Raw genomic sequence first — 72,089 nt, 5'->3', positions numbered from 1 at the left:
TAACTCGCACTCTATGTTTTCGAGGACCATAGATTTCAAGAACCAACCTATCTATCAATCTGCGCCAGACGCGACCACCATTTTTACAAACGTAAGGAAAATCACGTACTTCCAAAATCAGGAATAACATGCGCTCACATGCCCTTGCATATCAGGTTCCAAGGTTTCTTAAAACATACAGTCATCTTCATAACCTCATTCCATATGGTATCTCGCTAAACAAATAAAAGATAATATTCAGAAAAATCTTTTTGATGCTAGCCATAAAGGACTAGAAGAGAAATGTTTTCTTTTATTGCTTTTAGCAGTGCTTCGTGCTATTGCGGTGTTTATTTTTACACGTTTTGATTTTTTTGATTTTGTTGTTCAAGCACTCCTAAATGCAATCTTCGGTAAGTTACGTTTAAAAATTATTAATTACAGTTACAGTTACTTTCAGAAAAAAGTAGCAAAGTAACCGTTACAGTTACCGCAACAAAAGAGTAACTCGGTACAGTTATAGTTACTTTTAGAAAGTAACGACGTTACTCTTCAGCTACTTTTTTATAACAAAAAAGTTAGTAAAAAAAAAAAAGCAGAACCCCCCCCCTACCAAGTTTTATTGCATAACATTAAACGAGAGGGGAGGCTATGCCCCTCTTCCCCCTCCGTACCCTCCCCTGCTCCTCTCCTGTTCCCCTCCCATTTAGCCAAAAGGTTTCGCTAAATCTAAATTTAACAAATATTCCCCCGCTAAATTGACGTGGGACGTCACATGTGACGTCACACGTCAATTTTTCGTGACGCGTGACATGAAAATTTACGTGTGCCTTCATTATGAGAACGTCCCGCTAGACTTAGCGGAAAACTACCCCGCTAAATTTAGCGAATAATTTCCCCGCTAAATTAGACGAGACAATTTCACCCTCGTGAAGCCGCACGCGACGTCGCACGCGGCGTCACACGTGACACCACGTGCGACTTCACATGTCAATTTTGCGTGTGACGTCACGTGTTATGTCATGTGACACGTGACGTTAAGTTTTGCGTGTGACGTCACGTGACGTCAAGTGTGACGCCATTATGGGAAACGTCCCACTAAATTGAGCGCAACATTTCCCACCAAATTTAGCGAAAAATTTTCCTGGCAAGTTTAACGCGAACATTTTACACTCGTGACGTCACGCATGACGCCACGTGTGACGTCACGCGCTGCATTATGCATTATGCCGTGCGTTGCATTACGGGAAGCATACGATAATCCAACGCTCGGTTACGCCGACGTAGATGCCGCTCAACCCGGGAACGGGCGCCTAAGAGCTGCGCTTTCAAACGGCAACTCACTTTTCATTATTTCGCTACATTGCGATTCAATATGATCAGTCGTACTCAGTATAGGCGTTCCTTCGCAGCTTCACGTTCTGAGTGTTTCACAATCGCTGGATTTGAAATTTTCTGTCGCCGATTCGGGCTGCCCAAGATCGACGCAGCCCCGCACCTAAATTGACTAAGCTTTGAGAACGAGCCGTGCTCCGGGAATGCCTGGAGTTTTCGCGATTTCGGTCACAGCACTGATTGGCCGCCACGAGGAGCCCAAATATTCGAGGGCAGATTACCTGTTACAAAACGCAATCTCATTTGTAATGCAAGGCGCATTCAACTGTAATGAAATCCGCGCCGTTCGAGACTCACCAGACTAGGATCAAGGCAGCGTATAGCACCTTTTCCTCAGGTGTTTGTTCTCTCGCGATCCCCTTAATCTTATCCACTTATACAAATTCCAACTCCATATTATTTCATGGCCCCTTTTAACGGAGTGCCGAGGTCCGAGTTCTTGCATTCTTGCACTTTCAGGGCTGCCTGACTGGCTCAGTTGAATCGAAGTCTTGACTGCGGTCGAGCTCAGAGTGAACCGAGTATGCCCCTCTTTCAGTGCAGATATCACGCGAATGCCACCAACCGTCACTCACGGTGGGCGGCATTCGATGTAATTAATGGACTGCCTTTGTGTTTGACTGTGCGGGGGGTTAGCGCACACCAGCTAGGAGCGCGTGGAGCGAAAGCTCGCGCTGCAAAATCTAGATCTTGGGCTCAATCCCCATCCTGCCCGTTTCGATCTGAATCAGCATCGTAACGGAATCACCCGGTCGGGTATCACTACTGCGAGGTGCACGTTAGAGACCGTAGGCTAGCAGTTGTATTGCACCGGGTATTTTTCTCATCTACAGCTGGGAGACTCGTCGCCCGTTGAGGGAGACCAAGTTCAAGGCTGTATTAACATACACAGAACCCAATCGTTTTGTGTGTCTTTTTACATTTTTCTTACATCGGATATATTTTTTTCTTTTTTCTTAAACGCGGCTTCTTGTAACTTATAAAACAAATTTCAGAAACGTGTGTTGTGCACTCATCCACAACTTTTAATTCGAAAGCATTATTGTTCATTGGAGCAAGTCGACGTCATCAGTTTGAAGCGCGCCAAACGACACCTTAAATACTTTCTCCAGGGGAATCCAGCTCCCAGATATGAAACTACGCGAAAAGACAGGACAACTGCACCTAGTTTAGCCCGACACCAAAGGAGCGGAGGAAGGCTGATGGGTTTCGGCCACACATGTACAAATTACTCAAAAAAGGTAGTTAAGTTAAGTTACTGAGTATCGACGCCAAAAGTAATTGGAGTAGAGTAGAAATTATCCATTTGTAATAGTAATTGAGTAAACTACTAACTACTGTAAAAAGTAGCGAGTTCCTTTGAAGTTACTTTCAAAGTTACTTTTTTATATTTTTGTGGTAGCAAAATGAACAGCAGTTTTGATCAATGAAAAACCCTGCGATCCAAAAATAAATGCAGTCTATTTATGCCTTGCGTTTTCGCCAAAATAGTTTATTTGCTCGCAGAAGCAATTGACTTTCAAAGTTCTTCATAGGAGAGTTTTCCCCTTTTCCTTCTAAAGACGTCCCCAGCCAAGCTAAATAGACGTTCCACCGACGGGCTGGATGGAACGGCAGCGTTGAATTTGAGAAACAGGCTGTCCAGGGACGTGTAAGCGAGTGTCGGCATCTTAGGTGTCCATGACGAAACATGTGACGTTTGCCTCGGGTAGAGGGTCTTTTATAACAAACTTTCCTCCTTTTTTCTTCTTTCTTCGTCAAGTTGAGATTGTTATGACTGGACCCTCTTTATTCCGACGTCGTTCTGGGAGTACGCTGAGCGAGTGCACCAGACCGTCAAGGGTTCAAATCTCGCGCCACGACGATGAGATCATCCGGACGACTGGGCGTCCCGTTGTAGTGCTAGTGCTACGCTTCTAAAAAAATTTTTTTTTCTTTTAATAAAAGGTGAACCGAAGTATACTTTGCCGCTGACGCCGGGTCCAACAAAAGGATCTCCCAAAGGTAACTCGCAATCCTCGCCGGCGACTTCAATATTCTGACGCGTCATGCGCCTGACAGGCCTGACAAGTAAATCGTTTTTAACAAAAAGGTCTCCCAGGCATGGATGGTCGGAAGGACGCGAAGGATTACGTGAACAAGTATCGTCGCTCGTATACAGTTGCAGCTGCAAGCGGGAACGTGCTCCCATAAACGGGTTATCCGTGCCAGGGTTTGTGCGCGGGGGAGTCCGGCTTTGCAAAGGCGTATGCGCTGACGACAAGGCGACAACGGCGACAATGGGAACAGGTGCCCAGCTGCGAGGTCATTCCATGGGTGCCTCTGGTGGAACCTACCGCTTGAGTCATGCAGAACTCACTAAAGACAGACAACACGAAAACAACAACTCTCGGAGTGTCCCCGTCTTTCACTGTTGCAGCTGGAAACGCGGCGCCTGCGTGCATTACCGGATTAGGCCAATACCCGACCAAGGCTTGTTAAGCATCTCTTCCTGCGTTCGTGCGTGCCGGTGTTATATTTTGGCTGCTCGTCGCCACATTGGCCCAAGGACGCCTTCCCGAACAAGGGGGTCCCTTGTTCTGGAATGCACTTTATCTGGCGGCGTCTTATTTATTTCTGCGCTCAAACTTTCGTGATGGGAAAAATTAGCACCAGATAATTTCGAAAGTAGTTAGTAATTTGAGTAGAAGTTACCTGAAAAAGTATTTTAATTAAACTACTAATTACCCAAATCAAGTTGTAATTGAAAGTTACCAAGTTACTCGAAAAAGTAGTTAAACTACAGTAGTTTGAATAGAGTAGTTTAACTACGTCCAAGTATGGTTTCGGCTTCGGTCCCATTGGCTGGCGCCAGACTTGGACGTAGTTCAACTACTCTACTCAAACTACTGTAGTTTAACTACTTTTCCGAGTAACTTGGTAACTTTCAATTACAACTTTATTTGGGTAATTAGTAGTTTAATTTAATTACGTTTTTCAGGTAACTTTTACTCAAATTACTAACTACTTTCGAAATCTAGTGCTAATTTTGCTTATCACGAAAGTTTCAGCGCAGAAATAAATAAGACGCCGGCAGATCAAGTGGCATTCTCGAAAAAGGGGCCCCCTCACATTCCGTTCCCACGCACTTATACTCGGCAGCCGTAGAAACTGCATCAGGGGCGTCCTTGGGCCAAGTTGGCGACAAACAGCCAGAACATAACACCGCCGCGCACGAACGCAGGAGGAGATGCTTAACAAGCCTTGGTCGGGTATTGACCTAATTCGGTAATGCACGCAGGCGCCGCGCCTCCAGGTGCAACCGTGAAAGGCGGAGACACTCCAAGGGTTGTTGTTTTCATGTTGTCTGCCTTTAGTGAGCTCTGCCTCAAGCGACCTGATTGTTCCACGGGAAGCTCTACCGGAATGACCTCGTAGCTGGGCGCCTGTTCCCATTGTCGCCTCGTCGTCAGCGCATAGCCTTTGCAAAGCCGGACTACCCCGCGCACAAACCCAGGCGCGGATAATCCGCTTCCAGCTGCAATTGTACGAGCGACGATACTTGTTCACGTAACCTGTCTCGTCCTTCTGACCTTCCACGCCACGTAGACATCCTGTTTGTTGAAAACGATTTGCTTGTCAGGCGTGTCAGGCGCCGGCGAGGATTGCGAGTCACCCTTGGGAGATCCTCTTGTTGGACCAGGCGTCAGGGGCGAATTATACTTCGTTTCATCTTCCATTAAGCCAAAATATTTTTTTTTCTTTTCAGTAGCGTATCACCAGCACTGCAACGCAGTCTTGTACACGTTACTAAAAAAAAGTAATCGATTACAATTACTATTACTCTTGGCTAAAAAGTATTCGATTAGATTACTTGATTACTCGACGGCAAAAGTAATTGGACATTACTTAAAGAAGTAATCGTTACTTTTCCGATTACTTTATTGTGTGAAGACACATCTTTAGCGCTCATTACAATGAACTACTTCCAACCTATATTTCACATTTGCACAAGTATTGAAGAAGAAAAACTGGCTCCCTCTTCGTGGTCGTTGCACCTTCACAATGCGGACACAAGCATAGAATTCGTTTGAAGACGTTTAATGATTTGGGCGTTCGCCAGTGTGTGTGTGTGGCCGGGGGGGGGGGGGGGGGGGGGAAGCGGAGGGGGTTCTAGAAGTTGTTAAGCTTGAGCAAGTGTTGTCGCTCAAAGTTTGCGTCGCTCATTTTATTATTCACATGTGGATGAGCTCGCATTTTATACAAAAGAACAGCAGCTCCAGGATTTGAAACGGATCATTTGTAGTATCCATTAGCGGCAGAGATCGCCCCGACCACTTCTCAACTCGAAACATTGCTTGTCACAAAGCCCACGTAGGGGAAATGGGGAAATATTTCAACTGCCTTTGTTATATTTTGCATCCGCTTTAGGCATTCTTCGGTTCTGGTGGGTGCCTTCATGTCTAGAGTGCCTTCATCATGAAGGCACTCTAGGTTCTGGTTCGCCTACGGGCTGCGAGTAGGTACCCTAAGCAGGATTTTTTTTTATTTTTTTTTATTTCTATGTGTGTGTGCGTGAGGGGGCTAGTTTGAACCAAGGACTGACAAAGCTACATTCTGCTTCCTCAAACTTCGCCCTGAATGGCCTTTGTCACGCACTGTGACTTCCCTGGGCTTCCCACTCCCAGTCCCAGCTCGAAAAAAAAAAAAAAATAAATAAGCGGACATTCCACAGAAACTGTACATAGAAAGATATACCTCGTTTCCTACAGCTCTGCAAAAATCTTTTTTTCCGTTCGAAAAAAAAAAAGCGTATTTTATTTTGGTCATTTCATAAAAAAAAGGCGTGCGACCGAAGGGGGGGGGGGGGGGGTGTCCCGTGGACAAATTGTAACGGTTACAAGTAATTTTATTACTTTAAAAAGTAATCAGATTACTCTTCTGATTACTGCTTAATAAAAGTAATCAACTGATTACAAAATTACTCCAAAAAGTAATCGATTACAAGTAATTTGATTACTTGTAATGCGTACGGTACAAGTCTGCAGTGTGCAACGTGACGCTCAGTCGTCCGGATGATCTCATCGTCGTGGCTGAGACTTGAACCCTTGACTGTCAGTGTCCGGTGCACTCGCTCAGCGTACTCTCAGAACGTCGCGAGAATAAAGAGGGGCCAGTCATAACAATCTCAACTTGTCGAAGAAAAAAGAAAAAAAGAGGAGAGTTTGTTATAAACGACCGTCTACCCGAAGCAAGCCACACATGTTTCGTCATGAACACCTTAGATGCTGACCCTCGCTAAACCGACCCTGCACGGACTGTTTCTGAAAATCAACGCTGCCGTTCCATCCAGCGCGTTGGTGGAACGTCCTTTTAGCTTGGCTTGGGACATCTTTAGGAGGAAAAGGGGAAACCTCTGCTATCAAGAACTTTGAGACTCTTGATTTTTGACAAGAACCAACACGGATTTCGTAGAAACGTTTCCACAACGACTCAGCTAATATCTGTAGTCCACGATTTTGCAGCCGCGATGGACAATCGTTACCAAATCGACGTAATTTTTTTAGATCTATCTAAGGCGTTCGATCGCTTGCCTCACAATCTGCTCAGTGATAGATTGAAAGAGGCAGGACTTCCTAATAGGCTCGTTCGTTGGATACAGGCCTATCTACAAAACCGCTCTCAATTCGTTGAACGTGATGGCTCTAAATCTGATAATCTACAGGTCTTGTGTGGTGTACCACAGGGCTCCGTGCTCGCACCGTTACTTTTTTTTATTTATATTAACACCATTTCCAAAAATATTGATGAATGTGTTAGTGTAAAATTGTTCGCGGATGACTGCGTAATGTATAGCCTTGTCAAAAGTTCTTCCTGTCAGACTACATTGAATGAAAACCTTTGTAAACTTGCGGACTGGTGCGACCTCCAGAAAATGAAAATTAACTTCTCTAAAACCGTCTCAATGACACTGACTACAAAAAAAAAAAAATCCTTTTTCTTACATTTACCATATTGGCAACCAGTGCATACAAGAAGTTTCCTCTGTAAAATACTTAGGTCTAACTACTAGAAACAACCTAAAATGGTACCAGCACATCAACAACATATGAGCCAAAGCGTTCAGAAAGCTATGCTTTCTTCGAAGAAAACTCAAAGGGTGTCACTCGGCTGTGAAACTTGTAGCTTATCGTTCTCTGGTTCGCCAAGTTCTAGAGTACGCCTCTATTGTATGGGACCCGTATTTTGTGAAAGACATTGCGGAGGTGGAGCGGATACAACGTCTTGCTGCAAGATTCATCCTATCTGACTACCGCACTTCATCATCAGTAACTAACTTGTTGAAGCAGCTTGACCTCGAACCGCTCCACCTTCGCCGACAAATCTCTAGGCTGAAGTTTCTTTACTTACTTTATAACAATTCATCTGGTCTATCAAGTGACACTTATCTTCGCCCTGTGCCACAATGGTCAGCTCGACTAAATCATTCCAAAGTCATATGCCCATACTATGTCAGAACTAACCTTTTTCAGAAGTCATTTTTCCCTAACACAATTGAACAATGGAACTGTTTGCCGTCATTGCTTGTGGAATGTACTGATGTGAACCAATTCGAAAATTTATTAACTAAACTCCTTTTGTAACCCTCAACTGCTTGGGCAGCGCCGCTGCCTGCAGTATATGTAAATAAATAAAGAAAGAAAGAAAAATTGCTTCTGCGAGCGAATAAACTATTTTGGTGAACACTCAAGCCACAAAATGACTGCATTTATTTAAGGCTCGCAGGGTTTTTCACGGACCAAACTGCTGTTCATTTTGCTACCACAAAAATATAAAAAAGTAACTTCAAAAGTAACTTCAAAGTAACTTGTTACTTTTTACAGTAGTTTGTAGTTTACTCGATTACTATTACAAATGCGTAATTTCTACTCTACTCCAATTACTTTTGGCGTCGATACTCAGTAACTTAACTTAATTACCTTTTTTGAGTAATTTGTACACGTCTGGCTGGCGCGCGTCGACGAGGCTCCCATTGGCCACTGCGCGTCATTTTCAACGACCCCCACCCCATGGCGCTGCTACTCCGAAAGGTAGCGGCTTTACACTAAGGTCAGCGCGCATGCTCGACCGTCGACGCAAGTGCGAAGAAGACGACAGAAGCTAGCGGAAGAGCGGCGTGCATGCTTTCGCACTCACAACTCATAAGAAGTGCTTTGGTGCGCCTCGAGCCTTTTTTTGGGCATCGACCAGTTGCGGATGTCCAAAGAGAACTGAACAACAAACTTTGCAATCTTCGCCCGATCGTAGATGACAGTCATAAAATTTCAATGAGCAGTAATTCAACATGCGTACGCGTATAGTCATTCTTCCATCGATGTGGTTTCTTTGCACTGAATTCCGTAAGCCACATTCTAAAATTATCAATTTGTGACTTTTCTTTTACGAAAGATCGTAGTGTTCCGGAGGACTGTCATCGCCTCGGTATCGTAGAACGTGAATAATTAAATTAGCCTGTTCATATTTGCCTTAGAACATTTTATTCCACGGAATGTTTCAGAACGTTTCTCATGCAAATGAAGCGAGAGCGTGTATTGCACAATCAATAGAGTGAATAGATGTGTTTATTTACTCGTTCATTAGGTTAGCAACGAGTAACCCAAAGCTGTCCGTTTTCGATTACGCACGGCTTAATCAGAAGCGAGCATTTCTTTTGAGAAGCAGTCTAAACACGAAAGCTGTCGCTCAGGGTGCGCATCGACTGCAGCATTAAATACGTATACGCCTTTGCAAACACTGTGTCGAGTGACTGGAGCTTGACGTACGTATACACGCGGAAGGTACATGCGAAGATAAGTTCATCAACCACCTCATTTTTCTGGCTTGCCCAAATTAGGCACATGGCGCCCCCAAGAATTTTCTGTTGTTTATGCCTACTCTTCTCCGCATTATGCCTGCTCATCTGCACAGCTTGCATGATGTTCAAAATTAAGTTCAATATAAACTTTACGTGATGCGAAACTACGGGCTGTCGGATACAGCTCTGTCATAACATGAGTACTTGCGTAGGAACATGGGGCGTCCTCCAAAGTAAGGAACTTATTACAAGGGCTAAACTCTGTTGTCATCTCAAAGTAAGAGGGGGTGTAACAAACAGGACTACCCATGCCAAAGGACAGAACAGGCAGAAACATTCTTGAAAAGCCACAAGCAAAATTAGTGCGAGCCCAATGGCTGCGTTTAGAGTCGGTGCTATGTGGCATAATTCCAGCTACACTATTTTTGAAGTGTGCTAACGTGTACTTACGATAGAACATTTGCTGCGTAACATGCATGCTTGGATTGTGGAAGAACGCTGAACCTACAGAAAAGGGTGAGGACAGAAAGGAGAAAAGACATCCGATCGCTGGACTACCAACTATTTATTAACCATCCGCTTCTTCTTCTACTGGTGTTGTGCCTGTCCTTTTCACGTCTTCCTCTTTTCTTTTTCTTCTTTCTCGATCTTCCTGTACCCTCACGGGCATTTGCGTCTCGCAGGAACTTCTTTACACTTTCCTCTAGGGCAATAGAGGGTGAACTGACGCAGTTGTCTACTTTTTCTTCTATGGCGAAGGCCTCAAGTATTTCTCGGGCGAACCTGTCTTTGTGGTGAGCTAGGATTCTTACCGTTTCGAGCTTGGCCTCGCACATGCATGCTCTACAAAAGTTAATCTAGCCCAGCCTAACTAATACAGGCAGCTGTAGTACCAAACACAAGACAGAATACCTTCCATGCGACAAAGGAGTCGTATACAACATACCACTATCGTGTGGACGTGGCTACGTTGGACAAACGGGACTTTGTATAAATGACCGAGTACGAGAACATGCAGCTAATTTAAGAAACCTGACTGCACCTGGACACTTAGCAGCTCATTGTAGAGCATGCATGTGCGAGGCCAAGCTCGAAATGGTAAGCATCCTAGCTCACCACAAGGACCGGTTCGCCCGAGAAATACTTGAGGCCTTAGCCTTAGAAGAAAAAGAAGACAACTGCGTCAGGTCATCCTCTATTACCCTACAGGAAAGTGAACAGAAGTTCCTGCGAGACGCAAATGGCCGTGAAGGTACAGGAAGATCAAGAAAGAAGAAACAGAAGACGTGATAAGGAGAGCTACAACACCAGTAGAAGAAGAAGCGGAGGGTTAAAAAATAGTTGGTAGTCCAGCGATCGGATGTCTTTTCTCCTTTCTCTCCTCACCCTTTTCTGTAAGTTCAGCTGGTTTCCACGATCCAAGTATGTACAACTAACTAGCTCAGCTCCTTCTCATTGAAAGTAACGTGCCTATGGACGCCAAATAACCACGCAGTCAAAAGTATATTGATTTTACAAAAGTGGCTTAATGGCGATCGTGACTTCAGCCACTGAACGCTTACAGTGTCTCTTATATAAGCTAGACTAACCGTGTCCGTTTTTTTCCACGAGATATCCAGTTCTGATGCTTCACTTCACAACATACAGAAACAACTAAAAAAATCGCCAAGCGGCCTTTTTTCGTTTTTATAGTGTGCAGTAGATACATTATTATTAAAGATATATCATACATAGGGTGTCAAAAGTCACCAGGCTCAATCTAAAATAGACCGCAAAAATCGACGCCTCCATGTAGCAATTTCAACTTTTTTTCAAATATGTATTTGACAGGTTTTTTTTTTTTTCTTGTAAAATTAATAAGCGCAGCTCCCCTTCAGTAAAACATATATGGGGCCTAAAAATTCTCAAGGGTGAACAACGGACGGCAAATCAGACGACCAAGTCAAGTAGAGGCAATGTTACTAAAACACTCAGTTGGGAAACTGCCATTGAAACTGCTCTGAAAGAGTGTCCCCGAACTGTTCTGGAGCACCGTGCTAATGGCGAACACAAAGCCGCCATTTCTCCCGCAACGGCCACTCCAGGAACTGCACGTGACGTCTATTTCGGCTTTAATCGGCCATTTTGGCGCCGAAACAAATACAGCGGAAGAGGTTACAGGGGTGCTAGCCCCGTCTCCCCAGCGGACGCGCCGCGTCTTACAACCGTAGTTAAAATGCACCTAGGTCGGGACGCGCTACCTGAAAGCACCGCTGAGGCATGGTTGTATAAAAACATTATTAATTGTGCCGCAAACCTTGCAAACTAAAGATTTTAAAAATATCACGCTCTCATCATTTTGTACTAAACTCCAATATATTTTATACAGAAAGAGTCTTTTCCGTTTGTTTTTACGGAAAAACAGTCTTTGTAAAAGCTCAAGGTGACCAGAGTACAGACAAATGATAAAGAGTGGCGCTGTTGTAGTATTTAGCTCGGTTTCGGTGGACGCTAGCGGCCCAAGATTCGACGGCGAGTTTCTCAACTGAGTGTTTTAGTAACGTTGAGTAGAGGGGTATGTTTGCGCGCCTACTGATAGATGTCGTCGGGAGCAGCATCCGAAGGTGTAGCCGACAAGCAAAAACCGAAAGCAGACGTCACGCTGATGAAATCCTTTGGCAGCTAAAAAGCCGCTCTTATGATAGCGCGGTTTTTGTTTTTTTTTCATTTAATTTTTGCTTTTATTCTTTGCATTTTATTTATTAACCAAAAGTATATTACAAAAATATAGTGTTCATTTTAATAAACCACGGTGGTCGTAAGCAGTCCTGATAAGGAGGTAGCGCAATCTATCAATACGAACGTCAACCCGCCCCGCTACTCTCCTTGGTCGTCTGCGTCGCCACCCGTCGTTGGCCTTGGCAAGTTTCTTCTCCTGATTTTTTTACAGAAAGAGAGCTACGTTTAGCAATTTTACAAGCAAAAACCGACTTGTGAAATACACCTTTGACGAAAAGTTTAGTTTGCTACTTGCAAGCGTCAATTTTTTGCGGTCCATTTTAGATCGCGCATGGCGACTTGGGACACCATATATGTGTATTTTATCAACACGTGGGACATTTGTTTCTGGAAGCGACCACCTTTACTCAAAAGTGTTTCGTTGAGACAGAATACCGAAACTACCCAAACGGCCAAAATCAAAGCAAGCACCGCCAGGCGGCACATAAGCAGCGCGAATGCGGAAGACGCCACGCACGCTTGGCCGTCTGCTTCGGCGGCAGTTTGAGGCTTTGGGGGTTACCGTGAATTACGCGCACAGAAATATTGTGTACCGACTCGGTTGCGTGTCAATGATTAAAAGATAATAACCAATAGTACTCTGCAAGCCCCGAGCTAATCCCGATTGTCGATATCGAACTTTAATTACCCTGCTGTCGGTGCTGTTGGGGCAACATCACGGATCCCCCACCGGAGGGACGGACAACTTCACTACACGAGAGGCTCCTCCGAACACATAGGTGGCCCCGCTGCACGGCAGCCACCCGTACTATTTTCCCCCTCCTTTCCGCTGGCCTCTGCTCAGGGTCGACAGGCATTGTTTAACTATATAGGAGGTGTTGGCTTCACTCCCCTTGCTTCGGGATTCGTTCACACACTTTCCGATTGGGAAATGTACCACTTTCATTGGCTACGGAGCTACCATAAGACATTCATAACTTGCCCCGCCGCGTTCCTTAAGCTGTGACTGTATTTATCTCTTGATTCACACGGTTCACTTAACCATATTTATACGCAATGTTGCTATCAGTGCGCGGTCCTATGGCGCGAGCAAACGCCGCTCGGCAAGAAGTGCAAGTTAACCGACCGACAGCAAAGGAAAAATCTATGTTATTTTGCTATCGTCATTTGCAGGGTACCTCCGGGCACGTATATTCCGTGGTGTCGTTTGCTTCGCGATTATGCAGCATGTTGAGACATGTTAAATTCGGCATGTAGGTATTGAGATATGCCAACCGAATTGGCTGAATAATATACAAGATTGATTTCATTACCATTCAAAATTCTGCCTAATTATTATTGTTCCATTCACTCATCCAGTTTAGTCACGAAATATTATTTTCGGTTCTTTTTAATAATAGTGTATTATTTTCGCTGACAAGCACGTGACTGGTTTGATGATGGACACGGAAAAATTACTTTAACTCGATCCTGCTGACAAGGACAGGGAAGCACAAAATCTGTTGTGAATAAACCTGTGACATGCAATGTTTGTGGGACGTCAGGTGAGGTCATGAGGTTTCGTGATTCTGACGTCACACGACGCCAGGTTTCTGTATGCCGTCGCGGTGTGACAAGACGTAATGGTGACACGTGAGTCACAGCGCACGTGACCTAATGACGTCAGGCGACGTTATCGTGTCATAATGACGTCGTTTGACATGACAATGATGTTATGATAAATTAATGATTAGAGTATATTAAGTCATGACGCCACCTCTACTAAAAAAACATGTACGATTTATAACGTTTCATAGAGGTTTATGCTAGCCACCGCTGTTCCCCGTACAGGTCACCCTTTATACATTATCCGTCATCCGTTACTCGGGTACAGGTCACCGTGTATCCTATACGGGCCGCCAACCCGGGTTAATCTGCCACCAGTAAGGGAATAAAATTGCAGCGGCGAAAAACCAAATATTTAGCTCCTTGTATCCTCGTACTTGCACAGGTGCCTCCATACAGGTGACCAGTGTCGCGTACCGGTGGAGTATAACCACCAACCGGTGGGCTGTACCGGCAAGCCGGTATGTCATAGTGGTATTCCCACATATCATTTCAAAACTTTACCCTCGATTTCCTCTGCGGATATATTGCGTTCAATGTCCATTTGCATGGGCTCTTGAGAATCCTAATATAAATAAGGGATTCAAAACTAGCATACCACCGTGGTACGTAAGGAAGCAGCGATTGTAATTTCCAACAAATCTGAAGATGCCCCGAAAACGACGCAATGTTAGTAATAGTTTCAGTCTTCCAGTGTTTCCGACGTAAACAATAATGATTCCATTTAGACACACCTATACTCGTATTTCGGTTAAGCTTGATACCTCGGGAAGGTCTACGGGGCTGGGATATTTATCATTGAAGTTTGTTCAAGAATCTGGCTGGTGGCTATTTGCCCATTTTGGGCTGTACCATATCCTTGCATGGGACTTCCGAAAATAACCACGTTTGACCCATGTAGGAAAAACGAAAGGTTAATTCAAGGGAGCGGAATGACAAATTATCCCTATCATAGCCTCTGGAAATGGTATATGCAGATGATAATCTTAGAGTTCGTGAATACCTGCACAGAATATATATATTTAAGTACGCTTCCCCAAACCGTGCATGAATACGCAAACCTTTCAGGTTGAACTTGACTACCTGCCCCTCCCTCTTCGTTTCTATCACCATTCCAAAGCTAAGTATTCAGTTAGTAATTGCATTAACGGATTGACCCTTGTTAATATTTGTGTGCTTGTATGTTTTTTTTTATCTTATTTCGCAAATCCGCTGTTATGATGCCTATTTAATTTTCTCCTCCAGGAAATGTTGCTGGGAATCCTCCCGCATCATAGGTTTTCTTTTCCTTTCACTCTACCACGCACGTAGCCAGGGGGGGGGGGGGCGCCCCTTCCCCCGAAATCTCCCATTTTGCTGGGGCCCCTCCCCCCCCCCCCCCCCCATCATGCAGTATTTTGTCATGTTCGTCCCCCCAACACAAAATCCCGGCTACGTGGCTGCTGTGTACTTTGTATTTTGTTCAAATATTCTGTATGGTCTGCTTCCCCTCCCCCCCCTGCAATAACTCCGTAGTAAGTGCAATCTATGTAAACGTATAAATAAATAAATAAATGTTGTGCGTTGCGTGGCATTGATCTGAAGTTTCCTTTATGTTTCTGTCGTCCTCTGGAAAAACCCAACTAGGGTAAATTTACCGTGTCTAACCTGCATCAGCTAGGTTCGACTCCTGCATTTTTAATGACGTTTTCGTTCATTTTTATTTGTCCAGATTTCTTTCTTTTTTTCTCGTGTTTATTTTTTTTTTTTGGGGGGGTGGGGGAGGGGGCAGAGGAGGATTTTCCAGTGACGTGATTTTAGGACGACTTCTGTACGGGTGTCCATTATCGTTTACGACGGAGTTGTTAAACTTTCCAGGGGTTAATGGTTAGTTGAAGACACCAACCTCAGAGGGCGTTTTGTTCAATTAAAGGATGTGTTCGGGACATCCGTGTCCAAGCTTATGCTTAAAATATAAAGTTCGGAGTTGTGGCATTTTGGCTTTTTTGGATAACAGAATATATCTAATTTGGCTAATTTGGGTCTATATATCTGGAAATTTCAAGGATTAGTCTTCGAATACCTGGCAGCCTCGGGAATATCCCATACAAAAATGGTCTATGGTCGTCTATAGAAAAATCTATGGTTAGCTATCACCGCCTATGGTCCTCTATAGTCGGCCATGGGAACCTATAGGACCGGTTATAGCGAACTATAGAATATGCTATGGCACTGAAGCTAAAGACTCGCAACCATAAAGTTTTCTTTAGACTGCTATAGAAAATTGTATTTCTCTGAAGCTTTAGGCCAGAAACCATTCAATGTTCTATAGCCACCTATAGAAAACGGTATGCCTCCGAAGCTATAGACGCTAGACCATTTAGTCGTCTGTAGCCGCCTATAGGCCCCTGTATCACTCCAATGCTATAGACCCGCGACTATTCATTCGTCTGTAGCCGGCTATAGGAGAGTATATGCCTTCAATGCTATAGAGGCACGCCCATTCAGTTGTCTGTAGCCGCCTATAGGCACCTGTATCACTCTAAAGCTATAGATCTGCGACCATTCATTTGTCTGTAGCCAGCTATAGGAGAGTATATGCCTTCAAAGCTATAGACGCACACCCATTCAGTTGTCTGTAGCTGTCTATAGGCACCTGTATCACTCCGAAGCTATAGACCCGCGACTATTCATTCGTCTGTAGCCGGCTATAGGAGAGTATATGCCTTCAATGCTATAGAGGCACGCCCATTCAGTTGTCTGTAGCCGCCTATAGACGCGTGTATCACTCCGAAGCTACAGGTCCGCGACCATTCATTCGTCTGTAGCCGGCTATAGGAGAGTAAATGCCTTCAATGCTATAGACGCACGCCCATTCAGTTGTCTGTAGCTGCCTATAGGCACCTGTATCACTCCGAAGCTATAGATCCGCGACCATTCATTCGTTTGTAGCCGGCTATAGGAGAGTATATGCCCTCAATGCTATAGATGCATGCCCATTCAGTTTTCTGTTGCCGCCTATAGGCACCTGTATCACTCCAAAGCTATAGATCCGTGACCATTCGTTCGTCTGTAGCCGGCTTTAGCAAGTATATGCCCTCAATGCTATAGACACATGCCCATTCAATTGTCTGTAGCCACCTATAGACCACTGCATGACTCCAATGCTATAGATACGTGACCATTCAGTCTGCCTGTAGCCGGCTATAGAAGTTGTCTGTAGCCACCCATCGAAAAGTGTATTACTGCAAAGCTATAGATACACGCACTCGTCTGTCTGTAGCCTGCTATGGGAGAGAGTATGCCTTCATAGCTATAGATGCACGGTCATTTTTCTCATTTAAATTTTGCTGAAAGCTACAAATCACCTATTCAGCTGTCTGTAGTCAACTGCTCCAGGTGCCTATGCATGGCTTGCACGTGACGTCATATCCGTCCTCCTTGCTCGTGACAGAAGCTTGCCGCTAACACAGTGGAAGCAGCACTCGCTCATTTCCGCTCTCGTTTCCCATTTGTAGAATTAGTACAGTAAAGGCTACAATCGAGGTAGCTCAAACCACCAGAAGAGAATGAAATTAGGCCAGTGCAACCTGTCTGAAAACTTTCTGCCACCAAAACCCTCGACCATATAACAAGTTTCCATTAAAAAAACAGCGTCAAACGTTTTCTAAACCGCATACCATTCGAAGCTTCACCTGAATCATTAAACAGGTAGTGCAATGAGTAGGGTCACTTGAAATTCTAGTTTTAGAGCCGTATTTGACTACTATACATTAGAGAAACTGGGAAGGCTTGATAGTGGGATTTTTTATAGATTTTATTAAGAGTAAATTCAACATCAACCCATGTGAGGCAAAGGAAAACAACTTAGCCATCTTTCAACATATGCTAAGACGTTACCAATTTTTTTTATTTCCACGTCAGATGCAATCAGCATCCTTTGATTCTCATTCATTGTTCTTAATGTCCTTCAAGGACCCAATGTTTGTAGCACTAAAACTTCAATATTTTAGGTATACAATATATAAGAAAACAATTCACACAAAAGGAACTCTCAACCAAGAAAAAGTACTCTGCCTGCCAAGATAACAGCCACAATGAAGATATCGAAACAGAGCCCAGGCACTATTGCAAGAATGCAAACTGTAATAACACACTATCTTTCACGTTTCTAAAGCAAACATAAAATTTAATGAAAACAAATATCAGACAACATTAAAATCAAGACGAAATGTAGATAAGAACAAGACTGATGCCCACAGTCAGTCAATGCAAGCTCAAAATCATGAGGATTCTTCATTCCTATAGAGTGCACTCCCCCATATGCTCAGCTTTGATTTAAACTATGTTCTAATAACATCTCTTAAATATATGCTACCTGACCAACATTATGAAAATATGTTATGGATGATGTTAAAACATTAGTAGAACTCATGGTAAGGCTTTATATTGTCCAAATGTAATTGAAGATAAATTTGATATTTAAACGAGCGCAGAAACTGCTCTCGTTCCCAAGTATGCATGAGCACATGTCAATCTAAAACAGCAAAGCAGCTCACAAGCAACAAGGTAAATTCGAGACAAGTGTATACACACTAAAACAGGCACCTACCAACCTGGAACTCTAAAAATTAGGAATCATCTGGAAAAGTCAGGGAATATCAGGGAATAATCAAGGAAATCATCAAAAAGTTGGCTAAATCAGAAGAAATGACCAGTAAAAGTGGCATGTCTGTGCGTAACAACGTTCGACGGTCGCACATCGGCACGGCCATGCTGAATAATGTTGCCCATATGTCATACATCGACCCAGAAACGATCAGAGAATTTTAAATTAGTTATCTGGTAGACACCCTGTAAAACAAGCACAGAATTTCAGAAATTGGTCTAGGCAAGAATAAAATAAAGGTAAAATCTAGATAAGGACAAGTACGGATGTGCGCAGACAGTCAAGGCAAGCAGTTCCATATTTTCCGGTGTATAAGTCGTGGTTCATTTTCCCCGAAATTTTTACCCACCCTTGCCTGTTTCAGTATGGGGGGGAGGGGGTAGTGTGTATGTGTATACAACCTAGAACTTAGTTTGCCTCAACAGGCAACTTGCCTCCCAGCTGTAGATGAGCAATTTAGCCAGTGCAGTATAAATCGCTAGCCTGGGGTCTTCAACCTGCGCCACGCACTAGTGATATGCGACTGCACGCCGGTACGATGCTCATCCATATCAAAACGGGCAGAGGTGGGGATCGAACCCAGGATCCCTAGGTTCTGCAGTGCGAGCTTTCACTCCACGTGCTCCAAGCTTGTTTTAGTATAGGTGAACATTGCACCGGCGTGTGCTCATGTAATCACGTGCAGTGGTCTCAAACTCGTCTTAGGAGCCAGGCCGCATTCACAAAATGTAAATCCACAAGGGCCGGTACGTCAGTGGAGGGGGCATTTAAAATGCCCCCCCATACTTTTCGAGCACAGGGGGCATTTGAAACGATCCCCATACTTTTGAAATGCCCCCCATACTTTTCGAGCACAGGGGGCATTTGAAAGTTTAGTCTGCTACGTCTGGCTTCTGGTTTTGACAAATATGAGGCAATGGGACTTGTGAAGATGCCGTCACCACGTCACCGCTTTTCACAACAATCAAGATCGCTGTAAAAAAGTGCTAAATTCTCTCTTTTTTTTACTTATGCCTGATTGCACGGGTTGCTAGCAAACGCCAGGCGGGCCGAGTGTTTGAGAACCCTGCACTATACTCCAATTCATACTTAAGATGCGAAGCTGTCAAAGCTACTGGCGCGAGCGCGTGGCTTCATCTATGGTTTTGTTTGCGCGAGACCTTGTGTAAATGATCAACGAGATCAAGCCCCGCGCTCACGCCAGTAGCTTTGACAGCGTTTCACGCTAAGTATGAAACAAAGTATAGAGCATGGAGCACAGTCAAGTTACTTTCAAAAGGTAACTTTCTAGTTTCCTTTCAATAAAAGTAATTTTGTTACAGTTATTGCAATGAAAAAGTCAAGCACTGCAGTTACTGTTACTACCAAAAAGTAACGTTACTCTCAAGTTATGTTTACTTAACAAAACATTAAGGATAAAATGAAAAGGTCATTGTTGCCCCCAGTTCTCAATATTTAATACATTAAATGAAAGTACAATACACCGGCTATTTTATGCTTCCCATCCCTTCTCCCTACTTTCTCAGCCTATCATTGATTATTGCACAATCACTTAAGACGAGTACAGCTCGAGTCTAGAAGTTGAAAGTTCAACAGCATTGCACACAAGGTATGAAATGAAGTAGTCAATGTACTCAGTTGTCAATGTTCCTGTTCAGAGGGGAAGCATATAGCTTGCCATCTACAGAAAATGCGACACACTTCTGATTAACAGAGCGCACATCAACAATTCTGTGATCATCCTGTACATCAAGCACATGCGTGTGTGCAAAAGTAGACCCAAAGTTAACCAACCTTGCTTTCACTTTCCGCAGAAGAAAATACACATTCTTTTTGCAGTTACAGCTCAAGGTGCACACACCACACATAACGAGTACGCATTCGATTATGCCGAATGTGGTATCATGAAGATGAACAACAGAATTCATGCGTGTGCTCTTGTTCAAAAGGTGGGCGATGAACTTCGTTCCATCAACTAACACTTTCTTGAATTTCATTACCATGCATGTAGAAATGCCGATGCTCTGGAGAGAGTGAACCTCCATGGGTGTTAGCTTGCGAGACCCAGTCCCAATAGTTATCGCATCAGTGTGTTTCTGCACATTAAAAATTCTCCTGTAACCGCGGGTCAAGCTTTCAAAGTGCTAAGGAACTTTGGTTTGTCAAGAAAACAGTTGCGCGAGTTTGCAAGGGTGGGTAGAAACTGCGAAAGCAGCAACTTTCGGCAGATTTGTTCGGGTACGTGCTGAGTTCCGTGAAAGCTTTTCTTAATGATGCCATTCATATTCTCGAATGGAAAGGCTGAAAATCCCCACAACGGGCCCCACTGCCGCACGCTATCGCACAAGTGTGAAATCAAATGAACGTTAAAGGTCATCTGCGCACACCCGTACAGGTCCTGGTACTCCTTCATGAACACTGCAACGTCAGCTTCGACAGTAGCAAGCATGTCGACTGCCACTACATCGGCTAGGAGCGCATGCAGTATGTTGCTCAGTCTACACCAATTTTTGAAATACTGTGCAGGCAGCACACCACTCAAAACAAATGGCGAGTAATACAGGAGCCACGCTCTCCATTCCGTCGCCTTCCAGAACTTGCGCTGGCACAGAGAGCGTGGCAGGTGTGAAAACTCGTAAGGTGGGGTCATGCTTTTGAGACGAGCGTTAATCAGTTCCCGCTTCCTTCCCAAGTAGAAGCTTTTTCGAGAGTGAACACCTTTGAACCACAGGTTGGTGGTTGTTCTGACCACACCTAGACACACGGCGTGCATGTAGTCGACTACAGTGTTGTTGGTAATGCTAAAAAATAGCATTAGCGACAACACTGTAGGCCCAAGCACGCCATGCGCCATGGTCTTTGCATCTTTTTCAAAGTCTGCATCCGTTCTTTTCTTAACTTTCATCACCTCATAGACGCGAGCGTGGCCTCTTCCCTGCTCCACGACACGGCCTGGGTGCAGGCACCAGGGGCATCCATACTGCCCGTTAAACTGGGTATGATTGTGCAACATGCACCTCGCCACCGTGTCGACAGTCAATGGGCCAGGGAAGACCTTACTTACATGAGTGATTTCACTACTGTCTACCCAACTGAAACCGTTTGTACTCAAATCGTTCATCTCTGCAATGAAAGGTACCAAAAAACACTGCATGTTTGGTTTCCTTGGCCCAAACCACAGACCCGCCAACAGAACATTGTTCATCCTTTCTTTTAAAGGGAGTTCATTTATCATGATCTCCAGAGGCCAGACACTGTACTCGGAAGAGTGGAAAATCGGTACCCCATCAGTATTCCACGTGAGAGTAACGTCATCCGGGCCCAATGGAAGTTGGTTATATGCCGGACTCTGAGTGATGTCTGCAACATCAAACTTTAAGCCAGGCTTTTCAAGCACGTGACTTTTTTTTTGGAGAAGGTTACGAAGCTCGGCTTTCCAGTCCAGGCTTAAAAAGTAGTAGCCTTCACAAAGTAAATCCTTTGCCGAGTGCTTCGCTCCACAAACACAAGAAATCTCACCAGTACCTCCCACACCAATATACGCAAGACATGTGGGGCAATAGAAATGGGTCTCAAGCGGCTGCTCCTGTTTCTTAAAGTACTTCTCGAAAAGGTACTTCGTTGCAGGAAGTTCGGTTCCTTGCGGGAGATGTGCGTGCAGTATGGTCAACAGGCTCTCTGTTGCCTCCTTAGAGTTGTGGTGGCGCAAGATATGAGCCATAAGCAGGAGGAGACTCTCCTCATGAGTCAGCTGGGCGCCGGGAAACAGGGGCTGCACCTATGGGACAAATGCCTCCTACATTAAACAGTGTTCCAAAATCAATCGTTGTACACTATGCAGAAAAAAAATAAAAATTGATTTACAAAATATAAGCTTCTTTGATCACTTGAGGTCGCAGAGCACTCATTCACCTTTAATGTTCCAAAACACTGGTCACCTGTTGCACCTGACCCCTAAAAAATTGAAAAGTAAAACTTGACACCATATATATTTAAGGAATCCTAAATTAAGAAGTCGGCAACTCAATCCGAAGGCAGCTGTAAGTTTTACCCGATTACCAGAATCAGGTAAAACTTCCGGGTTCTGGGAACCCAGAAAAGACAAAACAGCGAAGCCTAATACTGCCGACGGCCCGCTAAAATACAAATTTTGTCCTATTAACTAACCACCCTCAACGGTCTTGCACGCAAGTTGACCGGGACCTCATCCAACTCACCCTGCACGACACTACCCTCCCTCATCGTCTTAGCATCAAAGCACTCGGGTTCCACCTCCTCGAGGATGGCAAAGCCACCTACTGGGTTCACACCTGCCAACATCAGGCCACTCAGCTCACTTAAATTATCAGCGGTAGTACACGCCAACACCAAGGCTTCAAAAGAGCATGACATCTCTTAAGGTCGCAAAGGACAAGCACACAAGGGAGACACAGAGAGGGATCTTTTGTGCTGTTACCATAATATATGAACCGCCAACTCTCAAGCTTCAAACTTAGCAAGCACGACATCCACCGTCTCACTAGGGCTCTTCTCTACTGCCCTCCCAGCTACAACTCAATAGAGCCCTATGCAGTACCGCACACCTAGCTTTTGGAGTACTCAATTACACCCATTTTTAAACTTGACGAAACTAGCCTTCACACCCCCTTCGGTACACGGATCACTGCACCTCTTAACACAAACACCTCCATCTCTTATACCACGGTCAATGTATCCTCCTCAATGACATCACCCACCTATTCCCAATCCCACAGATACCATCCCCGTGGGCCATATTGCCCTGTATTAACATCCCTACGTTAGCCTGCAATGTGCACCCAGTGAACAATACCGGCCATGGGAAAGCACGCCTTTGCACACACCAGTATTGCAACGCTGACCCTGCACAGATCACCAATGTCTATGCTTCCTACCTTAACAAGACACAGGAATGTCATTTCATTAAAGTAATGCAATCACATTTCAACGTCATCTGCAGCGAAACAGGCAGAAAAATGGCCCTATTTTTCCAACGAACTCCTGTGAACTCAACTGCAAACTTGATGAAATGCCAAAACAAAAATAATTTAAATTAAGGATGTCTTCATTTATGATGCCAGTATAATTAAATCTTAGGCATAGGCACTGGATGCCATTCATGTTTGCAGTCATTAGTGTGAAACAACGACTGCTACGTGTTAATCACATGCACGCTGTGTATGCAGTGCAATATACCCAACTGTTTTATTAAGATATAGTTAAACGTGAGCGCGTTGGTTTTGATGACTTGTTACAGAAAGAAAAACACACAAAGGACGGACAAGGACGGACATCTTTCGTCCGTCCTTGTCCGTCCTTTGTGTGTTTTTCTTTCTGTAACAAGTCATGTTTTATTAAGCCGATCATAAAATTTTAACTTGGGAATTTCTTTAATGAACGACAGTAGTGATAAGTGTCCAAGAAGGAATTGGAGTCTAGAATGTTATGCTTAAACTTCATGTCGTATGTTGCAAATTCAGATGAGTGTATGCTTCCGAAATTTAAGCATCATGCTCGAGACTCAATGGTATATTTCTGAATAAGAAACTTAAAAAGCTAACCACGCATAGTGCACGGGGATTCTGTCAGAAACTGATCACAGCAGAGCATTAAGAGCTTGGCATTCCTCAATGCTACTCGGATTCAGTGGAGCCGCTCAGCATGACAACCGGTCAACATTTTTCTTTCCCCTTGACCTCATGGCGACATACTTGAGGATATATATCCGAGCATTCCAACTGGTAAAGAATTAGAATCGTGCAAACACAATGTGCTTATAGTAGAAGTTATTCCTATTATTTACCGGTTTTTGACCCAACCATGCCACACCTAACTATCCATGTCACCAGCCACAAATTGTGAGTTTGACCAGAACGATGGTGGTTGAAGGCTAATACTCTCTCTACAGGACGTAGATACTCTCCCTGAGGACAGGCCAAGGTGACAGTTTTCCTAGGCACAGAAACAGCCTGTGCGTGCTGTGTAATGGAAATCTATCGTTGAAGCCGAGTGAGTGCCTCCTATACCTAAAGTCAGACACTCAATGTAGACCTTCAAACAATTTAAGATGCTAAAATAGACTGAACCCTTGGAGCTTACATGACACTGGTTTGAATAAGCCAAGTTGGCACTAAAATGCACTAAAACCTATGCATTTTGCTCTTCCAAGAACATATATATATGTATATACAGGCGAAATAGTTCTGTTGAATTGACATACATTCGTCGTTACTGTTCAAACTGGCCCATCTGCAAAGCAATCACCGTTTTTCTGTATTTATTTCATGCCTGAAAGGCATTCACCAGTCTACCACTGCCATAAAATGTGCTTCTGTGAACACTAACGTGGAAGAATAAAATGCAGAAAATAATGATGTGAATAAGTTGTGCTGTGGAACGACATTTCACACATGCAGCCAGATTTTGAGTTTCTAAATCTAAACTTAAATAGAAAAAAAAAGAAAAAAAAAAGACCTACCATTGGGTCCTGAGGGGGTGATTCCATGCCTGTTGGGCCTGAAACTAGAGGTTGTGAAGGTTGTCCAGCAGGAGTGTCGTCCTCACAGGTGACAAAGCCAGCTCTCCCTGTGGGGTTTTCAGCGTCTCCCAAGCCTTCACCTTGGTTTTCTGCTGAGCTTGTGGAGGATGACAGCGAAACCTCGTCATTAGTTGATCTGTAAATAGATACAAACGTTCCCACAACCAATGTTAAAACTCTCAGAGGTCTGGTATGTACCCAAAACAAACATGAGCCACAAGCTTCTGTAAAGTATGGTGTCTTATACAGCATGGTAACTTACAAATAACAAAAACAGTTATTTGCACCACTTTTATTTCTCGTCTCTCCTTGCAAAACATCCATGAAGTATCTCAACCGCATACCATTTGGCCATAAGAATGAGTGAAGCAGGACTTACAACAGTGAGTAGCATGCTTTGGGCTTGCCTGGTGTGCATGCATGCAAATCCAGAGGACGCATATGTCAAGAAAACAAACTCGCTTTTGATCCACTCAGACTTATGGTGAGATCAAGCATGCACTTTGTGCACTGGCCTTTAAAAATTTCTGTATCATCAGCTGCTGAGCAAGATAAGAAGTTTGGTATGTTCCTAGCACTCCCTCTTTCTGGGCGTGGGCTAGTATTCCGATATTTCCTAGGTTTTGTTAGGCCATCCGCAGAATCATAGAGAAGAAAACAGAAGTTGGTTTATTGTTGCACCTAGAACTGCCACAATGGCTAGAAAAACTTAGTTCAGAAACTCCCAATTTTGCAGTTTTACTAATTTTCTTGCGTGTGTAAAGATGGACTGCAGTGGAGCAGCGTTGGGGACCGGAATTTAAGGAAGCTCTTTCTCGAGTCTTCTTTTCCAGTCTTTACTTGCTTTCTGTGATGCAGATTCTTCTCTAGCCGGTACATGCACAATGCAACTGAAGGCTTGTGGCAACTGGTGTACAGACAAACTGGGATTTGCAGCACCCACTTTATGAAGAATGGACAGAGCCCCATTGCACCACTCCTCGGCGTACACATTCCCACAATCTTTCCTTCATAAAATTATTGTGGCAATGTGACGACAAGGTACAATTACAAAGATATGAACGGTTAGCTTATCTATGACAATTGGCATGACATTTGTCAGTGAAGTTTTCGAAATTAATATTGAAACCCCCGGAATACGTAAAGCGTGTGTGGTCCGTTTTTTCCGCCTCGAGTTCTATGATGGGATTTTGTCGGCTGGAGTTGGTTAGGGCGGTGCTGAACACTAGAAATAAATATTAAAAAAAATTTCATTGTGTATATATTTATACAGCCTAGAACTTGGTCTGCCTCGACGGGCGACGAGTCTCCCAGCTGTAGAGGAGCAATTTAGTCAGCTCAGTACAACAGCTAGCCTGGGGTCTTTAACGTGCATCACGCATTAGTGATACACGACCGCACGCCGGTACGATGCTCACCCAGATCGAAACGGGCAGGGGTGGGGACTGAGCCCAGGATCCCTGGGTTCTGCAGCGCGAGCTTCCGCTCCACGTGCTCCGAGCTGGTGTGCGCTAGCCCACTCGGCCACCGATCCCCAAATAAATATCAAAGCACCAATGCAGCAGGACAACTGCAGCTTTTATGCACTCCTTTTGTTCGCACCTTGTCATGCTTCTTGTCTTATTACGTGTGGAATGCTTGTAAATTATTTTTTTTATGACTGAGGACATATTGCGGTGATGGTTTTCCTAGGCACAAAAACAGCCTGTGCGTGCTGTGCAATGAAAATCTGCCGTGCACCTCCGTGCTTATAGCCATGCACAATGCCTTTGCAGGTGAGATTCACCACCAGAATAAGACCTGGCTGTGCTTCAAGCTGCCTAGGTAAAACAAAGGGTTATTGTAATGCACAACTTAATAAGACAATTAATGCAAATATGGTACACACAGCTGAAGTCAGAGGTAGTAGCCTGGGTCGTCCACAATAAGCTATGACACATTTCACCACTATCTTGCCACCTCACAGGATGTAGCGGCATAAAACATTTCATCTTACACGAAAAACACATGACGACCTACATAAAGCTGCTCTCCTAACTTTGAAACTTATATTTTGATGTCATCTCTTCTTCCAAAGTCGTAAATGCACGAGGCTGGGCAACTTATGAGAGCTGCTGCTTCCACATGAGAACAACCCATACATTCTTAAATGATCAAGAGCTCTGGTAGCAGAAAAAATAGCGGCGACATAGCAACTACTGGGAGCCCACGTGCAACATGTAATGAAATATACATTAATTACACATTTTCTTAAGTTCCATTCGATACCTGTACCAATATTACCATAATTAAACACTTTCCTCAAGAGACACGAATCCCTCCACGAATCCACCTACGCGAAGGTGGTACCACGCCGTGTCAAAGCTCAAGGTAAAAGCTGCATTTTCGGCACCAGCTGCACCATATGAACACAATTTTTCGGAGCATTGCATGTGAAGGCCTTTCAACGCCCCCAACAAGTGTAAGAATCATGCCCACTTTCTTCGATGCTGTGCAAGAAGTTACAAGATGGAAGAAACATCAAAACACTAGGGTTTTGGGCTCCGGGTTGGGTTGCCGGGCCACTCTGGATCAGAGGTGACGTGCGTGCGCACGGCCTGGCGAGCGAGATTGTTTCCAACCGCCCCGAGGACGCCACTGCGCTTCACCTCGCTAAACCTTGCCAACCGCGACCGCACCTCGAGGCCGAAAGGCTCCGGCGTAGCCAAGGAAGGCATTGAGGTAGGAGCTGCTTGTTCTGTGCTACCATGCGGTGCTCGGATCTCTCGGCATCGTTTGTGCTTGCGCCGAAGCTTATAGGGACTTTTCCAGACGCGCAAGTCGTATTTTGCAAGGCCTGGACGGGGGCCGCCCTCACCGAGCAGCTCGGCTATATTATGCTCCCTTTGTTTGACAATAAAAGCTTGCATTTCTTCTTGGGAGAAAACTGCAGGCGATCAGACGGGACCGCTATCCGCCGTTGCCGACGAGGCTGGCCGCCCCCATGTTCCCAGCTTTTCACTCGCTCCCACAGCGAGCGCCTTCCCATAACCCCTCCTGTTCCAAAATGCGATGCGACCTACATTTACATCGGTTGAATGAATGAGCCTTTGCTGCCTCGATACACCTCTGTCCAGCGACTCGAATGCAATGCGCTTTCCTAGAGCATTATGCCGTTTACGCGACCACATTGAATGCGACAACTGGACTCAATGCGACCAAGTCGCATTCATGTAAACGCGGCTACTGTCTGGTCTCCACAATAAGCCTGCGTCAAATTGCAAACACTTTGCGTTCCATTCGGAACTCAAATCTGCCTAATTGGTACTTGTAGGCCAGCACTGCGGCATGTGGTCACAAATGCAGCTAGCATATTGTAGGGACTAGCCTCTTCTTTAGTGTGATGCCATGCAAGCTACATATCAAAGTGGTCTTAAGGGAAAGGTAAAGGATTCAATTTTGAATACAGAGCAACTTGATGCTAGCCAGAAAGTTCCAGGAAAAGCGGACAAGTGTGGGAGTTTCAAGGTTGGAGTTTCAGACTTCTTCTTTCCCTATGATGGTGACAATCCATCCTTGTATGCATAGAAAATAATTACCTAGCAGAATCGTTCTGTTCAGCATGTTGCTTTTTGTAGCGATATGCAGAACGCCTGGGCATACTAGAGGTGTCGCACCGGAGGTAGCTTTTGTAACCCTCTGCCTGCTCCATCTGAAAAATAAAATGGGTTCATTTACATCTAATGAATGCACATGTCATATAACGTGTTAATAAATAATTGCAAAGGGTTTGTGTCATTTCGACTACACACATTTTGTCGACACACTTTTCATAGACAACTTTTAATACATGCCTTGCACGTGATGTCATATGGCATCGTACCAGCCACCACTGTGGCTGGTACGATATACTTGCACATGTGCCTGTACCTTCTGCAGCATACATTTCGCACAATCCCATTTGTTATTCTCGGCAAGCCTTGTTGAGAAGAACAAATTTGACAGCGCGAAATGTAAGCTGCAGAAGGTACGGGCACAGGAGCATGGTGTGGAGCAATGGCGAGTGATGTGACGTCAGTGCAAGCCATGTGTAGGAAAAAGTTTCATTAACACTGTGATGAACGCATGGTTGGAACACCAGTCCAGCCACCTTGGGCAGGCCTTAGGAGGGTGTCATAGTGGGATTATCCTGCTGCCCCACGAGCAAGATGCAGCACCCCAAGACCGTACCTGCAAACGAGTATAGCCGCAATGCCTAAATCTAGACATGCACGGGGCAGCCTACATGCACCGCCAAGATTATGTGCCAGATAGGGCGTGACAATTCTTTTTGAAATTCTTTTAGGCAGTGTGTAATGAAAAAAATGTGTCGACCAAACGTCGCAAGCTATGTCGACTAAAGGAACACAAGAACGTTTTGACCAAACTATTTATCAATCAAACATTGCAGTGTCGACCAAATGACCTGTGGGTGAAACGTTGTTTGATGAACTGACTGTCAGGAAACAATGTCGGTGTTTTTGATGGCGAGCAGGGTGGCTATGTTCGACAAATGTTTTGTTTCTGCTAAAAAGAAACGGAAGTGACGATATCGTGTCTGATTGGCTAGAGACTCAAATGACAAAAGTTAACTCTTTCGTCATTGGAGCCTCTAACCAATCAGACGCGATATCGTCACTTCCGTTTCTTTTTAGGAGAAATGAAACATTTGTCGAACATAACCCCCCCCGGGGGGCTATGTTGCACGTTTTGGACTCCCAGGAGGCCAGGGAGATGGAAGTGACGTCAACGACGCAGCAAATGCAGATTGGATGTTGAATTTGTTTTCTTCTGTCAACATCCAATCTGCGTTTGCTGTGTCGTTGACGTCACTTCCTTCTCCCTAGTCTCCTGGGAGTCCAAAAGGTGCAACGTAGACCCCAGTACTCTGATAGGCATAAAACAAGCAACATGCCATTCATCAAATTCCGATTCACACGTTCAACAAAATAGCAGGTTGCTTGCAAGAAAACCGAGCGGTGTCTTTCGCAACGTGAAAATAAGCCAGACATCAGAGCGAGCTCAAACTAAAGCCCCTCGATGTGATTGCGTGTCTTGCAAGTAGCGTCAAATGCGCGAGCGCACGAGCCCCATGTCTCGAGTGGCCCTTGGAAGCAAATGGCGGTGCAGCACTGAAATGAGCGGCCCTTGGAAGCGAATGGCGGCGGAGCACGCGCTCGCGGCACGTGTCTCGCGCGTTTCCACAACAAGGGTTGGCGGTACTTGTAAAAAAAGGCCTTCATCAAGGGGCTTTAGCTCCAACGACAACAGAACGCAGCCCTGGCGGTTGAAGCAACATGCAGAAGTTTCAAAACGTAGCGTCGTCGATTTCGAAGGTTCAGCCATTTTATTCCAAATTTTCAACGTGAAACTTGCGGCAGACGGAGTCGCGCGAACGAACGCCTATTTTCTGATTGAAATTTTTCGACAGCTGCTCATTACTTCGCTGACGCTATGTCGGCGTCTTGCTCCAACCGCTAGGGCTACGTTCTGGCAGTGTGCGAAATATTCACAATGTTTAGTTAAATTTTGCAGCGCGAAAAACACGGTCCGGGTTTCTCACAAACTCCCTGTAGAACACAACCAGTTTTGGAAATAGCAGTGAGAGAAATGCGCACTCACCGTTAGGCAAGCTGTGAAAACCAACGATGCCGACGAACCCCGAGGCGACTTTTTCAAAGTGAAGCTCAGGCGCAGCTATAGCACGCTTATGTTAAATACACAGGGATCGTTTTATCAACCTGATGGTGTAGACGTTAAGGTCTCGAAACACGCGTGCCGTCGACTCATGATCGTCTTCACAGAGCCAACAGAGCTCTGTATCAGTAGTGACGTTCCACCGGCGACGCCGATGCGAGCTGCGGCTGCTGCGGCCGCGAACGATGGCGAGCAACCAAACTATGGATAGGGATTTGGATTCTCTGGCGTCCCCTTTCAAAGCTCGACGAGATCGTCGGCCTGAAACTTTCCCGAAACAAGATTGGCCCTTAACTACGGCGTCCTTAACCCAGTGCCTTAACCCGAGACGTTTTTTTTGTTCTTTTTTTATGTATATAATCTTCGCTTAGCCATTTTTGTGCCACAAATCCAGAACTCTGAGTGAATCTAAATAAATCCGGTAGCTTGCGCCACCTAGCCTGTTTTCTATCCTTCTTCTTAAAGTGTTGGCCTAAAATTCCTTTCCTATTCGATATAAAATTAAATGATAGAATCATATTATATCTGCTTCCGCCGTTTACACGGCGCTTGCTTTCGCTCCACCTCCTCAAGGTCTAAGCTATGTGGCTACATTACATGTGCGAATGCTGTTCTGAACGATGCGTGCACTGCACGTGCTTACGTGCACCGCAGCCACGCGGGCTCTCTTGTGTAGATTTAGGTTTAGGTGATAAAAGAAAAATTTGGGGCCGAGTCATCGGTCGCGTGACGCTCAGGGTACACTGTACTCAGGGGGTGAGAGCGAATTCTTGCGCTGCAGAAACAGGTTCAATCCCCACCCCTACCCGCATCTATCTGACTGAGCATTGATGCCCCGTGCGTGCAAACATGTGCAGCGTGCGAGTGAACGTAGTTTTGGCAAGCCTGCTACGGTGGCAATCAGTTCGTCGAACGACGTTTCATGGACAAAATGTTTCGTCGACAGTGCGATGTTTCATTGACAGATCGTTTCGTGGAAACGAGCGCCCACTCGTTTCATCGACAGACGTTCCGACGTTTCGTCGACAGCTCGCTCTGCCAGGTTCGCCAGCTCCTCGTGGCCACTGCGCCTCCGCGGCGCGCAGCTTTGTGCTGGATTAATGGATACATGAAAGATGGCCGACTAGGCGTAGGGCGAACCGGGAGGCACTCACTTGATCGAATGACTATTTAGCCAACGCCCACGTTTGGAGCTCCAATGAGTACCTTTGTTTGGAGCTCACTGACTCGGCTCTCTTTAACCTCATCACAAAAAGTGCCTGGTATGTTGTTTTCTGGAAGGAATGTCACAAAGACTCGTTGGTTGCGAAGGTAAGCGCGTGGTGTGGCCGCATGGACGCGTGTCAAGCTCTGGTGGGGCTGACCTTTTCTTGGGGATATTTCCGACAACGCACACGGCGTTAGGAACATCCAAATCAATAGACCTTTCCAAAAAAGAGCGTGTGGCCGGTGCCATTTTGAGTGTTCGTGCGTATGGCGCGTGCTTTGCTCGCTTTCCGAAGCGACGAACACGCGCGTGCTGGGCTGTGAAGATCGCACGCTGGACTGTGATCTTGTAAACATTGAAAACGTCTATACAAAACACGCCCTTAAAAAAAAAAAAAAAAAAAAAAAAAAAAACACTGCAAGATGTTCAGTCTTCTTGCCGGTTTACGTGTGATATCGTCCTGAACGTGTCACACCTGGACGAGCCTGACCATTTCTTGGATTCCTGGTTCGTCAGGAAAGTACTCTTCTGCTGAGCAGCCGCCATCTTCAGCCCTTGGACTACGGGGTCTGAGGATGGTCTGAGGTGATAGTGGTTCCTGACGTACACACCGCCGCTAGGAGTTTGCACTGTAGCGCCTCGGTTCGAAACCAAATTGTATTATGACTGCCTTTTGCCAGGTGCTCTTTTTCAACTTCATACTTTATTGCACTTGAAATAAGAAAATAATGGGAATACGTCAGGCGTGCTAGTTCGGTGGAAAGGCGGAGGCCCATGCATCTGGTATACACACCGAACTTACCTAAACCAAACAGCTAGGCTGGTCCTTTGCGAGAGCCAAGAGAGCCTGGGTGTGGCAGTCTTTATACTTGTGCTGTTCCTGATGTCTCTGAGAAGCTTCTTGTGAGCTTGAGTAGGAAATATTGGTTCCAAGCTTTGAGGTAGGGCAGAGATGAATGTTCTTAGCTCCCTGCCCATCAGTAGCTCTGCTTAAAAAACAGATCCGATGTTAGGGGTGGAGCGGTAGTTGAGCAAGATCCTTACCATCGCTGCGCGACTTAGCGAGCATGGATTTAAGAGATCTGGGATAAGGTGGTGATGATGGCTCGTGAATAATGTCCCATTCTTGCACTAGTGCTCTGAATATTACTGAATCAAAGGGAAGTCCTTGGTCAGAGATTAGCACGTTAGGGATTCCAAACCGTTCAAAGACATCCATTAGAACCAAAATGAGTGCCTTCCGTTACTACAGAAACATCCCCACTTTACATTTCCAGATGCCCCGAAAAGAGGTTAACGTGCCCGGTTCCGGCTCTCCCGCCAGACAACGAACAAAGCACGTTTGTCCGTTTGCTTCCAACGCGTATTGCAGTTAAAATCCTGAGACTGGGAAGGTAACTTGAAAGAAAAAGTGTAAGAAGACACAGAAAAGGGGAGAAGTCTATCGGTGTGAGTTGGCGGTGACCTTGGGAGTTGGCTATAAAAGCTGTGGACGGAATAAATTTTGTTAGCTAGACGATTGTCCTGTCCCCGTTTTTCTGTGTCTCCTTGCACTATTTCTTTTAAATTTCTTTCCCAGTTTCAGGATTTTAACATCATGGTTCACATACACCAGCTCGCCTGCACCTTGAGAATGTTTGCGTATTCTAAGTACATTTTTTTAGTGAGTTACCTACTAAATATATAATGGAATAAGTAGTTGCTGCGCGAATAGCTTATTGCATTTACATTTACTTTAAAACAATTGTCGTCTGTCAACACTGGTGTCCAGATACCGCTGAAGTCGCATCTAATCCAATCCATTTCAATCCAGCTTTGCACACGTGCGCTCTCCTGTCTTTCTGCTTTGCTTCTTTTGTTACGTTGCGACCACGTTGGTTTTTGGTTTATAGTCCATTAGGTGTTTTACTGTTTTTTCAATCATGAGTCACGTCCTAATAAGATGGCTAAATACGGGCAGGACCCGCCTTTTTGACGTTGTGAGCATAAGGGACATCGTTGACACAAAAATCGGGGCGCTTATAATTCACAATAGCAAAGATCCAAGCGTGTTTGCAACCGACGTACTGATACGTTGGAAGGGCGAGAAACACCCGGCAAGGATCGAGGCTGTCGGTAAGCTTGCTTCGATGCTCTCGGTTTGAGAAGAACCCAGCGTTATTTTCAATGCGTGATTTGCCCGCCTTCGATTTCGCAACTGTCCTTTCTGAACAGGGAGCGCCGCACAAATGGAGAAGCGGTGTCAGCAAATAACGAAAAACAAGGAGGTGAAAGAAGCGTCTTCTAATGGGGCGTCGGAAGACGGCGACCAGGTACGTGTGCCCGTCATGATATGTGTCAGATATTTGTGGCGGCAACGAGCTTCAGCCGAGGAATGCTATTTTAGGACTATTTGAAGGGTGTGTGCTGTTTCTAATCCAAACTGGCGTACCTAATTACTGTTTCTACGCTTAAAAAAAAAAAAAAAAAAAGGAAGTTTAACAGAGCTCGCAAATTATTTCTGCACAAGACATTTTGAGTTTTTATTTAGTATAGACGCTTTTAGCACGCGCCAGATTAATGGGGTACGGAAATGAAATTCCAGCGCGCATTTTCTAGCTTAAATCTGTTGCATGTTGCACCCAGCCTCAAAAACACCAATCTTTCTTTGGAAGGCCCAAGAAAACAAAATTTAAAGCTAATTAAGCGATCTTTCAATGTGCACCTGGTGGATCCCTGTAAAGCTTAGTTAAGAGGTAATCTAGCTACGTCGGGAATCTTGCTACATAGTCATGACATGGCAGGAACCGTTACGTAGCAGTACTAAACATAGGAGCGGCGCTGCCCTTTGGAAGTATGCTCAACTGTTTTAAATGACCTCGGCCTGAACGTGATTGCAAATCCTTTGCTCATGCCAATGTTGATCCGTGCGCTTTGTCCCTTTGCAAAGGAAGCCAACGAGATGCCACGATGGACTCATTGAGGAATGTCACAGAGTTGATCCTGTGACTTCGCTGTACAGTTCGAAGCTGTTCTGCGCTTATTGACGTCGAGATGCTGCTGTGCTTCTGCATGGCTGAGAACTGTGGTAACGACTTGGTCGACAGCGATATGCCGATCAACAAGTTTCCGAACGACGAGAAACTTCGGGCCCTGCGGATCCGGTTGCACGTCCATTGTTTCTGACGTGGGTTCTGATGCCTGCTGCTCGCTTTCCGAAATGAATACGGAGCGGGTGGTGCCGGTGTCCTCATCCTCACTTGTGTCGTTCAAGTTTATGTTCCCAAGGATATTGTCCTGAAGCGCCATTGGAGTGGGCCACAGAAACACGACACGCACGACTGACCTCGTACTTGAAACGCTCGTCACCCCACGAGTACTTCGAACGGCTCGGTTGTAACATGTTGACGCTGTTGACGCCACCACAACGCTGACAATGCCACCAACGGCAGAGCTCATAACCACGCCAGCCTTGCTATGTCACAAATGTGGGAGAATCTTGTTTGTTTTTTTGTTTGCGCTGGATATCCCATGACGCATCGCGCTCTCCGTTCGCTTTTCTTCGAGCGCTTGCTCGAGTGCACCGTTTCGAACGAAACATATAGCCAGTCGTTCAAAATACGAACATGCGATTATCATTTCCGGTTATTATATGTCATGCTTGACTCATTTCCGAACAACATTTGAATATTTCTATTTTTATTTCCGTACCCTTTTAAAGCCGCCATAACTGACCTTCTCTCACTGAGATGTTGAACCTCTCAAACGGACGAAAGTTCGACCCATGTGAAGTCTCCGCTAGTAAAGGCCCGTTCACACTCTTGTGACTGAGCAAGACTGGGAGAGACCAGACTGGTTTTTAAGCCTCTTGCGATCTCTTAGGACCAGCTCCGCTCTGGCGCATCCGGTCCTAAGAAGTTGCAAAAGGCTTAAAAACCGGTCTGGTCTCTCTCGGTCGTACTTAGTTGCAAGAGTGTGAACGGGCCTTAACATGAACACGGCAGTCTCTAGATGAGGACATCAACACTGCCCTCTCCGTATTAATTTCGGAAAGCATGTTATGGCCGAGCCGTCCGAGGTACCCGTGGGGTGATGAGCGTTTCACGTGTGAGATCAGTCGTGCACGTCGTGAAATGGCGCTTCACGACGATTCCTTGGGAACATAGACTTGAACGACACAAGTGAGGATGAGGATGCCGCCCTCTCTGTATTAACCCCTTAAGTGCCACATTTTTTTCCCAAAAGTACACTAAAAGTGCCAAATTTTTTTTTATTTTGAATTTTTATTTCTCTAGTATTACACATAATTTGAAAAGTTTATTACAAAAAAATCTGTGGAGGCAAAAAAAATATTTGCCAACTAATACAAATGCTGCCCTCTATCATCACCACAGCAAAACTACACGGACGAGCCTTGCTCGTCCGTAGAATTGAGGGCTGCCGAAGAAACCACTGGACGAGTTGAGCTCGTCCATGGCATTTTTAGCCTAAAAATGGCCGACGAGCTCAGCTCGTCTAAGGCACTTAAAGGAGCTGTGCAACGATATTCAATTGAAATGTTTTTCACTTGACACGAGCTTACTGGCACACCTGGGACTCAAGGATACTCGCACGCAACGCCACTGGCCAAGAAACTCCTTTGTTGCGGTGTAATTTCAAGGACAAAAGCGATCATTTTCATTCAATCTCTCCTTCGCAAAATTTGGTGACGTACCGTGGGGATCGCAGTACACCCAAGTGACGATGTTTGAATGCGGTTCATAGATTGGTCCCGAGCATTGCGTGGGCACTCGACTTGGGCTCGTGATAATCGCTACCTCGGGTAGTGACCCGTGTCCAATCGCTGCAACGACGACAACAGCCGAGCCATAACAATGTCTGGAACTCAGCGCGTGTCCTGCGCTTTGCCAACCCCAGCGCGTGGCTATGATCAACACTGGCGGCATATAATCGGCTTCAGATCACGTGGCCGCTTGTACTAGCTGCGAGTTGAGGGGGTGAACGCTGCTCGTTTGTCTTTAATTTTTTTCTGGGACTTCTATTGCGTGGGGTGAAAAACGAACGCGTGTTTCATAAGTCATTAACGTTAAGGATCCGTTTTAAGCGGTATTTGTGCAAAGTACAAAAAGTGTTGCATCGCTCCTTTAAGGGGTTAATTTCGGGAAGCGAGCAGCAGGCGTCGGAACCCACATCGGAAGCGATAGACGTGCAGCTGGATCCACAGGGCATGAAGTTTTTTGTCGTTCGGAAACTTGTTGATCGGCATAGTGCTGTCGACCAAGTCGTTGCCACAGCTCTCAGCCATGCACAAGCGCGGCAGCATCTCGACGTCAAAAAGCACAGAACGTCTTCAAACTATACAGCTTGTCATGTGGCCACAGTGATGGAGTGTAGCGAGTGAAATAGATTTAAATTAAACGTGAAGGTCAGTAATAGCAGCACCCATGCACATCTGCACAGAAGTGTTTATATTGTTGCTCCAGTTCAATGTGAATAAAAGCTGTACGCCGTAACTGAAGCTTGGATGCCCTATCAATGTGACATTGCAGCAATCATGGTAAAATTTATTTATCAATTCAAATTAACCGAAGAGCGTGTTGGTAAAATTCACAGACCACAGAAAGATTAAAACATACTCGGGACGATAAATGACAATTATTTCTTTCAACTTGCAGCAACAGTAATCTTATGTTGTTGTGAGTTGAAAGAAATGTTTGTCGTCCATCGTCCCAAGTTTGCTTTATTCTTTCTGTGGACTGTTAATTTATAAACTTACTTAAATGTCAATTTAGACCCCTGCCCTTAGGTCATAGGAAACAATGTTGGTGACTACATTTTTAGACAAATCCTGTGGAAACTCGAAAATATTTTTGCAGTCTGCTTTGCAATCAATCTTTTATGAACTTTTTGTTTTTTTGCATTTCATTTTAATGAATGAAGAGCCTTATGTTGAAGTTTTGAGAATCAGTAGGATGCAAATGGTAAATATTTCTATGTTCAGTGCTTTGATCGGAAAAGTTTCGAGCTGTATAAAAGCAAAGACCTCTGAAAACTCGGATCACCTGAGAGAGAGTAAACAGACGCTCAAGGGCACCTCCTGAATGTCCATTTGAAAAGAAAAAAGCTGAACTTGACATGAGAGGTCGAAATGTAGTGGAAGTCTGCACTTCACTAAACTATACTTGAGGTTGCCGACACATACTGTGCCACTCTTGTGCATATGCTGGGAGCAAATATTTTGACCTCATAATTTGTGGTTGTCCACTTCAAGATATGTCATTGCAAAGACAGTCAGTCTAGCAGGATAGTAGGGCGTACGAATTTTGCAATTTTGCAACAATTTAGCAATACAACGGTTATTTTTCAGTTGGAAACTTGCAAGCACTGCGAAGTACTGGAGGTAGAGAACAACTCATTGAAGAGTCACATGCACGAGCTTCAGGAAGAGAACAACAAACTGAAGACTACCATCGACTACATAACCTCACAAAAAGATGGGATTGAAGGTGAGTAATACCCTGGTTATACAGGCTGTTTTTTTTAACTGTTGTAAGGCTAGTGGCAGATCGCAATTGCCAACTTGGGTTGACTCAGCTGACCTGGGATAATGCTCAAGGTGTAAGATATACCCTTTAGGTGAGGACACAACACAGGTAAATGCATGGCACCAGCCATTCAAAAACATATGGTTGATGAGCACCCGGCAGGCTGCATCATTCCGTGGCCACAGGGCCTCGGCTGACAGTCATCAGTTGGTTTAATGGCGAGACTGTACGATCAAGGTAGTACATTAGAGTAGTAATGCAAAACTATCGATAGTACTATCGACAGTCAACTATCGAAAAACTATCAATAGTACTATCGACAGTCGACTATCGATAGTACTATCGATATTCGACTATCGAAAAACTATCGATAGTTTTTATCGATAGTACTATATATAGTCCACTATCGAAAAACTGTCAATAGTACTATCGATAGTCGACTGTCAAAAAACTATCGATAGTACTATCGATAGTCGACTATCGGAAAATTATCGTTAATCGACTATCGGAAAACTATCGATAGTCGACTATCGTAAACCTATCGATAGTACTGCCGACAGTTCACTATCGATAGTTTTGCGACACTAGTAGTTAGCGTTGCTCCCTCTTCTCTTTTTCTCGCTTTATTAGAGCGCTGCTCTTAGGGGCCCGTTTCAGGCTTGAGCGGCGTCGGCGTAACCGCGCGGTGCATTATGGGTTTATGGGAAATGTCCCATAATGCACCGCGCGAGTCCCCCCCCCCTGGGTCACGTGACCTGGGGTGGTCACGTGACCCCTCCCCCAAGGTCACGTGACCCTCGATGACGTTAGTGATGACATCACCGGCATCCGTACCGTCATCGTCATCATCACTGATGATGATGCGATGACGTCATCGTCACTGATGACGCCACTGATGACGTCACCGACATCAGCATTGTCATCGTCATGATCACTCATGACGATGACGTTGCGATGACGTCATCGTCACTGATGACGTCATCGGTATCCGCATAATCATCGTTGACGTCACAGATCGCGTGACCTAGGAGGGTCACGTGACGATGCCGATGACGTCATCAGTGACGTCACTGATGATGGCATCGTTATCGTCACGTGACCCTCCTAGGTCACGCGTCCCTTCCCCCCCCCCGTAGGTCACTTGACCCACCCCCATTATCCTTTCCTCCTCCTCTTCAAGGGCTGCGCTCTAATTCGGCGTCACAGGGAGTTGTAAACTGCTTTCACTTCTTTTGTTTTCAAATGGGACACCAATTAGCCCAAGCACTTCTTTGGCTCAGCTTTCAGTGATGACGAAGACGGGATTTTGGGCGAAGAGAGGACGAAGGGAGGCGAGCGGCGGTGCGGCAACTGTGTTCGCTCTAGTAATGCAAAACTATCGATAGTATCGATACTCGCCAGAAATCTGACTATCGATAGTAAAAAACTATCGATAGTGCTATCGATAGTCGACCATCGAAAAACTATCCATAGTATTATCGATAGTCGACTATCGAAAAACTATCGATAGTACTATCAATAGTCGACTATCGATAGTTCTGCGATACTATCAATAGTTTTTCCAAAACTATCTATAGTATCGATAGTCGCTTTATCGATAGTTTTGCATCACTACATTAGAGGCAGGTGCAAGACAATTCAAAGGGGCACTATGGAGGGTTTTGGGATCGTCTATTTATGACTCAACCTGGCAATATACATGCTCGAGGTATGCCGCAATTCGAAAAATTATAATCATGTGCGGCCTATTTCAGTACTGAAATTGTGATCAAAGATTGCGACATCTCAGGCCTATAGACCAACACGCGGCCTTGACGTCACGCAACCGCGGTGGGGCTGTAGACGGCACGGCGCATGCGCAGACGCCTCACTTCGCGCAAATTCGGTTCGTGCGCACGCGCAGTGCCCACACCTGGTGTGGGCAAACGCGGGCTTGTCTGTAAACAGCGTGTCGGTCTATAGATAGTGCCACGTAATCCAGCTGGATGTGGGCGAATGACGAGTGGCCCGCATGAGCGATGGCATCCTGTGCGGATGCCATCGCTCACGCAGGGCTGGTCGGCTACTCTCCGCTCAAGAAGCCATCATTTGCGATTGGCTGATGAGCTTGTTGGTTGTTCAACCACAGTCTGCTGGGTCTGGTGGATTCATCTGTCAGTCCACTGGCGTCACTTGGGTCAGTGGCGACACTCCCCCCCCCTTCCCTCCCTCTGCTCGTTGCCCGTCGCTAAGACCTCTTTGCCCGCCGCGACACTCCCTAGAGTGTTGTACCTGGGGTGGTCCCCCCTAGTGCCACTGTGTCAGTTTGACTGTCTGTTCACACAATTTTTTCGATGTGCAGCGGCTTTGGACTTCGAAGTTTCTCGAAATTGGCTCATTCACATGTACAGCTTCACGCACAACAACGACATAACGACTTGCATGTATCTCGCAACACTTTATTGTCTGTGCTAGTGAGATAGTGTTTTCCTGCCAATAATATGAAATACGTGCAGTGAGAAGACACAATCCACTTACTTAAAAATTGACAAAGGCCCCTATGACAACGTCAACGTCGCGGGTCGCCAGTTGATTCCTTCACTAGGTTCGAAGGTTGACTGATTTAGTGGCTTTTGCTGATGGCCAGCAAGTGTTGCATTCAAAATAAATGGTTATTTTTACTAATTTCAAACATAAAGCATACCTTGTAATTAGCCGCCTAATTGCACAAGCAATGTTATTCCTAGTGGCCCTAAGTCTGGTAAGCTAATGACAAAATTAAAAGTCCTAATACAAGTTCCCGTTTTTGAATGTTCTGAACCAGAAAAAAAAAAGAATAAAAACTTTGCTTTTGACTATTTTTGCTATGTCATAAGTATCATAGTTTACTTTTATTTGAAACTTGACGTTGTGATGCTAACAGAAATAGAAAATAGAAAAACTTTTTGTTTGACTCATGTATTTTCATTGCCCAGATCTGCAAACTGCTGCTAGCGAACTGCTTCGGTTCCGGGAGGAGCTCCAGCAAGACAGGGCAGCAAGAAATTTCGAAAAAGCTGAACAGTCTGCAAACGCTTGTCAGGTAATAGTTCCTTGGGACCTATTGTATACTGGTTCAGGATAATTGGAGGATGGTTTCTGTGGTGGAGTTCATGAATTACTGGGTACAAAGACCATATTGAATATGGGTAGGGGATGACAAATTGGTAAATCTACTCAGAGTTTCTCCTGGAAGTTTCTTTTCATAATCAGTTGCAGTGCCTGCAGTTTTCACTGTTGGCTGAAGGCAGATTCAGGAGGCTACATAGGGTTCCCATAAAATGAGCTTCCATTCATTATTCGGTGTTTTCGATTCAGACTGTATGCCGAATTCCTTTTTTTTTTTCTGTTCAGCTAAAGAAAGTCACTATTTAGGCCTGTGGCACATGCGGGGGTGGGATGAGAGTTCTTCACTGGCTGACATCTTGGTACAGTTTATTATCAACAATTTATCACACTTGCAGTCTCAATCAACACATTTTCTGGAGGCAGTGTATGGGCTTGTCTCATGGCTGAAATTTGTGCTCCCCTAGGGGATCAGATTTTGTGTGTCGAGTTCACTGTCCTCGCATGTCAAAAGATATATAATCTTCTGTGAAAAAAAAAATTGATTGGAGCAGTATTTGCGGCGTAAGATGCAATTGAAAGTGAGTGGTACTCCTCTCCATTTTTCTCTCTTGCGCTTCTCCGAGCCATTCGGAAAAAAGGTAAGTCCCGCCCATCACTGTTGGTTTGGCTTGGCTGCTCGGCTGCGCACCGTACGAGAGCCTCATGTCTGACCGCAGCAACCTCCGACTACACCTCAGTTGGTGGTCAAACGAGGCCTGGCGAAGTTCTTGGCTATGTTTAAAGGCCCATTCGAGCAGTCTGGGTCACTCTGTTGGGTTATGTCACCTGAATAGAGCAACGTTGGATTCGTGCAGGTTTTCAAATGCCAGGGCACAAAATCTTTACTGCAGAGCTGGATTGAGAAAGTCTTGGAACACAGCCCTTTTTTGTTACAGTATGACTTGGAATGGAAGTGACACTCCTGTTATACTCTTGTGAACAGTATGGCACTCACTGGATGGGTTGGACCTTAAACATAAAAATGTAGTTTAAAAGGTTATGGCAGCATACACAGATTTTGTACCCAACATCACAGACGTCCATTAACCTTTCAGCTAAGGGGAAGCTACCAACTGGCACCCAATGGGTCCCGATATCTCTGGGACCAGAGAAATTTGGTGCACACGAAAAGTATTGCACCATAAATATTGCTCCAATCAAGCTCTTTTTACGTGCCTGTTCATTCAGGCTGTTTTAATTTTTTTTTTTTATTGCTTCAGGCATACCCGCCAACTCTCCCGGATTACCCGCCAACTCTCCCGGGTTGTACGATTGACAGGAAAATCTCCCGAAAAGTATCCGCCATAGTTCTTTTTTTTTTTTTTGTGTCGTTTCATTGCTATAATCATCCATACAAAACTTGAAAGTATAAAACAGAGAGGACGAGGACGGGAAGAGGACATCTTTCATTTAGCAACAACTATGTTGTTGCTAAATGAAAGATGTCCTGTTCCCGTCCTCGTCCTCTCTGTTTTATACTTTCAAGTTTTGTATCTATTAACCAACACGCTCGTTTTCAACTGTATAATCATCACGCATGTGTCATTGCGAGTTACTCGAGAGCAGGTTTAGGTTACTCCGGCGGGTTACCACGTAACAACTCGGAGCAGTAGCGTAAAACGAGGGTAGATATTCAAACGCCAAGGTACCAAACCTTTACTCCTGAAGTTAGAGCGCATATTTGAACACGGCTTATATGACCATGGGTGCGCTATGCTTCAGTTGGCTTTGTCAGGTCGTCGAGTGAGGTGTGGAACACCGAACTACTCTTCGTGTTTCCCCGAGTTTAGTTGGAACCACTGATCTGTTGGAACGATCGATGGCACTTTCAAAAGCCAGAGAGAAGTACTTGCAAGTATTTCTGAGATCATACGCGACCGAGTTGCCGTGCTTTGTTGCTTTGCGGAAAGCTGACAAGTATGGATTGTGTACCATGTGCGCCTATGATGTGTGAGCGTTACGCATGGCGGCAAGCTTGACATCAAGATACACATCGCTTCACGAAAGCATCAGAACCATGCTCGTGCCATAGAAGGGCAGGGCACCTCTTGCAGTTTACGCCAAAACAACTGCGAAGACAGTGTGATTCGCGCAGACTGCCTCTTCACGGGGTTTCTCGTCAAACTAAAAAAAAAAAGATAATGTCCCCCTCCCCCCCCCCTTCCCCCTGTTTTCCGAGATTTGATTTCTCTGAACTTGGCAGGTACTTACAAAACTTAGAAGCTATGCATCTCTACCATGACGCTCAGGCAATGATAGTAGTCTTAAGAGTAACTTTCATCAGACCTTTTGAATTGTATGAGAACTTTTACAACATCATTCACTCTGATTACTTGCAGCAGGAAGACGACGAGCAGGTTGACCTGGGAGGATATAAAGTCAACAAGGCCGTGATTGACATGCTTCAGCTAGGACCGGCGAAAACAGCAACGACTTATGCTCGAGAACTCCTCAGGCAGGTGTTCACCACAGAAGAGCTGCTGGGGAAATCAATAACAGGAAAGCAGTCCAACGCCCACAAAGAGAAGGAGGCAAGGCCGCAATTGGACCCTGTTAGGGTCAACGCAGTTGTCAGTGAGTATTACTTTTTTGTGGTTTTGAGCATGGAAAGTGACCAGTGACATGTAGCAAAATATTTCCTCAGGGCCCCTGCAACAACTTTTTGGCTGGTTTGACACTTGCAGCGAGTCTGAGGTCAGATGACATAGTAATACGGAGAAACAATTGTTTTTTTTTTGTTTTTTTTACAAAATTGGCATTAGTTCAAAAGTTGGGGGCAAATTAAAATGACCAAATCTAGCAAGAAAGGTACTACCTCTGACATATTAGATCCCTCAATGTTGGGATCGTGGAGCCGCTCCTCGGGGGTGTGTCAACTATACTCGTTTTTACCTCAAGAAAAAGGTGTTTTGCGCATAGTTCATGTGCAGTGCAAAGTAGTCTCTTTAAGAGTATGGTCGTCAGAAAACAAAAAAATTTGTTTTTGCATTTTAAAATTTTAAGGGTTGAAAAACAAATAATAGACCTTATGTGAATATAAACGTTTCTCAATCCGCCACATAATATAGAAAATTAGTAGCACTCTGCGTGGACGAGGACTTTTTTTTCTTACGGTTCTTGGGGTGAAAACGGGTATAGGTGGTGTTCTCATTGTCTCCACAGTTTTCACTCTAGTTTGTTTTTCTATCGCTCTCAAAGCTTGATGAGAACTACTTTCATAAAGAATTGGGAGGGTTATCACTATCATACTTATTTTGTGCTCACAGGTAAACCTTTGGTAACTCTTGCCAATCAGGAAGCCAGGTAAGTTAACGTCGTCAGCCATGCACGTTTGGCACCACGCAGCACCGCTGTGCATACAATTGTTCTGAGCCCTGTCAAGCTAAAATATAATACACTATTATTTTGTGGTTTAGTCTTTGCTCCCCGTGTCACCCAAACCATTAAAAAGATGGGGAGTGCAGAAAAAAAAAAGCAGATGCTTGAATATTGTTGGAAGGGCCCTCTCAGATGATATTTAGGGCCCCTTGTAATTTTTAGCTTCTGCCTTTGTTTCGCTATCAGTCTTGTTAGTGGTTTGGGAGACTCGAGGAACAAAGACCAAACCACAAAATAATGTATCATATTTTAACTTGACATGGCACAGAACACTTGGACGTACGCTGGTGCTGCGTGCTGCTGAACGCACACAGCTGATAACATTAACCTACATGGCTTCCTGATTGGCCAGAGCCATTAATATTCCTTTCTGAACACGAAATCATAAGTATGATTGTGTTTCCATTCCAATTCTTTTTAAAAGTATTTTTTATTGAGCTTTGGGAGCGATAAAATTAAATAAGTAACAGCCCCTCAAATTGAGCCAGCAACCAAGCGGAGCGGCGCAACAACAGCATGTCTCGCGGAACTCATGGAGTGGCAGCCTTTTCAAAGCAGGTTGAGCTCTCATCCCTCACTTGCTCTTCAAAATGGGGGGGGGGGGGGGAGCTTGCCAAGGCTAGAGTCCCTGTAGAACAACAGTATGTGTGGGTCTTCAGAGAGGGTGCACTTGCTTCGCGCCTAGCATGGGCAGTGCCATGTACGTCGTGGTTGTAGTGATTTTAATGTGCTTATAACTTCCAAAATAACATGAACTTTGCCAACTCGATTGTTTCTCCAAGTTGCCACATTGTCCGATGTCAGTTTCGGCGCAAGTTTCCGACCACTCAAAAAGTAACTGGAGGGGCCTTGCATTGATTGTGATAATAGAAGATTATACTTTGCATACATCCTGAGGTTAACTTTAGTACAATGTGTTCAGAGTTGGTTCCAAAGTGGTGGTGTTGTCTTCTGATGACTGGTACTTCTGCTAAGAGGAACAGTTTTGACTGGTTTTTTGGGGTTCAATTTAGACAGATACTACTGTAGATGAAAAAGATGTTCTACTTTTTTACATTATGAGCTACATAAATAATGACTATGTTGGCCCATATGATGTTAAGTCTCCTTGGATGCAGCTATTGAGAGCCTAACTGGATGTAGTTTTGATATAGAGTCCTTCCAGATGTTTAGAAGTGCCATACAAGTGCCTTGCAGCCTTATGACCATATTCTCAAAACTTTCCCTGTCTTTCTTTTTTAACTATCAGTCATGCATTGATAGTCCACTATTTATTCAGTAAAAAAATGCTTCACCTATTTCAAAATTTGCCCTAGTATGACCAAGTTTCTGTAGGGTGGTTTTCTATATGAAGGCTATCGCTATTAGCGTGCACTATGCTCTACGTGCGATTGTTCGACGTGTGGAACAGTAGTAAATATTGCATTGTTTCATAGTTAGCGAAGGTTTCCATATACAAGGTGTTTTTTTTTTAAAATGCGGACCAAATTGCTCCAACGAAAACTGCATCGCTCGGAAAAGAAGGTTGATGTCAAGTAGAAAAAAGATAAACATAAAGAAAATTTAAGTTTTCTTTTCAATTTTACAGAAAGTAACCTTTTATTTCTTCACTTCAAAGTTATAGTTTCAATTTGAAACTTGCTGGGCATCAGTGAAAGCCCCTTTGTCATCTCCTTTTAAACAGGTAAAAAGCATGCGCAGCATTTTACTAAGTTTTGAAAAACCCAGTTTTGATGCATTCTCTGGTTTTATTTTTTTATCCACGCGCACCTTGGCGGCAGCCGCCCTGCCCTCCTGCGGTTGAAGCGGGGAACTAAGTCTAGGTGCTTCGCCCATGTCGCTTTTGCCTGCCTCTCCTCTCGTAGAAAAAAGATAAGAGTAGTGCGTGCGCACGTCCATGCGAAATGCTGCAGCTTGCTCTTCAAATGAACATGGCATTTGCAAGATTGAGCTTTGTCTTTTGGGTTCACTTCTAGCATGCTGAGAATGATTGGAGTTTCAAAGTGCAATGTGACTGAAAGACGTCAAACACTCCAGCTCCACGCTTTTGCTGCGGCAGGGCAGGATGGCTGCTGCCAAGATGTGTTTGAATACGTCAGAATTGAAGAATTTTTCGAAACTTGAAATGAGGGGTGTGCTTTATACCTGTCCAAAAAAGCTGATATGGGTGTTTTTGATTCTGCCCAGCAAGTTTTCAGATTTCTAAAAAAATATGTATGTAAAAACTTCATTTTTCTGAACATGGAAGTTTTTTCTAAATAGGCCCTTGGGTGCACATCAACACGACATCAGTCTTTCTTTTGTGCGACGCATAGTTTTCGCAGGAGCGATTTGGCCTGCATTTCAGAAACAACATGTATTGTTAGGGGAACATTAAATACGAACAGAGGAGAGTGTGGCTTGCGGTACAGGCTGCGCTGCCTGGAAGTGAGCCTAGGGCAAGGGTGTGTGGCCTGCCCCGATGTGTATATGTCCCTCGCTCGGCTCTTCCCAAGCTCCGGCATTGCGCCTCTAGTGTGCTGAAAGCGCGCGCTCAGCCAGCACGCGCTTTAGCTGCCTGCTACTAGTGGTGAGCTTCCTTGTGCCGCACGCGTCGAGTGAGAAAAGATAGTGGTAATAGCTTTCAGTGCACTAATAGGCGCAATGCCGAAGCTTGGAAGCAGCAAGCGAGGGGCATATACACATCGGAGAAGGCCACGCACCCTCGCCCCCAGGCCCACTCCCAGGCGGCGCGGCCTGTACCGCAAGCTACGCGCTCCTCTGTTTGTATTTCATTTTTCCCCGATAGTACGTCTTTATCCAGGTATCAACGAAAGTCGGCAATTTTGTTCCAAATATTTGAAGGACAAGCAATGAAATTCAGCTGGTGGCGTTCGCTCTGCACGCGACACCCTGCAGTCAGGTGTCTAAAGTCACGCACAGAGTGAAAGCCGCCAGGCAGAGTTCTTACTTTCTCATCAACTATTCACTCCACAGAGTCCAATGCAAAAATGCCACAGACATAGACAGAGAATTACGTTAAACTAATGTTTTATCCTGGCCAGTATGGGAAAACACCACGTTGCATGGCCCCTGGTACTACCAACGCCACCTGCCGGATGCTTAAATGCTGGGCACGAGAGTTTGTTGCGCCTCAGCAAACTCCCTCTTCATCTAAGATCATAGCGGCTGCTGTCTGGCGTCCGCACCGTCATGAGTCCACCGCTCCGCCCGGTGTCCAGAGGGTAGTATACATAGTGCCGTTTGTTTTTGCATAGCGTAATTTATATTTATATCGCCACAATAGTAGCTCGTCATGCAGAAAATGCGGAATGTGAATCCCAAGTCAATTCAGATTGTTAGTAGGTGGTTCTATATAATTTCTTTTTCTTCTGTGGTACCTCCCACAAACACTTCCATAGAAGCATGTGACATGGCATGCTGAATCGCCCTTCAAATATTGGGCAGCGCAAAACACCGACCATTAACCATTACAGTGGATGCACGAGATGCTAGCAGATGATATTAGCGGACGGTCAAAATGTGGCTCGCCATAATGGATGCAAACTTCGTCCCCAGCATGCATTCAATTTTTGGAGCATTTGGCAGGTGGCACTGCCAAATGCTCCTTGTATCTCACATTGGCCAGGATAGTAGAGTTACCACAAACAAAAAAATTCAGTTTCTACTAAATTTTCTTTCGGTGTAGAATAACTTTAAAAAAGTTATTATTGTTGTGGGGTCTATACGCGGCTTGCACATGACACACTTCCATCCTTCTTGCTGGTGTCTCAAACCTGCTGTTAATGCAGTGGATGCTGAGCTCACTCACGATGCTCGTTTCCTGTTTGTAGAAGTAGCACAGTAGGGGCTACGCTGCCAGGCACTTGGCCACCAATGTCTGTCTTAAAGACATCAGTGCAAGGTCCCTAGTGAATTAGAGCACCAATTTTAAGGGGTGAAATATTGTTTGCCACTGCCTTGTTTGAGTGAAACCTAAAAAAGTGCTGATATCAGCTATGTTGCCGTGTCAGCTATGCTGCACACTTCATGTTTGGAAGAAAGTCATTGAAGACAACATACAATTTTTTTAAAATCCTACTTGAATGTTTTTGTTTGAGTGTTTGTTAAGTCATTGAAGACAACATACAATTTTTTTTAAAATCCTACTTGAATGTTTTTGTTTGAGTGTTTGTTTTAAGTGTTCTTAAATGCTCTGTTTTATCCAATTACTAGTGGCTAGCAATGTTACACTGCAATTTATTTTGACCTTTCGGGCAGCACCTTAAAACTACTGGGTTTTCCATGTCATATCGAGCAATGATAGCTTGAGTCTTATTTCTTTTTTATTCTGATCAAAAATATATATACAAGCCACATCCTTGAAGGAACAGCCAGCTAGATATGAAACCTGTAGTTATTTTAGTTTTTGCAGAAATCTAAAATGGAGAAGCTTAGGGTGAAAACTGACATTATTTCAGATGTTATTTTGTATCTGTTATTTTTCGACAAACATATTCACATCCTTTTAACTTTTGTGCTGTAATATACAAATTGACGACATTAAGCTCACAAAGTATTAAGAAGATTAGACTGACTTTTGATGGTAAAATGACAATTAAACATGCCAAGAACATCTTTAAAATTTTCTGAAATTGTCAGATGAAAACGTTTTACGTTACATAGTAAAACTTAACAAAATGTGTGCCATCAATGAACTTCACGAATATATGAAGCATTGTCTTCCATCTTCTATTGTACTTTCAACTTAATTCGGGAATACAGCTATTTTCTCGAAATGTGGCGACATTGTGCTTATAAATTTAAAATGAAGGGACAGTTGAACGATAAATTCACTGGTTGCTCATTGCTATTTGAAGCGAGACGGGGCTAAGAACAAAAAAATATAGGGCTAAATTTCAGGGAATAAGCACTCTATGTTACGTATGCAACCAAGAAAGGGGACCTATGGAGCATGTCATTTTAAAGTGCACGGGGCTTTGTCCCATCTTCTTATGGGGGTGACATGATGATGGATTCGGAGGAGGCACTGAGATTTGTGGACATGGATGGAGGAATGGATAGGGAGAGAATTGCGGTAACAAAGAGGAGATTGGAAGATTGGTGGAAAAGATCTAGGGAGGGGTGAAAAAAAGCAGGTAAAAATAAGCACTGTAAACACTTTAAAGGGGGAGGGTTGTTTTAGAACAATATTTACACAAAATTTAAAAATGGATGATTGTTGGACTAGGAGTGCAAGCTGGCACAAGATACAAAGGGTATAGCCATTGCCATCCATCCATCCACCCAAAACATCATCTTTATTTGCTTTAATCTTTGTTAAACCATTCTCAATAACTTGGACAGCTCAGTATGGTACAACATGTCATAGCATCTGGCCTCCAGATGAGAAAATAGATCACAAGCCTTTGCCGAAAATGGGCAGACTTGTCCTCATTATAAGGGCTGTGCTACACAGCGTCACCTCTGATGAGGTGCTTAGAAGTGCAAAAGGCAGGGAATGTTTTTTATAGTAATCAAAAACTGTGCTCCATAGAAGTCTCTAGGTCAAATTTGCACTTGCCATTTGAGAATGAAGGAGTCAATGAGCCCTAAACTAGTTGTAAACTGTTGTTGACACAGCATTATCTTAAAATTTTGTTACATGCTTGCTGATAACAGCAAGCTTTTTTATGTCATATCACTATTGGTAACATATCTATATTTTTGCATTTTCAGAATACACCTGCAAGAAATTTCACCTTTTGAAAGAAACCACAGTGCGGTCGTCACTGTCGTCTATGCTAAACAAGACGAAGGAGTCCAGCCCTGAGTAAATCCACATCATGAGAGCTTTGACTGCTTTCAAGAAAATAAAGGTGATTGAAATGTTGCTTTCATGTTTTATCATGTTTATCATAAATATGAATGCGCCTTTTACAAAAAAGCAGGCCAGCACGGGTATAAAAGGCTGGTATATTATCCCTTTTTATTAAGAGCTAAAGAAACAAAAAAAAACGAGCATGCCTGCTAAAGGGAGAAATTGATCAAGCCATATGGCTCCTGTGCAAAGAGCTGAAAAAAAGAAGGATGGCAGCTATAGCATGCTGGATAGACACACATAGAGTAAACCATAGAAATAGCTATAGCAGACCATACAGGGAGATAGGCTCCTGTGCAAAGAGCTGAAAAAAAAGAAGGATGGCAGCTATAGCATGCTGGATAGACACACATAGAGTAAACCATAGAAATGTCTATAGCAGGCCATACAGGGAGCTACAGAAAACCAAAGAAACCAAAGGGAAAGCTATAAGAAGCTATAGCAAGCTGGCTAAACAGACCCATAGGGCAAGCCATAGGAATATCTATAGCAGACCATACAGGGAGCTACAGAAAACCAAAGAAACCAAAGGAAAAGCTATAAGAAGCCATAGCAAGCTGGCTAAAGAGACCCATAGGGCGAGACATAGAAATATCTATAGCAGACCATACAGGGAGCTACAGAAAACCAAAGAAACCAAAGGAAAAGCTATAAGAAGCCATAGCAAGCTGGCTAAAGAGACCCATAGGGCGAGACATAGAAATATCTATAGCAGACCATACAGGGAGCTACAGAAAACCAAAGAAACCAAAGGAAAAGCTATAAGAAGCCATAGCAAGCTGGCTAAAGAGACCCATAGGGCAAGACATAGAAATGTCTATAGCAGACCATACAGGGAGCTACAGAAAACCAAAGAAACCAAAGGGAAATCTATAAGAAGCTATAGCAGGCTGGCTAAAGAGACCCATAGGGTGAGACATAGAAATATCTATAGCAGACCATACAGGGAGCTACAGAAAACCAAAGAAACCAAAGGAAAAGCTATAAGAAGCCATAGCAAGCTGGCTAAAGAGACCCATAGGGCAAGACATAGAAATGTCTATAGCAGACCATACAGGGAGCTACAGAAAACCAAAGAAACCAAAGGGAAATCTATAAGAAGCTATAGCAGGCTGGTTAAAGAGACCCATAGGGCGAGACATAGAAATATCTATAGCAGACCATACAGGGAGCTACAGAAAACCAAAGAAACCAAAGGAAAAGCTATAAGAAGCCATAGCAAGCTGGCTAAAGAGACCCATAGGGCGAGACATAGAAATATCTATAGCAGACCATACAGGGAGCTACAGAAAACCAAAGAAACCAAAGGAAAAGCTATAAGAAGCCATAGCAAGCTGGCTAAAGAGACCCATAGGGCAAGACATAGAAATGTCTATAGCAGACCATACAGGGAGCTACAGAAAACCAAAGAAACCAAAGGGAAATCTATAAGAAGCTATAGCAGGCTGGCTAAAGAGACCCATAGGGTGAGACATAGAAATATCTATAGCAGACCATACAGGGAGCTACAGAAAACCAAAGAAACCAAAGGAAAAGCTATAAGAAGCTATAGCAAGCTGGCTAAAGAGACCCATAGGGCGAGACATAGAAATATCTATAGCAGACCATACAGGGATCTACAGAAAACCAAAAAAACCAAACGAAAAGCTATAAGAAGCTATAGCAAGCTGGCTAAAGAGACCCATAGGGCGAGACATAGAAATATCTATAGCAGACCATACAGGGAGCTACAGAAAACTAAAGAAACCAAAGGAAAAGCTATAAGAAGCCATAGCAAGCTGGCTAAAGAGACCCATAGGGCAAGACATAGAAATGTCTATAGCAGACCATACAGGGAGCTACAGAAAACCAAAGAAACCAAAGGGAAATCTATCAGAAGCTATAGCAGGCTGGCTAAACAGACCCATAGGGCAAGACATAGAAATGTCTATAGCAGACCATACAGGGAGCTACAGAAAACCAAAGAAACCAAAGGGAAATCTATAAGAAGCTATAGCAGGCTGGCTAAACAGACCCATAGGGCAAGCCATAGGAACATCTATAGCAGACCATACAGGGAGCTACAGAAACCAAAGGAAAAGCTATGAGAAGCTATAGCAAACTGGCTAAAGGAACCCATAGAGCAAGCCATAGTAATCTCTATAGGTGACCATACATTGAGCTATAGGTGGCTAAAGAAACCAAAGGAAAAGCTATAGGAAGCTATAACAAGATTGCTAAAGAGACCTATAGAGAAAGCCATAGTAATCTCTATAGGCGTCCATATATTGACCTATAGCCGGCTAAAGAAACCAAAGGGAGAGGAAGCTATAGCACGCTGGCTAAAGAAACCCAAAGGGGAAGCTATACAGGGGTCTTTAGCAAACCATTCAGAAAGCTATAGACTTCTGTAGCTAGCTAGTGAGAACCATAGGAAAAGCTAAAGGCACCCATAGGCACGACTGTAGAATGAGCTAAAGACACCCATAGAGGTGGCTATAGCTAATTGGGCCAATTTTCTATAGCCAGCCATACAAAGGATTTTCTATAGCCGACCATAGATCCATAGCGTAAGCCATACAGATCTCTATAGCAGACCATACAAGAAGGTATAGACGGCTAAAGGAACCAAAGCAAAAGCCGTAGGTGGCTATAGCGTCCTTTCTAAAGACACCCATAGAGTCTATGGGTCTCTTTAGAAAGAGGCTATAGACAGCCATAGGGGACACCATAGGAGAAGTTATAGACAGCTATAAAAACGGCTATAGCTATTTGGGCCAATTTTCTATAGCCGGCCATACAAAGATTTTCTATAGCCGACCATAGACCATTTTTGTATGGGTATGCGTTCCTTCGTTTGGAGACTACTACACAAAGCTGAGTGCAAGCGACATAAGGTAAGTTCGTTTTATTATTTTTGATTTAATAGGTTTCTAAAAATATATACATACATTTTTACTCGTTGTTCATAACCACTTTTTATAAAAAAAAAATTTGCATTTGAGTTTAATTATTAGTTGTTTACCGTTCTGATCTCCCGACCGGGCGGGGGTTTCGACACGTGTGTCAAAATTTATGGGGAATATGTCCATACCATTGGCCGTAGCCGTGACTTCATGAGGGGCTCTAGAAATCTAACGATATTGTCACATTAAAGTGTAAAAGTTGAGCAACTCTTCCAAACTTTAACCCAAAATCATCAAAACTTTTTTATCTTAGGCGCTTCGAACAATTAGACTCTGCGATAACGCGGCATGATGCAGTGCTTTCTGTAGAATTTAGGACTTGATAAACAACTGGGTGAAAATACCTATATATACATTTTTGCGTGCTGCTCCTGTCTTATACATTCATTGAGAAATAATAAAAGGCAATGTTCAATATACGTTTTGTTTTTATTTTCGCTGCCCATTTTGAGGTTGATAGGCTCCTTTCTTCTATTTTGAACTGTCGGGAACGGATTACTTTTTTAAGCAGTTTCTCTCTGACAGCTTGCGTGCGCCATCTGCTGAACTGACGAACCCGTTTACGTTTAAGCTCTTGTGTAAATAAAGGAGCACCTGTGTGCCCACGCATACGGCACTCATGTGCATACAAATATTGCGTGCATAAATGTCCTGTATGGACACGTGTTCCGTATAAACACAGAAACAACACTATTGATGCAGGCCCTCTATGAATAGATGCCCGGTACGCATAGAGGGAAACCAGTTTAGATACAGGTTCGGTACGCCCATAACTTCATATGAATTAAACTAGCCGACTTGTATAAACACAGGTCGGCTAGTTCCTTATGATGGTCTTCTCAAAGTATTGCGCTCGTGAAACATGTTGTGGTTAAAACAAAAAAAAAATACTATCTGATAGATATACTAAGAATTGCCAGTGCCTTCGTTTCCAAATAAACTTCAATTGCAAAATTGCACGCGCTAAATTATTTTGTAGGAATCGCGCCGCACGCTTCACAGCACTGATGGAGGGATCTCTTGTAAGGCAAAAGATAAGTTAGAGTCGAACTCGCTGGGTAGATATGTAGTCTTAATCATTTTCATGGTTTACTTTCTTTTGTGGTGCATAGCCTAATTGAATAGAGGTAATTTGCAAATGCAAACCTTCCAGTAGCATCGCAGAGCCATAGAAGATCAAAGCTTACTCAGAACGCAACCATTTACGGTATTCTTTTAATAATACAAGCTTACCTGCAGCTAAGGTTGCATGACAGCAGCGCCCCAAAGACTACAGAAAAATGTTGGATTAATAGTTGGAGGCACCCGCAGAGCCCAGCGATATTCTGAAACCACTGAACGTTCCTAACGAATTCAACATTACGTTCATGCAGTAGTATTAAAAGCAGAAAAGCGCCGATCGCGTACCAATTCCTGGTTCCCGGGCACTCTCAAATCTCTTTACCTCGCTACCTAAGACATTTACAATCCTCGCTCCCAGCTTCTTTTAGAGACGCAAGCCTTGGCACGCGCGCGGCTGTTTGATGGTGCCAATACGTGCGCGCTAATTATATCCTGTAGCTGAGCCTCATTTTCCTAACGGCACGCATGCTGGCTTCTCTTTGCACTCGACGTTTTAGTAGCAGCCACTTAAGCCATACATTAAGGCAGAATAGCATCCAGGTACGCACATTAATGTAACCTCCAAAATAAGCGGACTCACTGCGGAGGATTGAAGGGAATGTGGGTTAATTAGAAGCTTTGATGCCGATTCGGCGCGGCTAGAGGAATTCTCATAAAAAAAAAAAAACTTCGAAGAGACATTTCAGAACTGGGGGTACGAGCAGCAGTTATTTTGTTTTCAGTGAATATTTTGTTCAGTTTCATCCTACTTGCGCTTGATATAAAGCCACTGCCAAGATGAGAAGCGCTGGGAGGTGCTTGAGTTTTGCCGCCTCCATCGCGAGCTATCTACCTTTGAGAAAGTTTCTGCGTCTCGTGTTCCTGGAGCGCGCGCGCAGCAAATGCACGGCCATAGCCTCCTATGTACTGACAAAGCCTGGCAGATCGGAACCAGAAGCAGCGGCCGAAGTGAAAAAAGTGAAACCGCAGACAGCGGATGAGAGGAGAGCCACGTGACAGGCGCCCCGCTGCGGCAAGACGCCGAAACACACTTCTCCCTGGCAAACGAGCGTGTTTCGGGTCCTCGCGGCTGAAAAAGCTGTGCGCTGACGTACAGATTCCCTGGTGAGTTGCTCTTTGAGGATTTGTGCTACCAGATCCTCGCGCTGCAAGTTTGCGACCGGTCACTCCATGGCTCCGTCGCCGAACTGCCAGGCTATAAAGGAGGCTATGGCACGGCCCAAGGCATGGAATGCGTGTTGGAAGCCTGGCCTTCGAAATACGCGCCCTGTTGTGTTCTCATTCTGTCAGCGACTGCAGTGTATTTTACGAATTTGCTTTCCAAGGCTGAGCGTCCGGTTCTTGCCCCAGCACCTAAAAGCCCATCAGAGGAAAGATTGGATTATTTTTATTAAGAATTCATCGTTTGCTAATATTTATCGTAATAAAATTACTGATCTGGTGAGATATGTGGTGTCTGCCTTGTCTACCGTCTTACCTTTTTTTCCGCCTCTGTCGCTAAGACTTGACGCACAAAGCGAACCCTTTGCCCGGCTAAAAGCTATACGACAATTTTGCTATCTTTGTTGCTTCTCGCGTGTTTTTCGCTCTTTGTCGCTCTCTTTCTTTCTACACGTGAGTTCGGGAGATAATGGCCAAAGAAAGGCAAAAAGAGTTCCCACTGTCCCTTTCGAAATAAAAAAATAAAACACATTTACTGTCAAACCTGCTCGAATTCGGATTCCAACCAGCCCACTTCCCAAAATCGTCAATCAAAAGGTTGCGCGGATCGTTTCTCATGTTTATTTTTGTTCTGCTTTATTCAAACGCTGTGTGTTGCGTATTTAACATGGCACAAATTTACGTTTCCTTTCACTTGTAGTTCTCTCAAAATATTTATCCAGCGACAAGAACTTCGTTATCACACACCGGCTGGGGAAACAAAAGCCTATGTGATAAAGTTTTGGTTGGAGAGGTGGAACACGCTTTGTCAAAAACATGCTACTGAGAGAAACTACAACGAGCGTCGACAGTATTTTTAGCGAAAGCAAAACCCTACTGATAAAAGTTGAACTTAAGCCAACCCGTTCCTAGAAAACACGCAGGATAATGAAATCTTTCAGACGGAAAATGAACTTTTGTGGCTACTATCGAAATTTGCATAAAGGTCCAATTATATCACTGCATTTTTTTACTGGATTGTAATCTTTTTTTCTCGAAACAATATTTTAGACATAAATATACGCGAAAAATTGGTGCTTAAAATAAAATTCGCCAGGGAGTTTTCAGTTATCTGAAAACAAGTTTTGTTTTTGCTTTCAAAAAAATTACAGGCTTCAATGCTTCGCTTTTAACACCTAGTATAAAAAATACTCGGCAACTTTCTTGTGAAAAACAATCCTATGTAAAGTTATTCTCAAGATTGTTAGACTTCCTTCTTCTTGAAATCACTCTTCATTTATTTTTTCAAATATGAAGCACGCAATTTTGAAGGCAAGATAGAAAAACAAAGCAAAGTATTGTTTCCCTTTATAGACGAACCTGCCGCTTACTGAAAACCTCCGAGAATGGGAATAGACAGAACGTGGAGTAGCATAGCGATTCCGTAAGTCAAAATTAGCACGCCTCCAGTAATTATATAACCCAGGCTTTGTTTAAAACAAGCACAAAAATATAAGATTCAAATACAGGTGTACTTCTTTTTATGGATCAAACCGTCGTATGCAGAATTGTATTTTAATGGTAACTCACTGGACGCTAACTTCAGTCTAAGTCTTTGAGCCCAACGGCGTCTTGTCTCGCGTACCCAAGTCCTCCTTTTGTGCATTTCTTGCTTTGTTTCTTAAGCTTTTTCAAGGCTTCTTAACTGTCTGATAGTTCTCTCTCTTGCCTCTTCTTTGTGCATGTTATTTTTTTACACTTGCGTTGGGTGGCCGACAGATCTCAAGACGCAGGTGTCTGACAGCTTGCCGCCGTCAATGTTGTATAAGAGGTCAATGTGGCACGCTTCACTACAAAATCGGCACTGAGCTGCAGTCAAAGTGCCAACCTGAATAAAAGATCACAAGATCTTAAAGATGACGGAAAGCATAAATTTCAGCATTTCTCCGGATGTGGGTTAAGCACAGGATATTCCGCACCCGACAAATGTCTTTGAAGCAGGCTGTACAATAATTAATAATACTAAAAAGGTGCAACAGTGCTAGTCAAGAGTAACGGTAATATTCCCTAAAGACGGAGAACAACAGAACTAGGTGACTGGTGCGCCGCTGAAAAACAAAACGCCCTGTCCCGGCATCAAACCAGGGGCCTCTTCATCACCAGTGCAGCGATATTACCGACTAAACAGGAGTTAGATATCACTAGAGCACACGGTTCTTAACAGCTGCCACCAGTCTAATACCAGCAAGGATGAACGGCTTCATTTATTAAAGTTTTGATTGTAGTGCAAAGGTGCAAGCGAGCTGGGAAACAATGACAAAATTAAGCCATGGAGCAAGAGAGCAAGGGGACGGACAGACAAAGATCTACAATCACAGCTACGTGACTGGTGCGCGACTGAAATAATCCACCTGGTCCTGGTATCCAACAAGAGACCTCTCCGCTTCCAGTGAAGAGTTCTACTAACTCAGCTAACCAGTAGTTAGACGTCAGTATCTAGTGCAAACGGGTTTTAACAGCTACCACAAGTCTAAAAACGAAAAGAGAGAATTTATTTATTTATTTATTTATTTCAAAATACTGCGACCTCGATGAGGTCATCGCAGGAGTGGAGAGAAAACATACATATTCATTCAAAAAGACAATCGATTAAAGATGTACACACCCTACAAACAAAACTTAGAAAACCTTGAAAAATGCAATATCAAAAGATTACAAAAACAATCACATACACTTCAAGTACAGATTCCAGGCACCATACCAGAACACCTACTGTATTTCTAACACAAACTTATCAAAATCGAGACAACGAATGGATCCATTTATGTTATTCCAGTTTTCTATCGTTCTAGGAAAAAAAGAATATTTAAAACAGTTAAGGTGGGCTCTGTATGGTACAAGATCTAATGGATGGAAGCTTCTAGTGCGTGATTCAGTAACAAAACTAACATATTTTTCTCGATTAAGTGTACAGTTATTATTCACTATTTTATGCAGGAGCTTGAGCCGTTCTACAGCGCGTCTAGAATCAAGAGGCGTAAGTCCTATGTCAGTCATGGCAGATGTAGGAGAAAAATTGCGGTCATATCTATTACAAATAAATCTAGCTGCCTTTGATTGTATTGCGTCAATCTGCTTTATATCACCTTTTAGATAGGGATCCCACACCACACAACCGTACTCTAAGATAGGTCTAATCAAGGTCTTGTACGCCGTTATTTTAACTTCCCTAGTTGAAGATTTTAAAGTTCTCTTGACGTATCCTAGCCTTTGCAGAGCACGAGAACAAATAGAACTGATGTGCTTATCCCATTTGAGACTAGGCGTGAAAAAAATACCCAAATACTTGTATTCGTGAACTTGACGCAGAATTATATTACGAGTACCATAGCTAAAAACAGACGGTTCCTTCTTATTAGTAAATGACATAACTACAGATTTCTCAAAATTAATTTCCATCTGCCACTTTTTACTCCAATTCAAAAACTGTTCAAGAGAGTCATTTAGTAAGGCATGGTCATCTACCGAGTTGATTTCGTTGTACAAAACGCAATCATCTGCATAGAGGCGAATTTTAACTTGAAGACCATTTGCAACGTCATTAATATAAAGTAAAAACAAAAGAGGACCTAAAACTGATCCCTGTGGGACACCGGAACTAACTGAGACATTGCTAGAATGAACATCCCTGTATGAAACAAACTGTGATCTATTTTTTAGGTAATCTTCGATCCAATTAACTAATGACGTATTATTTAATATCGCTTGTAATTTCTGAAGAAGCTTATGATGTGGTACCTTATCAAAAGCCTTAGAATAATCTACAAAGATGGCATCAAGTTGTACTCTTTTATCTAAAGCTAAAGCTATGTCGTGAGTGAATTCAAGAAGTTGGGTTGAGGTGGAGTAACCACGACGAAAACCATGCTGTTGAGGGCAAAGAATAAAATTAGTCTCGAGGTACTCAGATATCTGTTTATAGACAATATGTTCCAAAAGTTTGCATGAAGACGATGTGAGCGAAATGGGTCTGTAGTTTGTGACCACCTGTTTGTTGCCTGACTTGAACAAGGGGATAATTTTAGCCGACTTCCATGACTGAGGCACTGTTGCAGTAGAAATAGATTTTTTGAAAATGACAGATAGGTATTTTGAACTCCAAAGTGAATAACGGCGAAGAAAAGAATTTGGAATTCCATCAGGGCCAGGGCTTTTCTTACAGTCAAGTTTCATTAGTAGATTGAAGACACCAGAAACACTAATCTCTAAATCAGATAAAGCTGGGTATATACCTTCAAAGAAAAACTCTGAATCATTGCCGTTGTCACGACTGAATACAGATTTAAAATAATCATTGAAACAGTTCGCTATCTTTGTCGGCTCACTTACAGATTCACCTTCAATAGTAAAACTCTGTGATACACTACATCTTGGAATAATAGATCTCCAAAATTTGGCAGGATTTGATTTCATAAATTCAGACAAAGTTACATTAAAATATTTGGTTTTAGCTGTTAACATCTTTTCTTTCAAGGTTGTTTTCAGATATTCAAACGAGGTATGAACAACTGATTCTGTGTTATCTTTCGTTGAACGACGTCTCCTCTTCGTTTGCCGCATCAACTGCAGCACCTCTCTCGTAATCCAGGGGTGCGCAGGGTTCTTTTTCTTTCTAGTAACAGGTACAAATTTGTTGATGCATTTTTCTATAAGGGAGTTGAAATATCTAAGCAACGTATTGACATCAGCGTCTAGACTTATGGCACAAAAATCATCAAAATAAAAACTAAGTTCATCAATAATTGACACATCGTCAGCTCTGTTGAAATCAAGGAACGTGACGAATTCAGGGTTCGAACGCTTGACACGAATGTTAAGGCTGACAAGGACAGCTTTGTGATCAGAAATTCCCTCGACCACCTCGCAGTCATAACCTAGGTTTGCGATACTATGGGTTAGAAAAACAAGATCAAGAACAGAATTATCTCTGGTGCACGTTTTGACAACCTGATCTAGGTCGAATGACACAGCTATATCTACTAGAGCATCACAAATGTCCCTGTCGCGACAGCCAACCACTAGCGTTTCCCAGTTTATATCGGGTGCATTAAAATCGCCCAGCAAGATAAGCCTGAAATTCGCCAGATTGTATTTGTGAATGTAGTCATATATATCAAAGATCGTTTGCAGGCCCGAACTAGGAGCGCGATAAACCGCTCCGATAACAAGAACGAACTTATCAAGCTGCACCTTACACCATAAAGACTCTGTGTTAGGTAAACAGGGAAGAACCGAAAAGCTAATACCAGATTTAAAAAAAAGCGCAACACCACCACCTCTAGAAGACCTATCGCATCGTACCACGTTGTAATTAGGAGGTGTAAATTCGCAATCAAGAATGCCATCGTGTAACCAGGTTTCCGTAACACACATCACGTGCGGTGAATAAGAAGCTGCAATGCACGAGAACTCTGTAAATTTAGGGACAAGGCTCCGAGCATTAATGTTTAATACAGACAATGGTTTATTCGGTAACTGTCAGTTCGATCCGGTGGCAAGAACCGGAGGAGGAACTTTTATCAGCGTTCTATTTGTTGAATCCCACGAGTATCGGTCGTTGTCAACAAGAGCGTAGTCGTAACGTAGACGGACCTTTGCGCCATTTCTTCGGAATTCGGCAGTACTAAGCCAGAGTTGTTTTCGAATGTCTCTAATACGAGGTGAAAAATCCTCGTTAATAAATATCCGTGTGCCTTTAAGTTTAGAAACATTTTTGAGTATCCGCATTTTGTCACGGAAGTCCATCAATTTAAAAATTATAGGTCGTATTTTACCTTGTGCGGGGATACCAATACGATGACAGCGTTCTATGGCATCGCAAGTCACAGACAGTTTTCTGGTCAACAGTTCAGTTACACTATCCAGTAGTGATGCAGGGGTTTCATTAACAGGCTCTTCTAGACCATACACGACCAAGTTGTTTCTGCGAGAACGGTTTTCCAAATCATCATTCTTATCTGTAAGTTGACAGACAGCTGTTTCGAGAGCGGCACTCTTTCTTTCTAGACACTGCAACCGTCGGGCGATATCAGATATCTGGGACGAGCCAGCTTCGATTGCAACAAGTCGAGATTCGTAGGCGGCAAACTTAGCATCCAGAGCCTCTTGTCTGTTTTTGATAGAAGTAACGTCCGCAGCAATTTGTGTTTGGCCAGTTAGTAATTGCTGAAGGAGAGCTAGCGTCTCGGGGCCAGGGTTAGATTCAATATCGCCACTACACAACAGGATAGATGAACATATCCTAAACCATGACAATATATCAGAACAAATGCCAACCAGTGGGCCCGGTAGCAGCAAAAGAAAGCGATCATCGGACTTAAAACCGTCTGGCAAAGAAACAAACTCTACCTGTAGGGTGAGACAGAAGAAACTCAGTGGCATATTCGTCTCGCTGCCAGCAAGCCCACTGAAGAGAAGAGACTGCGTCGATGGCTTTATGGCATCTGTAGCGGAAGTAGGTGTCGCTGCGGTGCTTCCGTAGAGGGTCCAATCCAGTGTTGCTAGATGAAGTGCAGGCCGGTCGTCAAAAGGTGTCGAATCATCACACGATGACGGGGGTTCAGGAACCAGAAAGCGGGAACTGGCGAACCCGTGCGGCAACAAATCCGCGGTGACGCGGCATACGGAAGCCGGGGATGACCAGACCGTTCCGAAGACAGCGATCTGTAGGGTGAGACAGAAGAAACTCAGTGGCATATTCGTCTCGCTGCCAGCAAGCCCACTGAAGAGAAGAGACTGCGTCGATGGCTTTATGGCATCTGTAGCGGAAGTAGGTGTCGCTGCGGTGCTTCCGTAGAGGGTCCAATCCAGTGTTGCTAGATGAAGTGCAGGCCGGTCGTCAAAAGGTGTCGAATCATCACACGATGACGGGGGTTCAGGAACCAGAAAGCGGGAACTGGCGAACCCGTGCGGCAACAAATCCGCGGTGACGCGGCATACGGAAGCCGGGGATGACCAGACCGTTCCGAAGACAGCGATCTGTAGGGTGAGACAGAAGAAACTCAGTGGCATATTCGTCTCGCTGCCACCAAGCCCACTCCCAACACAGCTACCAGTATTTGGAGATTTATGCTTCTATCTTGTCCCTCCTGCTCCCTTTCTCCAGGGATTATTATCGTCGTAGAAAAAAGGAAAATATTTAGATAATTAATGTAATTATAATTTCAATAACCCTGTATTTGTAATGAATATCTAAATCAGACATTTCAAGTATATAAAAATATATCACCAAACATATTTTCTATAGCTTCCACTTACTAGTCCTCAGTTATATCTACAGTATTAAATTTTACTTAAGGAAAACAATATTTAGGTAAACAGGCACATATCGTATTGAGCTGAAGGTATGCTCCTGAGAGGAAAGCAAAGCGGCAAGCTCGTCCTTTTTTTTAAATTGTCCCGGATAGCAAAATCCTGGCCAGCGTAAAACTGAAAATAGATGTGTACGGCTAACTCTCCAAGAAACAATAGAAAGAACCATCGTCAAGAAAGCGGCACCGAGCGCCGAGGCGTCGGCGTGACGGCAGGCTGGCGTGAGGGTGCCAAAGTGAGTCGACGAGGCTACGCTGGGCTCCTTATCAGCTACACTCGGCATTTCTAACATTACACTTAGAATGTTCGAGCGTTGAATACTCGAGAGACTGACTCGGCACGGTCAAGTTGGCCTCCTTATTTAATAATCTCGGTATTTAATACATTCGGGATAAGAGTAAACGCAAAACTTTCGCAAGTATGGAGTTGCTTGCCGGACATGCACGCGATAATATGATGTCTGAGATTACCAGTGGGCACTCAGAGACATATGATTTGAACCTCTCGCCCGCCAGTTCAACGTGACATGCAAGGTAACCACAACGAGAGAAAATGTCTGCCTCTGAATCCACAGACGCACACACTCACGTATTTACCGGCAGCGACAGGCCGAGGAAGATAGAGGCAGGGAGGCATACCGAGTTGTATGTCTAAGGCTTTTCTTGCATCATTTCAGAGCGCGTTCTTTACGTTCTAGAGCATTTTCTGACTGACTGTAGTTACTAGCGCGCACTGGCTGGGGAAATATGATCTAGTACGTGTAGAGAGCGATTTTCTGGCAAAATCTGACTAATCTACGTCCGCTTTGTCTTACATGAGCCTTACACCTCCTTTATGAAATCATACCGCTCGCCTTGCGCATTTTAAAACAACAAAAACTCAAATTCAGACATAAATTCTTTATCTAATCTCAGAGAATAGAAGCTGAAAAAAAATCAATGAGGCTTCAGAAGTTTCTGTCCCCCATTCAGCTGCAGCAGAGGACATACACAAATCCACGCACAATATCACTGACGTTACTAACATAAGTATGAATAAGCAAAATACCATGATCAAAGATAGCAAAGAGAAAATAGGCTAACTCGTAAAATCACTTCATGGTCCTACAATGTAAATTCCTAATTAGGAGAACCCGTAACCGAAACAGAACGTGCCTCTTTTCGAGTCCAACTCGAAATCTACGCTTTCAACTCACTTCGCCAAATAAGAAAACACGGTAGTACTGGTATCATCCTTTCATTGCCATAACTAGTCTGGGATTGAGGTACTTACCACATATCCCTACAATCGATATTGCACGTCCTTTACCTCAACTAAATGTGGGGGATTGATAGTGTTAAATGGTCATGACATAACGACTTTTTATATAAGAGGGGAAGTTTGTAATTACAGTAATTGGTGACTTGCACAATATTGAATGTTTCGGACAGTTGTTTTGTTTATCTATTATGAGTAGATTGGTATATTATACAGATCCCACATTTTTCGAGAATATGTATTTCTTTGATATTTGGGATAGTATTTCCCCATCTAAGAAAAATAGTTATAATGATTGTTAAAACACTTTTAAACGCGTATTATAGCCGAGCTGGGAATCATGTGGCGATATCTGTATACTGTACCAACAGAATTCAAGTGTTTGTTACACGCAGCGTTGACCATTTCGTACCAAACTGCTTGAATAAAATCGCCCCTTGCACTTTCATGCTCTCAACGTGGCCCCGTGAAGTTCTTAAAATCAGCCTGAGTTCAAAGGCCACAATTCCTTACGTCATTGGCCGAGACTTTTTTTTTATACTACGGTTTTTTTATCCTCGGTGTAGCTTACCGTACACAATTTGTCCGAAACCACAAAGCAGATGACCACCGTGGCGACGTTTGCACCAAGCCGAGGAATAACAACTGTGCTACACGCTTTCGAGAGACGAATTCAAAACTCGGCCAATCCAGTGGCGTAGATCATAAATGGTTGGGTGATAGACCGCGACCTTATGTCGTACGAGGTGGCTCATGTACTTAATGTATATGTTTATGGGCAATATCTGCATGTGTGTTCCGTTTCTTTGTGCATTGTTACCATCTAAGGACGCTCTTTAAATAGTCGGAAAAAACTTATAAAATTAACGTCCCTCCAGGACCACGCTTTTTTGTTGGTTTTTTTCAATAGTGAGAAACTAAATATTAATAAGTTTTAGCACTGCGTATACGAGCGAACGCAAGCTCTTTGAGTTAGCGTTAGCATTGTGTGTTCCAGACTGCGCGTGCGCGGAGCCAAACTGCTGCCTTAGATTAGCGCACGGCGACTTCGCGCATGCGCAGCGTGGAGAACGCAACGCTAGCGAAAACGCACAGGGCTTGCCTTTGTTCGTATACGCAATACTAAAACCCACTACTATGTAGAAACAATGTACGTATTTACGTAAGAGCGTAATAATTTGATTTAGTGAGTAAAAACGTTATCGAAAATATCTACTTATATACGAGCTTGTTAATTATATATACATATAAAATCCCAAATAAATCAATCGAATATTACGTTTTCATTTTTTTTTCTCCCTGGTTTCTTTGTTCCCGTCAACTTGGATAATATATCCTACTTCGTTATTTCTCCCCAAATCCCAAAGAGACAAAGCAGTGTTATGAAAACAACGAAGCCATTTCGCTCGCCCGCTGAAAGTCCGAATATATGTTCAGACCTAAATATGTAGTCGACCATGTGACATTGAGCATGGCGATTCGGGTGCACACGTCTTTCTGGCTCGATGGTTTGCGTGACTTTCAATTCTCTTAACTTTCCTATCCTTTGCGCAAACAAGTTAAAATGAAGTCTTTGAAAACGAATTTGAAGAGAAAACAGCGAAAATATACATTACATTTTTATCTCCTGTCTTGCGCTTTTGCATGAACTTGCCAGTTGTATAACGCTTTAACGATAATGCAGGTAACATTAGGCTCTTATCAGGCAGATCCTTAACAAACACGCGAGTATAATGGCTACAAAAGTATCAATAGTTTTGTTCGGTAAAACAATACACTGATTATTCCTTTGAAAAGCACCCCTGGCATACATTCACATATTGTTATAAATTGCATAAAGATATACCTAAAAAAAGTTAAGCTCCTACTTTCGTCCTGTGTTTTGTGAGTGTGTACGTGTGTGTTTGAGCTATAAAATGGATGTTCTGAGGAGACAACATATTCATCTTCCGGACTTATTTTCTGTCAATATATGAAAAATATTATTACGAACCAATGTGTTTTAGTCGTCTTGTCTGATGGATTTCACAACTTTTTCATTTTTTTTTGTTTGATTAAATGGGGTTTATTTCTCAAGCACCGACGTGCTGAGAATTTGTAGGAACTCAGCTGCACGTACATAAACATAAAATCAATGTTGATTTGTATTCTACATCGAATGGCGTGTTATGTATAAAACATATGAATACCTGTTTAATATTACTCGTAGAATATTTTTATTTGTATCACTGTGAGTTCTCAAACCCGCCGCGATTTGCAGAAATGATCCGAGATTTCACATCAAATATTTTATATATTTCCATAAAGACACTTCTACAGTAAGGAGAGCAAAGTGCTAGAGCAGTTTTTTTTAAAGGCGACAGCGCAGAAACAACATTGAAGTTCACGTTATGGACTGCAAAGTGATCCCACGCAACCTTCGAAATCCTGAAATACGAGCCGCCAAAGCTAAAGAGCGGCTGCGATTTCTCTGGATCGGGATTTCCACTGCAGAGTTAGATTCTTGAAACGCCGCAAACTTTGTTTTGTTACTTCGCTATGTCAACGCGAGAGCTGAGAAATCTTTGAAGATGTATACCCAACTGACTTCAACGAACTTCCTGTAAATTCCCCAAAGTATTTGTGAACTGCTCACATAACTATATTTTCCCTCACATGTTGGGGAAAGGAGTATCATATCTGCATTTAAGTCCATGTGCTAAACACATTCTTTTGTGGTGTTGTTTGTGATCTAATAACGCCTTGATAATTGTAGTAAAAGCCACGCACAGATTGTCTGTTATCATAGGTCGTCTGCTCGACGCAAGATGACTAGGAGGTAGCCCACAGATATGCCCCCTTGCTCTTGAGATAAAATTAACTTGGTGGGGGAAACATTTTGAAAAGAAAGGGCACGCCTCATTTGGCTGGGCCCAAGGTATAGACATCTCGCTTCCCTCAGTCCTTCCCAAAACGCGACAGGGTGTTAGGAGTGGGATGACAATCGTGCCTCTGCCATCGTCCGCGCAACCTCCCTTTGGCCGCCAAAAGGGGGCAGCCAGGCCTGCCTAGTGAAGAATGAAGCTGTTTGTCACAGCCAGGACTTCTTCTTGTACAGCCTCCACCGACTTCGACAACACGTCGGAATGGCCTGTCTGGTCGAAAGACTTCGGCGATTACGGGTTCACCTCAGGACTGAACGAGTGAAGAGAAGGAGGTCAACTAAGGACCCTGATCTATACAATGGAACAACAAGCGTGCAAGGTCTTTCAGACCTTCAATCTGTCTCAAAAGGCCACAAAAAGTACACCCTTGTAAAAAAAGTATGACGACCGCTTTGTCGCAGCCCAAAACTTGGTTTATAAAAGCGCATGCTTGCACTGCCGCAACCAGCAGCCCGGGGAGACGGTATATCAGTTCGTCAAAGCATTGCACAGGTTGGCGATTTGGCGCGACGACGGGGACGTGAAGGGACGCATAGTTAGCAACCGCTTCCTGCTGGGTCTGCGAGACGCGAAGTTATCCGAGACTCTGCAGATGGACGCCTCGTTGACACTGCAGCAAGCGCCCTTGCGTAGGCAAGTCTGAAAGAGACACTGTAACCGCAGCAGAAGGAGTTTCACTGCAGTTCTGCAGAACAGTCGAGAAAGCACCATCTAGCGCAAAGGTGGACGCTGTTCGCTGAGAGCCGCAATTACGGGGCGTCCACTGTAAAAAAGTAAACGCGGTGAACACATCAGAAAGAACGCTGCGGCATGTTCAACGTGTGGAAGAGGTCCGCAGAGACGGTCGTCGTGCCCAACAAGACACAGCGTGCCGCAAGTGCCGAGGACATTTCGCAGCCGTCTGTTCATCCAAGCAAGCAAGTCCCTCCAACGCAGACTTGGACGTAGTTCAACTACTCTACTCAAACTACTGAAGTTTAACTACTTTTCCGAGTAACTTGGTAACTTTCAATTACAACTTTATTTGGGTAATTAGTAGTTTAATTTAACTACGTTTTTCAGGTAACTTTTACTCAAATTACTAACTACTTTCGAAATCTAGTGCTAATTTTGCTTATCACGAAAGTTTCAGCGCAGAAATAAATAAGACGCCGGCAGATCAAGTGGCATTCTCGAAAAAGGGGCCCCCTCACATTCCGTTCCCACGCACTTATACTCGGCAGCCGTAGAAACTGCATCAGGGGCGTCCTTGGGCCAAGTTGGCGACAAACAGCCAGAACATAACACCGCCGCGCACGAACGCAGGAGGAGATGCTTAACAAGCCTTGGTCGGGTATTGACCTAATTCGGTAATGCACGCAGGCGCCGCGCCTCCAGGTGCAACCGTGAAAGACGGAGACAATCCAAGGGTTGTTGTTTTCATGTTGTCTGCCTTTAGTGAGCTCTGCCTCAAGCGACCTGATTGTTCCACGGGAAGCTCTATCGGAATGACCTCGTAGCTGGGCGCCTGTTCCCATTGTCGCCTCGTCGTCAGCGCATAGCCTTTGCAAAGCCGGACTACCCCGCGCACAAACCCAGGCGCGGATAATCCGCTTCCAGCTGCAATTGTACGAGCGACGATACTTGTTCACGTAACCTGTCTCGTCCTTCTGACCTTCCGCGCCACGTAGACATCCTGTTTGTTGAAAACAATTTGCTTGTCAGGCGTGTCAGGCGCCGGCGAGGATTGCGAGTCAGCCTTGGGAGATCCTCTTGTTGGACCAGGCGTCAGGGGCGAATTATACTTCGTTTCATCTTCCATTAAGCCAAAATATTTTTTTTTCTTTTCAGTAGCGTATCACCAGCACTGCTGCAACGTGACGCTCAGTCGTCCGGATGATCTCATCGTCGTGGCTGAGACTTGAACCCTTGACTGTCAGTGTCCGGTGCACTCGCTCAGCGTACTCTCAGAACGTCGCGAGAATAAAGAGGGGCCAGTCATAACAATCTCAACTTGTCGAAGAAAAAAAAAAAAAAAGAGGAGAGTTTGTTATAAACGACCGTCTAGCCGAAGCAAACCACACATGTTTCGTCATGAACACCTTAGATGCTGACCCTCGCTAAACCGACCCTGCACGGACTGTTTCTGAAAATCAACGCTGCCGTTCCATCCAGCGCGTCGGTGGAACGTCCTTTTAGCTTGGCTTGGGACATCTTTAGGAGGAAAAGGGGAAACGTCTACTATCAAGAACTTTGAGACTCTTGATTTTTGACAAGAACCAACACGGATTTCGTAGAAACGTTTCCACAACGACTCAGCTAATATCTGTAGTCCACGATTTTGCAGCCGCGATGGACAATCGTTACCAAATCGACGTCATTTTTTTAGATCTATCTAAGGCGTTCGATCGCTTGCCTCACAATCTGCTCAGTGATAGATTGAAAGAGGCAGGACTTCCTAATAGGCTCGTTCGTTGGATACAGGCCTATCTACAAAACCGCTCTCAATTCGTTGAACGTGATGGCTCTAAATCTGATAATCTACAGGTCTTGTGTGGTGTACCACAGGGCTCCGTTCTCGCACCGTTACTTTTTTTTATTTATATTAACACCATTTCCAAAAATATTGATGAATGTGTTAGTGTAAAATTGTTCGCGGATGACTGCGTAATGTATAGCCTTGTCAAAAGTTCTTCCTGTCAGACTACATTGAATGAAAACCTTTGTAAACTTGCGGACTGGTGCGACCTCCAGAAAATGAAAATTAACTTCTCTAAAACCGTCTCAATGACACTGACTACAAAAAAAAAATCCTTTTTCTTACATTTACCATATTGGCAACCAGTGCATACAAGAAGTTTCCTCTGTAAAATACTTAGGTCTAACTATTAGAAACAACTTAAAATGGTACCAGCACATCAACAACATATGAGCCAAAGCGTTCAGAAAGCTATGCTTTCTTCGAAGAAAACTCAAAGGGTGTCACTCGGCTGTGAAACTTGTAGCTTATCGTTCTCTGGTTCGCCAAGTTCTAGAGTAAGCCTCTATTGTGTGGGACCCGTATTTTGTGAAAGACATTGCGGAGGTGGAGCGGATCCAACGTCTTGCTGCAAGATTCATCCTATCTGACTACCGCACTTCATCATCAGTAACTAACTTGTTGAAGCAGCTTGACCTCGAACCGCTCCACCTTCGCCGACAAATCTCTAGGCTGAAGTTTCTTTACTTACTTTATAACAATTCATCTGGTCTATCAAGTGACACTTATCTTCGCCCTGTGCCACAAAGGTCAGCTCGACTAAATCATTCCAAAGTCATATGCCCATACTATGTCAGAACTAACCTTTTTCAGAAGTCATTTTTCCCTAACACAATTGAACAATGGAACTGTTTGCCGTCATTGCTTGTGGAATGTACTGATGTGAACCAATTCGAAAATTTATTAACTAAACTCCTTTTGTAACCCTCAACTGCTTGGGCAGCGCCGCTGCCTGCAGTATATGTAAATAAATAAAGAAAAATTGCTTCTGCGAGCGAATAAACTATTTTGGTGAACACTCAAGCCATAAAATGACTGCATTTATTTAAGGCTCGCAGGGTTTTTCACGGACCAAACTGCTGTTCATTTTGCTACCACAAAAATATAAAAAAGTAACTTCAAAAGTAACTTCAAAGTAACTTGTTACTTTTTACAGTAGTTTGTAGTTTACTCGATTACTATTACAAATGCGTAATTTCTACTCTACTCCAATTACTTTTGGCGTCGATACTCAGTAACTTAACTTAATTACCTTTTTTGAGTAATTTGTACACGTCTGCTCCAACGTAAGCGGAAAACAATCCAAAAACATAGACTGCTAAGTGGATGAACTTTGGCGGTGCCTTTGTATGCACTAGCACTAAGGCTCGCATGGTATACAAGTGTCAATAAATGATAGAGCCTTATATGCCAAACTTGAGTCTGGAGCCAATGTGTCAGTGGATTACGCGTCATTCCCAGGCTTTCCGAATCACCTAGAGCATGTTGATGTCATCCTAAAAGGGCGTGGCAATGACGAATTGCAAGTGTGGGGAACGCTCATGGCCACCATTAAGTGAAAGCGTAACTTTACGCTCAGTCGGTAGCAGTAGCAGAGCATTCGGCGAGTCATCTAAAATTGTGTTTCGCCTTCGCTAGATTGGCCCGAAAACAGGCGCGATCATATCTATGTGGGATCAGTGACTTTCCTGGTCATCATCGGCAAGAGGATCGCCTCTGGTGGGGACCAACCACCAGGCTACGTGGTATTACCATCAAGACCAGCGCCTACATAAGAAGCCACAACGCGGTCATCAAGCCTCACTCGGCAGCGGCAGCAGCCCATTCGCCGCGTCATTTAAAAGTGTTTCGCCTTTTCTAGGTGAGTTACGGTTTCATAACCATTATCACCTTTATGTTTGTAGTGTGCTGATGTTACCTATTACATATACAATGTGCTTGTTTTATATATTTGTGATGTCCTACGCTCAAAGTATGGCCAAGAAAGAAATGTCAAAATTCCAAAGGCCCAAGAAGATTTCAAACGGGAAATGAAAACGGAATCACGAGCACTCAAAACTAATGTTGACGGCCGCAAAAGTCCCACAAATGACTTTAGAGCGGCTATTGAAAATATAGAACCGCTAACCACAGATAACCACACACACAAAGTTCGAGAAGTTTGTGATGACCTAAAAATAAAAGAAAAAAGTTCCTAAAGGAGCAGCTCCACAAAACGCAAACCGATGTCCAGTACCCCGAGCAGTACAGTCGAACGAATAACGCAG

The 72,089-nt window shown here is 44.0% G+C and overlaps 3 protein-coding genes across 3 annotated transcripts; 1 reads left to right on the top strand and 2 right to left on the bottom strand.

The window, feature by feature from the left end:
• Nucleotides 1–20,307: 20,307 nt before the first annotated feature.
• On the bottom strand, nt 20,308–25,704 carry LOC120843762. The gene is made up of 3 exons (XM_042294014.1): nt 25,580–25,704; nt 24,676–24,871; nt 20,308–21,957 (listed from the first exon to the last, which is right to left on the bottom strand). The coding sequence occupies exons 1-3, from the start codon at nt 25,702–25,704 to the stop codon at nt 20,308–20,310; spliced, it is 1,971 nt and encodes a 656-aa protein (XP_042149948.1).
• A 7,784-nt stretch (nt 25,705–33,488) lies between these two features.
• On the top strand, nt 33,489–50,537 carry LOC120843772. The gene is made up of 6 exons (XM_042286659.1): nt 33,489–33,772; nt 33,872–33,969; nt 38,004–38,142; nt 41,136–41,242; nt 43,647–43,881; nt 50,404–50,537. Exons 1-6 carry the CDS (start codon nt 33,580–33,582, stop codon nt 50,499–50,501), a joined length of 870 nt encoding a protein of 289 aa, XP_042142593.1. The 5' UTR covers nt 33,489–33,579; the 3' UTR covers nt 50,502–50,537.
• Nucleotides 50,538–57,652: 7,115 nt separating this feature from the next.
• Nucleotides 57,653–61,207, bottom strand: LOC121838037. The gene is made up of 2 exons (XM_042294013.1): nt 60,010–61,207; nt 57,653–57,661 (listed from the first exon to the last, which is right to left on the bottom strand). Exons 1-2 carry the CDS (start codon nt 61,183–61,185, stop codon nt 57,653–57,655), a joined length of 1,185 nt encoding a protein of 394 aa, XP_042149947.1. The 5' UTR covers nt 61,186–61,207.
• Between the last annotated feature and the right edge of the window lie 10,882 nt (nt 61,208–72,089).

Source organism: Ixodes scapularis, unplaced genomic scaffold (genome assembly GCF_016920785.2).
Source record: "Ixodes scapularis isolate PalLabHiFi unplaced genomic scaffold, ASM1692078v2 PGA_scaffold0__279_contigs__length_252992795, whole genome shotgun sequence".
NCBI lineage: Eukaryota > Metazoa > Arthropoda > Arachnida > Ixodida > Ixodidae > Ixodes > Ixodes scapularis.
The sequence above is the reverse complement of the archived record's forward strand: the minus strand, read 5'-3'. Positions and strand labels throughout refer to the sequence as shown.

Bases quoted from the DNA above. Each gene is read 5' to 3' on its own strand.
- LOC120843762 (XM_042294014.1), bottom strand. From the start codon at position 25,704: ATGGGGCTCTGTCCATTCTTCATAAAGTGGGTGCTGCAAATCCCAGTT. The intron at 24,872-25,579 runs GCAAGTAAAGAC...ATCTATTTACAG, and splicing joins AAGAATCTGCATCACAGAAA to ATCAACTAATGACGAGGTTT. The intron at 21,958-24,675 runs GTAGGTCTTTTT...TTTGTCCCATAG, and splicing joins CACCCCCTCAGGACCCAATG to GTGCAGCCCCTGTTTCCCGG.
- LOC120843772 (XM_042286659.1), top strand. From the start codon at position 33,580: ATGAGTCACGTCCTAATAAGATGGCTAAATACGGGCAGGACCCGCCTT. The intron at 33,970-38,003 runs GTACGTGTGCCC...GTTATTTTTCAG, and splicing joins CGTCGGAAGACGGCGACCAG to TTGGAAACTTGCAAGCACTG. The intron at 43,882-50,403 runs GTGAGTATTACT...TTGCATTTTCAG, and splicing joins TAGGGTCAACGCAGTTGTCA to AATACACCTGCAAGAAATTT.
- LOC121838037 (XM_042294013.1), bottom strand. From the start codon at position 61,185: ATGTGTGTTACGGAAACCTGGTTACACGATGGCATTCTTGATTGCGAA.